This window comes from Oryza glaberrima, chromosome 4 (assembly GCF_000147395.1).
Source record: "Oryza glaberrima chromosome 4, OglaRS2, whole genome shotgun sequence".
In the NCBI taxonomy this organism is placed as follows: Eukaryota; Viridiplantae; Streptophyta; class Magnoliopsida; order Poales; family Poaceae; genus Oryza; species Oryza glaberrima.
The window spans coordinates 17662154-17712847 of record NC_068329.1 but is presented as its reverse complement, the minus strand read 5'-3'; the positions used below and the strand labels follow the sequence as shown (position 1 = coordinate 17712847).

General features: G+C 41.1%; 6 protein-coding genes across 8 annotated transcripts in view; 1 reads left to right on the top strand and 5 right to left on the bottom strand.

Moving 5' to 3' along the window:
- Window positions 1–7043: 7043 nt before the first annotated feature.
- On the bottom strand, window positions 7044–7781 carry LOC127772224 (protein GL2-INTERACTING REPRESSOR 1). Its single transcript, XM_052298233.1, has one exon. It carries the CDS (start codon window positions 7779–7781, stop codon window positions 7431–7433), a length of 351 nt encoding a protein of 116 aa, XP_052154193.1. The 3' UTR covers window positions 7044–7430.
- Window positions 7782–11613: 3832 nt separating this feature from the next.
- LOC127769390 (putative pentatricopeptide repeat-containing protein At5g37570) lies at window positions 11614–17471 on the bottom strand. 2 transcript variants are annotated; one of them, XM_052294949.1, is made up of 5 exons: window positions 15326–17471; window positions 15092–15207; window positions 14851–15005; window positions 13001–13101; window positions 11614–12299 (listed from the first exon to the last, which is right to left on the bottom strand). In XM_052294949.1, exon 1 carries the CDS (start codon window positions 17373–17375, stop codon window positions 15738–15740), a length of 1638 nt encoding a protein of 545 aa, XP_052150909.1. In that variant the 5' UTR covers window positions 17376–17471; the 3' UTR covers window positions 11614–12299; window positions 13001–13101; window positions 14851–15005; window positions 15092–15207; window positions 15326–15737. The 2 variants fall into 2 exon arrangements, with proteins under 2 accessions (XP_052150909.1, XP_052150910.1); XM_052294950.1 differs by having other exon boundaries at window positions 15092–15162.
- A 2310-nt stretch (window positions 17472–19781) lies between these two features.
- On the bottom strand, window positions 19782–20776 carry LOC127769475 (photosystem I subunit O). The gene is made up of 4 exons (XM_052295060.1): window positions 20624–20776; window positions 20452–20536; window positions 20164–20343; window positions 19782–20047 (listed from the first exon to the last, which is right to left on the bottom strand). The coding sequence occupies exons 1-4, from the start codon at window positions 20688–20690 to the stop codon at window positions 19951–19953; spliced, it is 429 nt and encodes a 142-aa protein (XP_052151020.1). The 5' UTR covers window positions 20691–20776; the 3' UTR covers window positions 19782–19950.
- An 8802-nt stretch (window positions 20777–29578) lies between these two features.
- LOC127769457 (probable F-box protein At2g36090) lies at window positions 29579–30895 on the top strand. The gene has a single exon (XM_052295043.1). The coding sequence runs from the start codon at window positions 29773–29775 to the stop codon at window positions 30679–30681; it is 909 nt and encodes a 302-aa protein (XP_052151003.1). The 5' UTR covers window positions 29579–29772; the 3' UTR covers window positions 30682–30895.
- Window positions 30896–31021: 126 nt separating this feature from the next.
- Window positions 31022–32748, bottom strand: LOC127769458 (small RNA-binding protein 11, chloroplastic). 2 transcript variants are annotated; one of them, XM_052295044.1, is made up of 5 exons: window positions 32477–32748; window positions 32326–32388; window positions 32174–32242; window positions 31965–32071; window positions 31022–31742 (listed from the first exon to the last, which is right to left on the bottom strand). In XM_052295044.1, exons 1-5 carry the CDS (start codon window positions 32601–32603, stop codon window positions 31632–31634), a joined length of 477 nt encoding a protein of 158 aa, XP_052151004.1. In that variant the 5' UTR covers window positions 32604–32748; the 3' UTR covers window positions 31022–31631. The 2 variants fall into 2 exon arrangements, with proteins under 2 accessions (XP_052151004.1, XP_052151005.1); XM_052295045.1 differs by lacking the exon at window positions 32326–32388 and having other exon boundaries at window positions 32477–32743.
- Window positions 32749–48665: 15917 nt separating this feature from the next.
- The window catches only part of LOC127770708 (OVARIAN TUMOR DOMAIN-containing deubiquitinating enzyme 6), a 5131-nt gene continuing 3102 nt past the window's right edge, over window positions 48666–50694 (bottom strand). The window contains exons 3-8 of the mRNA XM_052296520.1: window positions 50552–50629; window positions 49996–50074; window positions 49756–49901; window positions 49578–49646; window positions 49282–49447; window positions 48666–49186 (exon numbers count right to left, since the gene is read on the bottom strand). Coding sequence (XP_052152480.1) covers window positions 48936–49186; window positions 49282–49447; window positions 49578–49646; window positions 49756–49901; window positions 49996–50074; window positions 50552–50629 — 789 coding nt within the window. The 3' untranslated portion in view covers window positions 48666–48935. The remainder of the gene's footprint in view (window positions 49187–49281; window positions 49448–49577; window positions 49647–49755; window positions 49902–49995; window positions 50075–50551; window positions 50630–50694) is intronic.

Sequence of the window (50694 nt, the reverse complement as noted above, 5' to 3'; positions counted from 1 at the left end):
GAGATAAAAAAAAAAGAAAATCTATACTAGTAGATGTGCCTGGCACAATCTGCAAGCTATTGAATGCGAGGTAGCAGGTTGTAAGATGTCACATTTATGTTTTTCTGCTCTGCTCTGGGAGACTGCAAAGACCCTGGTATGGCCAAGACTTGCAGCCAGAAAAACATTCATCTGAAGAAAGAAGACGAGCTGGAAGTACAGCATGGATGTATCTTTCTGTTGATCAAAACTGGATGGGTTTCAAATCACCTGGTGAGTGAGGGAGGAGTGAGAAGGGATCACAGACAATCATGGGTTGGGCAATGTGACAAATTTGAAACATGTCATATGAAAAAACAAGAATCTCTCTCTCTCTCTCTCTCTCTCTCTCTCTCTCTCTGCTGATTTAAATAAACAACGCATAGTTGCCACACTCCCTGTCCTGTACTATCATTCGCAAATAACCATGCGAGTTTCTTGGGTTGCTGCAGTTTTTGGTGGCTTAAGCTTAGCTCCCCTCGAGACGAGCTTAACCTCCACGCGCGCGAGCGTGTCACCGTTCTCAAGACCGAACGCTTAAGCTTGATTGCTTAATTAAGCATCGACCGTTGCATCTTTTGAGAAGGAAAAGCCTTTGTCTGTTCGTGCCTTGGTTAGAACTTAAAATACATGGAAGAGTATTTGTTTTCGATTCGGAGTAAGTTTCGTGTCGTGTGAAAGATGGAGAACTGCACGTGGAGAAGCTAGCTTCATGGGGCGTAGACGACCGTCAGATCGTGCATTCGATGGTCTAGATTGAGAGTCCAACGTACTACAATGAAGCGCATATGTTGGCATTATTGTTCTACCATTCGGTTGATCTGGATCATCCTTTTTTTCTATCATTGAATAGTAGATTATAAATAAAACTTGTAGTTTGTCAGTTATCCAACGCCCACATGTGGCAATGTTAGGTTATGCAAATTTAAGATTATCCTTTGACAAGAGAACAAAACTTTGAGAGATAACTTGTGTCCAAACAGAAACAAAATAGAGGGGCCAATGGCTATGAATTCCCCCTAATGTGACATGATGTCCCCTATCAGGTTCTCCTGTACCTTAGGACAAGAAAAGGTTGGAATATGCATCAACTTGTTTCAACAAAAAGTGGATCCTAAAGGCTAATAAAGGTTGACCTAAAGTGTTAGTGCTTAAAGGGAGGCAGTGCCTGCACTTTTCAGGGCCTAATGATCTGTCCCCTTAAAAAAAAGGGGGAAAGAAAGGCTGAGGCAAATTATAAACCGACAATAAAAATGGCCTACATGGCCATCTTGCTTTAATCCTTAATTTCTTCCAGGTTCTTGGTTGTGTTTGGAAGCCATCTTCTTGTTCTCTTGTAGCGACTGCTCTTCTTCTTGATTGTGTAGTTCTTGTTCATGTTATGGAGGGTCAGGAGCAAAGAGCCTTATAATGCGTGTGTTGTTGGATCGATGGCATCTTATTAAAAGAGTAAAAAAAACAGAGCTAATAATTGAGACTTTTGTTGGCATTTTGATCATTAACCTCTCATGTCGAAGAAGATGCATCAGGCATCAGCAGAATGCCTGAATTTACTTAACGCAAAAGGACAAAGAGCAGGTGGTTCCCTTTTATGCTGCACATAGTTATGGGAAGCAGATTTGGAGCATGGGGAGCAGAAGATTCAGACATCTCTTGACATATGTAACAGCAACTTTTGGTTCTATACCAAATTACCATTTCTCCACTGCAGCTAGAATTTCTACGGAAGAACAGAGTAAATTAGCAACTGATTCAGTAATTCTCCATCAGCACATGCGAAGTTGACTCCTTGCTTGTTTCTTGCGTGGACACTTGACAGCATACTAATTCTAGTAGCATCAATGTATCACCCTGGGATTCCCATTGATCATCACCTTCGAGAAATGTTTAATCGCTCAAGACAGTGGCTGGAATTTAGAGCCAATCCATGATCGAAACAGGAGGCATGCGTGCATGATCACCATCAAATAACTGCCTAATTATCTACTCTTTGGCCTGGATGAACACTGAACTTGTCATACATATACATAGGGAGCTGCGTGATTGATCACCGTGAGAAATGTACACGAAGAACTTAACCCGACAGGTGTGACTTAAACAAATCAACGGTGGTTGTAGCTGTAGGTTTGTGAGCGATTGTTTTTTTTCTCTTTCCTGTCTTTTGCATGTCAATGATAGCTTGATTGTTTTTTCATGGCGAACCTTCACATGTTGCAGGGAGAGTGAGACGACCTGCTTGCCCTGTAGCTAACTGATCCTGTCGAGAATCATTTTCTTCACTGTGAGATATTGTCTATGATTACATTTTGTTATTTTCCGGGAACGATGGTATTGCTGCGAAGTTGACGTGTCATTTGATCTGCCACGTGTGAATGTGCTACGAGTTGACAGGTCGCTGATAGGTGTGTGGATTGGCCGGAAGAGGACAATACTGCCATACACACTCTCTCCTTTCGACTCCTATATACTCCTTCAGTCCTTGTGACTCCTGCATATGCTTCTTTTGAATATAGGCTGTGTTTAGTTCACACAAAAATTAAAAGTTTAGTTGAAATTGAAATGATGTGACGAAAAAGTTAAAAGTTTATGTGTGTAGAAAAGTTTTGATGTGATGGAAAAGTTGAAAGTTTAAAGAACAACTTTGAAACCTAAACACGGCGATAGTACAAATATAGAGGAATGGCAGAGGATTTGGTGATTGTTCAAAGGATTCAACAGAAGGCCTTGCTGTACAAGTGCAAGGCGTTTTAGCATTCTCAACTCTTTCAAGAATATAAGTTAGTTTATAACTTCGGTGCATTTTGATCTTTCGTTTCGTTTTTCTTAAAAAAACTTCAGTTTATGTTTGTCCTTGGAAAATAAATGAATATTTGACATTTAAGACATGATCTGATCAATTTTTTTAAAAAAATAACCATCAGTTTTATATCATAGTAAGTTTGTAAAATCTTATAAGTTTATATAGTACTTTTCAAGATAAATCTAAACAAATTTTTGCCTTTTCTTTTAAACTAATAATTTGAGAAGTTACTAATGGTCAAAGTTTAAAATGTAACCAAGTTTCATCCTAAACTTAAATATTTATGACCAGTGGGAATATCGTTCATAAAAAAATATTTTTGTTCGGACGTCATGTTTTGGAATCACACGTTCAACTTAAAAATCTTGAATCACCAATATATATAGGAGCAATAAGATTTTATATGTGCAAGCAGCATCAATAGACTTGCTAAGAAAAATATTTCTACCTAGTTATGTTCAGACTACCTTTTTTTTTTCTCTTAAAAAATTTAACTTGTTTCCACCGTCCGTCAATATAAAAAAAACAGCGAAAAAACAACCTAAAAAATCCGATTCCCTGGCAAAAAATATAGATCCGATTCCCACCTAAAACGGGAAAAAGCAAAAAAAAAATCCGATAACTGGCGAAAAAAAAAGAAATGTAGATTAAAAAAACAGATCCAATTCCCACCTAAAACAGGAAAAACAAAAAAAAGGTCCGTTTCCTGGCAAAAAAAAAAACATAAAAGAAACGTAGATCCGATTCCCACAACAGGGAAAAAAGTCTGATTCTTGTAAAGTGAAAAACAAAAAAAAAATCGGTAAAAAATAAAAAAATACCCAAAAAAACATCTAGAAAGGTCCGACTATATAAGAAAGTAGCGAAAAAAACAGTTCATAAAAAAACGCACGAGTAAAAAAAAATAAAAAGGACGGAAAAAGCGCGACAAAAAAGTCTAATTTCTATTCGTCGTTTTAGTTTTCCATATATATATATATATATATATATATATATATATATATATATATATATATATATATATATATATATTCTCTATCTCAAATCTAATCTAATCTAATCTAACTAAAAAGAGAAGTTTCCATCGTATATTAAAAAAGAAAAAATGCGCGAGAAAATAAAAACAGTTTAAAAAAAAACGCATGAGGAAAAAAATGTAAAAAAAAGCGCAAAAAGAAACGCGCTAGAAAAAAAAGGTTTTCGTAGTTTGTAAAAAAAACATGCGAGAAAAAAATATTTCCATCGTCTATAAAAAAATCATACGAGGAAAAAACTGTCAGAAAAAAAAGCTAAATTGATGAACGCTTGGTCAGATAGGATCCATCGATTTTTTTCCATCTCCTACACGGCTTTTGTTTCGTTATATTATATGGAAATAATATTAGACAATAAACATATTTTAATTGTTATTTAGAGAAGAGTGCACAGTGACTCTATTTTGTGTAGACTTGACCATGTGAGGCAGTATAGGATTTTGATTATTTGCAATAATGAAATTAAAAAAATATTTTAGATTATATGAATGTTGTCATAAGAATAATCCAATTATTTTTGGTAAAGCAAATATCGTAAAGTTGCCATCATCGAGGTTGGGCCATTACATTTATGATGTTCCAATTTTCTAATATTTTGATTGTCATCAACATGGTTATGCATGAAAAACGTATATTATCATTACGTTTGTTCACCCGTTATAACGCACGGGCATATTTGCTAGTCATAAAAAAAATATGGCTATATGTTCTTAGCAGCGACAAAAAGCAAAATTAAACGCAGGATCATTTATCATATTGACATAGTACATATTGCGGAAAAACGTGATTTATTAGCTCTATTAGTTGGGCTATTGCTCACAAGGCCCGGCCCAATCAAAAGCCCATGATGAGCTCTGCAAAACCTGAAACGAAAGCCCTAGGGCGGAAACCGTAAAATCGACTTTATTCCTGGGGTTTTCGCTTCGAAAATCAAAAGACGAATCGAAGCGGAAGTGCTCGTCTTCTCGGCTTCTTCTAACTAGGTAGTTCGAGCAAGCAACTCCATCTAGTAGCCATTCTTCTGCGGATGGGCTTGCTCCAGGAGTCCCGGGCGATTCCGGATTAGCGCCGTGTTATTTGGTCTCCGATCCGAGGCGGTAATTTAGGGCAGGTTTTTTTTTTTTCACCTAAAATTTTGATTTGGGGGTCAATGCTGAGTTGCTTTTAGTTTTAGCTTTAGGTAGTAGAAAAGAGGGTGCCCGGTAATATCTGGGGGTTTTGTTGGATTCGACGTTTTGGAGTCGCTTTCGTATGCCCGTTTAACCAATTTTGATGCGTTATAGCATAGATCCTGCTGGATGGATGGTGGATTGCTGCAGGTTTCTTCGGTCATCTGAAAGATTCATTCTTATCCAACCAGGAACTGTAAGTTGTGAAACTTGATTTTGTTGTGTCTAGCTTTGAGATGTTTGGAGATGGAATGTTTATGCTGTATTGCATACAGCGACACAACTTCAATCATTGATATTCGGACTCTTCATATTCGTAATGTGGTAATGTTGAGTCTATTCATTCATCCAATTCAATGTATGGGCCTTACGAATATTCATGGGCACTCATAATGTTTTTCCCCACTTTTTCGGTTGTGTGCATTGCACAAGTTGAGTACAATTGGTGGCGATGTCATAACTCACTTTTGCTAGCTCCATGATTCAGAAGAATTTTCCGCCAATTTACAGTGTTGAAGGTGTTGTCCTGATGATGTCCCACAATAGGAAGCTAATAAAGTTCATTAGAACAGAGCAACAGAATGAATGCTCATTGGTTCATTTCTGGTCTTCTCTATGCTTATGTAGCAGTCATGCTCATCCCTCTTACTGGTATTAGGATGGAATCTATATTCTGCTTGTTCTTCCTTTTATAAGAATGCACCGAAAGACAAAAGTGCATCAGCATGAAAGAAAAAAAAAGACTTTGTTGAGCTTCGTAATTTGCACTCGATTTAGCATTTTTGGATCAATGTACCAGTTCTTGCGTTTTCTGCATACTGAATGCTGATTTTCTATGGAGTTCAGGAGATCCATGAACTCAACACAAGTGTACAAATGCAGTTTATCTCTGTTTTTAGTGACCCCCTCAAGCCTCATTTGTCTTCGATCTCATGTTTCTCTTGCCTACTCTATTTTTGGACCATGAACTTAGTTCCACAAAAGTGGAGAACCATGGGTAATGCTTTCTTTGTCTGTTTTGCATTGTTGGGTTCCTGACTGGTATTGCAATTCTTTGCAATTAGCTATGTCCTTATGTTGCAGGAGTAATTATGTTTAAATGATGTGTCCTCTAGTTGTTCAGGACAAGGCGAGTGCAAGTAATCTCACAAATATATCAATTATATCGGTTAGCCACATTTTTTTTAGGCTAAGTCATAATATATTCGGCCTGCAATTTAGTTCTAGTTACCTTTTCTTAATCTTTTTGCCATTCAGTTTTGTATTTTATTGGCTGGGCCATTCCTTTTCTGTTGTCTTGTCATTAAAATACTAGAATACAGCTAGAGACACTGTTGTTTTCGTTGATTGATGAATAAAATTGACAAGTTTGCCGTTACCAGTCAACAGGGACCAAGGGACATCTAATTTTTCATGCACATTTTTTTTCCATCTTTATTTGTTATTGCTCTCTGCCCTTCTGATATGATTTGAATCAACTTGTAGAATGGCTGGTCTCTATGTGTGATTATGAAGATCTGGACTTAATCTGAGATGTCTTTATCAAGTGAACATAAATATATCAGCTTGGCAAAGTTGACTAGAGAAGCAATTAAGGTAGGTTGCTGCGTCACACAGCACGTATTTCAGATGGATGTATATTATGAAGAGATAAGAATGACGGATGCCAAAATTAATCGCTATTCATTGCATGGCATCATCAACAGCGTTTTTTTCAACAATTTCAAATACTATATCTCGTCCTAATTTGAAAATTGCATACCTTTTTCAATTACATAATGTCTTTTTCAGAGATAGTAGAGTGTCCATGGAAGGCGACCTCATTATGTTGCAACGTGGGAGCAGCAGTACCAATTGGTTAGTTCAGCTAACCTGTGATGACAGACTCGTAAACATCCCATTTATGTGATTGACTGTTCTTGCTGTGATTTTTTCCCCATTTTCTATGCTCGACTAGATTACCTTGTCTAATGAAACAGCACAGCGAGTCAGAATTCATGAGCTTGATAGAAAGCCATCATGTGATTCAGAACAATAATCATCTCAACATTTTCAGGGTAAATGTTTTCTTTTCATCTCGGAAAGGAAACAAAAACAAAACAAAGATGAGAAGTCTGGTCCTATGTCTAAGCAAAACTTCTTCATTTAGAACCACTAAAGAAGGAAGCCAGGAGAGGGGGATGGATATAGTCCCCAGTGTATCCATGATGTATCAAAATTATGCCACCAGCACATGGATTTTCATGCTAGTCTCACAATTTTAGTAAGGAATATATCATGGTTACACTGGGGGAATAGGCAAAACAAAAGAGAATTACTGGACCTAGGACTTCATATAGACGCTTTTCTTTTTCTTGATTGATGTTGATCTTCTGCCAAACGGAGAATTGCCCCCCCTTTTGTTTAACTTCACCCTCTCCTGGTCTTCCTGCTGCTATTGCTGTTGGCGTTGTTGTTGCCGTTGTCCTGCTGCAGGAAGTCAAGGATCACGGGGCTCTTGCACTGCGGGCACCGCGGATCATCCTGCGGGAGCATGACGTAGATGAAGCAGCGAGGGCAGGCGGCGAGCACCATGGACGTCGCCTCCGGGCTGTTGGACCACTGCAGGCCGTGCTCGTTCTCCGACGACAGGCACGAGCTCGGCGACGACTCCTCGTCGGCGGCCATCGCCCTCCTGGACGACGAGTCCCCTCTCGCCGGCAGCGAGAGGTTCAGCTTCAGGTCGATGCCCCTGGAGCTCTTCTTGTTGCTGCGGCTCATCCCGATCGAGAGGTAACCCACTTGCCTACACCCCCATAAAAACGTTCGTTAGCCGGTTGGTCAAATGGAAACTTTTGCACGACTGTCATATGAAGCTTAGAGGTAGGAGAAGACATGGCGATGGCGAAGGAACTTACTGTTGCGTAGGGTCGGTGAGACGTGCAGATGATGGTGATTGGAGACGATGAAAGGGGAGGAGCTCCGAGCGGGTAGAATTGCTCGGGGTCTTCTTGCTGGGTGGTGTGGTTGGACGGAGAAGAGATGGCAAGTATTTATAGGGGGATGAGATGGGTGAGGGTGAGGGGGAGGTCAATTGGTTTTCTTTAATGCAGCATTAAGAGTATAGCAGTACTACTACTACTTCATGTACTAGAGGCTAAGGAAGGACGCATTTTATTACCAAGGTATTCATGGCTGGAGAGTGGCATGGTAGGGGTTGAATAATCTGTGTTGGGTGGGAGAGAAGTGCGAGGTGAGAGGCTTTATGGTTGGTCATATACACAAGGCAAAGAAATGTTTTTTTTTCATTTATCTGAAAGAAGAAAATTTCCAGTGATGAATCTTCTCTTTTTTTTTTCTTACTTCGGCGGTAGTTTTCTTTAGCCACATGCTAGATGACTGTGGCAATCTCCCAACAGTGAGCCTGGTTGAAAATTGTAACCCATGATAGGCATGTCTAGTTTAATTGTGCCAAAAGTTTGCTAGTGACTTAATTACCTCCAGTAGATTTTACAACTTTGTAGTGGCCATGTAAGCAAGTTAGCTGGACTTATTGGGTAATTATGACAATTATTTATTATTTTTAGGTGTGGAGTTGAAAGTTGAAACTCATCAATTATTTGTCCTTTTTGATTGCTTCTAAAGATTATAGAAATTTGACTGACCTCCAATTCATTTCACTACTTCAATGTGGCCTTGAATGGATTTATTGGGCACACCATCTCAAATGCCCAGCATTGCTGTCAAAAAAAAAAAGGAGAGAAGAGAGAACTTGAATGTTGAGCCATGGTTATGTTAATCGAATAAATAGGTTTCTTGAATAGATATGCTGCTAGTGCACCTTATGCAATTAGGTCTTTAAATGGTGCAACGCAACACCTATGTTCTTGCACGCACCGATGCGTTACTTCTGGTGCGCATCTTGATACAATGACGACGAGATAAGTAATACATTAATGCCACTTTGTTTGATGCACATAAGAGCAGCACTTTGAAATCTCAGCTCCGTTGGGGTTTTTCTTGTTTCCAGCTTGCAGTGTTTAAATGCCGAGAGCAGATATTAAATTCGTTAGTTGACTTGTTAGTGTTATGGAGATGTTGCATCCTGATTGTGTGACTTAATCACCTTACAATTAAGAAAAGGGTTAAACTTTGTAAAGTCATACTAGTATCAACCCACTAATGTAATCCCCGAGATTGCTTACATATCCCACCTTGATTAATGATGATGACATACAACTCACTTAAAGTTGTTTTGGTTTGTGTGTTGCATTGGGTTTGGTCAATGCTGCTACTCATCAAGGTTAAGAGATAGCCACCTGTAGAGAAAATAATTTGCCTCAGTTAGGACTAATTCTAGCATTAATGCTCCCGTTTTGGGCAAATAGAAGCAGTAATGGATGGTTTTGGGATCCAGAGCCAACGCTATCGGCCTCGGGATCAAAGGTTTGAGTTCAGTTTACCTGATTTTATAATATTTCACCACCATTCATCATGATTCATCGATGATGCGTCTAAAATTGCAGGTAAAGTCTCGGAGTTGAAGGCAACTATGAAGGCAAGGTTGACCCAAATGCGAGCTCATAACTGTGCCACTAGGTTATTGCTTAGTACAGGATATGGTATATAAATGTATCTTTGCACGTATATATTGCCATTAGTCGGTGTATGGGGGCCAAACCCATGTGCTCTTCTTTAATTCCATGGTGGCATCTAAGGAGCTTAATTAGAGATTATGAGTGAAAAATAATCTCCACTGAGTTTTCTCGCGCCTTCTTGTTGTGGTTGCAAAGGCAATGAGCTCCAATGCAAAATAGTTGGATATATTGCGATTTCGCATAAGGTACCAAGTTATTGGCAAAATTCACAATTTAATTACTTTTTAAACTCCAGCTGCTGTTCTAGTGGACTCTCTTGTTGCTTGTCTTATTTTGAGGTATGTATTGATGAACACTATGATAGCTCTTTTGGAACGCATGAATTTTATAGGAATTTCGTGGGAGTTAGTTGAATTTCAGTGAACGTCCTGAAGGAGGCCCTGATATTTGTGCTACTGATATAGTATTTGTGGTGCTGATGATCAGATGATGCTGATATGCCACTCGCTTAGTGAAGACTTGCGAGGTGTCGCGCTTAGATGTTTGAATTGGATAGAGGTGATGGGAGTATGTCGGATGCTAATGGCTTAATTAGGCCGTATTATTAAGTGGATCTTATATGGCTAGTCCATGTCACTTGTCAGCGTGACTACCTATTCCATCAGTTTCCAAATATAAGCACTTTTTACATTGCTTATTGTACCCTCTGTCCAATATATGATGTCATCGATTTTTTTTATAATGTTTGTTATTCGCCTTATTTAAAAATTTAGTATAAATATGTAAATGTATAAGTTAATATTGTAGTTTCTTTTATGATAAAACACAACAAAATAAATGATATTTATATTTTTTTAATAAGATGACTTGTTAAACGTTATGTGAAAAGTCTACATGTTGGGACAGAGAAAGTACATATTAAGATTAGAGATAAAAACTATAGTGTCTGTAAATAAAGCAATGGATAGTTGGAACTTGGAAGTGGGATGATGGTTGAAGATAAAATTGGGAGACATTAGACTGAGTAGTGAGAGTAGGACTCTAAGAAATGCTTATATTTGTACACAAAATTTGAATTCTAAAAGATAGTTATATTCAGAAACACAGGGAGTACACTTTTGATAAGTAAGTTTGTACACTTTACAATATTCGTTTGACAACATCGTACAGTCAGGGGCGGATCCAGCATGGGGGTGGCGGGATCTCGAGCCCCAACGAAGACCCCACTAAAATTTTTTACCATATGTAGATAGGAGAGGGGACTGTAACATTATCTAGTTTGCTCAGACCCTACTACTATTTTTTTCTGGATCCACCACTGCGTACAGTATATTACATGTGCAGTTGAGGATGTGGTGCGGTGTAGTAGTGTGCAATTGAGGATGTGGTGCGGTGTAGTAGTGGGTTGTAGTAGCGGGTTGGGTATATGAATCTATCTTAGGTTTAAATTCTAGTGTCTATAAATATTACATGTGGAGACGCAATCACGGTATATAAGTATATTGCGTATGCATATCTTCCATGTAAATGTAATAGAAAAAAAAAATGTGATGCACTCCATTTTAGGGATTAGTTCCATTTCAAATTTTGGCTGCAAAATCGGTTTCTTTTGTTCAGTCCCATTGTTTAAGTGGTCACGCCAGTCGAAAATGGGTGAGGTTAAACATCCATAGTCAAAGTATATACACTTGTGTAATTAATGTGCAGAAATACTAGCAAAATACCAGTGCGTTGTTACAGAATATAGAAAATCACATCGGCGCATTGAAAAAAGAAAGCTATTTTGAATTTAGAGTTTAATTCTGGAATGAAATTAGATGTTTTATATAGCTGTAAAAAATTTAAACTGACTCAATTGACTTATCATTACTTATATTTGGTTTTGAGAATGATGGACATATGGGTTTCACATGTCATAGTTTTAGGAGTTGGTGATGGACTTATGGTAAACCTAACACCACCACTACTCTCTTTTAAAGAATTATAAATTTAGAAGGATATATGAAAATGGTATGTTCAAATCTATCTTAAAATACATTTTCATAATACTATAACGGTGTTATGTTTCACAATATCAATCATAGTTGAAATCAGTAGTTAAATTCGCATTTCAGAGTCTATTCCAAATCATTTATTTGTGATGGATTACTTGTAAAATCCACCATAAGGAACAGCTGCTTTCGAAAATGATGTCACCAGCAGCAGTTTTAGTAAACAACTTCATTGTTCTGTAGATTGTGCAATGGATAAACATGGACAAAATGCAAGAATCAAAGGGTAGACAGAATTTTGAGATGTTAGGATACTTCCTGAAAAAAAAAAGGAAGTTTTATTTCAACTGCGGTTTCATTCATACAAATAAACTTCAACAGCTAGACATCCATGAACAAGTTTCATTGATAATTACACCTCAAATTTAAGCTAAGTTCAAATATTTGAAACAGACGATCGCAACTTCCAACGGACACATACCCTACAGGTTTTATGAATGATAGAAAACACAGAATGAAAGATCTTCACAGTTCTTAAATAAAAAGGAAAAAAAATCTTCACAATCCTAGTTGGCCGTCGGAAGTTATTTTTCCATGCCTTCATTGCTTGCATCGAGAGAATAGACAATAGATCATCCCGCCCACGAAGGGAACATCTCCTCAATATTTTAACCACACAGCGCCGTGGGGGTTAAGTGCCACACGGCCTCCTGTAACACCCACTTTTATATAAGTTTAGGCCAAATATCATATTCTAATCCTAATTAAAAAGATCCTGCGCATTAACGCTGCAGCAGTGAGTCAAACACCTAATCTCCGCTCACACGCACGGGCGTGTGCAACTAACCATGCATTAAGCAATAGGATTTGTTTAACTTTGGTTAAAAGATAGTGGATTCAAAGTGCAGGGCATCGCATTAATCTTCGCTTAAGTGAAGGGATTACTCCATTTTAATGATGGTACGAACTTGTGACTAAACTATTGCAAGAAGCTGACACATTGTAAGAAAAACCATAACTACTAACCCAAATGGTTTGAAATACAACCATTAGCTTCATAGATGTCTTCAATAAAGAAAAACTAAAATCTAATAATACCACCATAATTATCATGACAACAAAGTCCAGACCTAATGTCAACTCTAAGGACAAGTCTAAATCTTATTTATTTCCATTTAATTGTTCGTACAATTCTAGCTTTATCTTATATACTCACTATTTATCTCTATGCAATATCTTCTGAGTTTGAACGTTTAGAAGATATACTGAGAAGTATCCATGCAATATACAAATGCAAAAAAGTTGACATTTGATGAAAACATTAAGCAAAGCAATGTTGGTTTGCTCTAGCACAAAACAATTGGTCATATGATTTAATCAACCAGAAGGGTGAACTTGTATGAACACTCACCAGTATGTTGATTCTTTGAGATCCAACCTAAACAACCGCTGATAACTCGAATCTTACTCGCAGCACAGCGGGTACTTGGTCAAATAACCTCTTTGTTATCCCTGACAAAGAAGAAGCAGGACAAAATTAGCTTCCCCTCTCCAATTGCTGATAACTTCAACGGGACAACGTTCCAGGATTCAGTTCGTGCACCGTGGTGTTAGACATGTGATATGACATGCACATACACTCGTGCGCATGCCCACACGGAGACATAGTGCTGCAATTCACACATCCCACTAAGAATCTAACATGGACCAACCAGATAGCCCGAGAATTTAATGGCATTGTTTATATATTGCCCAAACTGTCGTTACTCCCTAGTGCTACTAATACAAATGCTATAGGGAGATGTTTGAATCAACGCATGATTTCATTAATAACAAGCTCATTGACCTGGAAGAGCACTGGTGCAGCAGAATACGTGGGCAAGTTATTAATAATTAAATCGACATGAAGATAAGTTTGTCTGCCATAAACGGAGCCTAATAGATTCACACACCAAAATAATAAGGATCGTGCAATACCTATGGTAGAGGTTCTCCAACAGGCTAGGTGATTAGATGAGGTCTATATACCTAGGAGAGCACATGCAAACACCAAACCTTCGAGCACAGGTATTATCATGTATCTATGGTGTACTGATATCCTTTTTATAATCAGAAAATACTAAACATCATGACTTGCCAATGATCCCACTACATCACCATGCACAGATCTTAGATAAATCTGGCTATATTTGATTTGAAGATTCAGGAAGAAAGATGATATAGTGCAACATAGTGGCGGTAGTGCCTGTCCGAGACTGCAAGCTGATAACTACCAGCCTACCATCGACATTGCATTTTATAGAAGACACTTCGTGCAGTATCGTTAGCGAATTCATTGTCTGATACATGTGTATATTTAGCATAGCGTTGTACAGTCAGAAAACTTTCAGCTCAAATATTTCTCAGTGATATGACGCTGGACCACAAAAACACACACAGCCACACAGGTGACAGGCACTATGCAGATGAAACAGCAACAAGGCCTGCAGAAGGTGGTCCACTTGACGCCACTCAACAACAAGTCTAATCACTTTTGTTTAAGACTAGGATGAGGGGACACAATTTAATAGGAGCACATGTTACTACCTTACCAGTTACCACATTTGCAAACCAAATTCCAAATGGAGGAATCTGAAAGCATCGCGCCTCTTAACCCAGAGGTGACACGCTACACGTGGGCCTTAATGGAAACTGCCTGAAATATTACTGTAAGCATAGCTTACTCATTAGACTTCATCAAGCCATAATTGACTTTTCCAGGTTTATATTTCTGTGAGCATATGCCCTCGAGTTGATAGGTCATTGGTATCATTAATTGCTGATAACAACACCAAAAGGGGTATGCAGGTGCAACAGAATTTTGAAACATGATTGGAATTGAAATGAATTATGTTATTACTGAAGTAATTCCAAGAAAAGAAGAGCTCTTGTAATGTTTCGTAAACTCAATCAACTAAAACCTTGATCCTTACTGTGATCACATGACCTAATGGTTTTCAAAGCATAAATGTGACAATAAGGCTGTTTGGTTTATCGCCCAAATCAACCCTAACGAATTCTTGTCATGCAAAATTTTGGCATTGCTAATATTTGGTAAGGTAGAGACACACAGTAGTATGTTTGGTTTGATGCAAAATAACATCCATGGTTTTTCACATTTCCTGCAAATAACACACTTATTGCATGCATGAAGGCAATATAAGCAAACATTCTATGTGCTACTTTCAGTTAGCAAGTCTAATTGAACCCTGTAGTTCTCACCTTCAGGAAGTATAGCCGAGGCACGATGCTCAAAACTCCAAAATTTTGCACTCCACAACTTCTGGATATACAGTTGTTATTTGCCTCTTCTATATCAATGAATTAAGGCAGAGCTTCTGCCTTTGTTTCAAAATGAAACTTCTGGATACAATTATCTGAGTATTTGAACATACTTAGTGAGGGCATTGAAGCTCAAGCCACACATGGAAACCAAGATATAATAGGAATCCTAAGGACATACCTGAAGAGCTATATACTTGTTTTTTCTGATTAATGACAACCAATATCAGGATACCACATCACATACTGATCCTGCCAAGGCAAATAATCAGCAACCTTTTCCCCCATGTAACCATCCTAGTTTGCATGATGGGTAGTAGTTCAGTAGAAATCACATTATAAAAAAGCTCGAATTGATGAACAATAACTAAGATAGGTAGTAAAGAAGATTAGGAATGACCAAGCGAGCACTCACCGGGAGTCGTCTCATCAACAATTGAAAAAGTGGATGAGACTCAGCAACAGAAGTGGATGGTATCAAACCAGTGTCACGGAATCCTCTGGTTCTCATAAGGTATCAACGGCAGAAAGAATTCAAAGCACTCCGAAGAGAACAGTCTACTTAAGATGGTCCCGTTCCTCTTATTAACTCCCATACAGCTTGTTAACAAGCACATCATTTATGTCATGAAGCCAGATTTATTGTAGGCATTCTCAGGTTGAGTGTAAACTCTTGGTTTCTATTGATCTCATAACCATCATGAGTCAACATGCACAGCATTACAGCACACATGGTTTTTCCTCTCATTCAGAAAGATGTTCACTGAACTTTCCAGTAGGGCAAGTAAACATATGGCAAAATAAATCCCTCACTCATCTCAACCATGCTACTGCAAAACCAAGGTACAGCCTGCAATTTTCGTTATCCCTCTTCCTGTCATCTCAGCTCTAGTTTCAGAAACATTTCCCCATCGGTCAATGTTAGCATAAATGTTTGACAACGAGACATAATTTCCAGCATTTTCCGGTTCAATTTCAAAGAGCTTCTTTGCAGCAATTTTTCCAAGCTCAATGTCACAATGAAACTTGCATCCCCCCAGCAATGCACCCCATGCTCCTGGATGAGGTTCTCCAGGCATTGACTTGATAAGCTCATATGCATCTCTCAGCATCCCAAAACGTCCGAGAAGACTGACAAGGCAAGCATAGTGGTCACCAGATGGTACAATCATATACTCATTCTTCATCATATCAAAGTACCTTTTCCCTTCTTCAACTAGGCCAGCATGACTGCAAGCTGTCAAAACAACTGTGAACGCGGCGTTATCTGGGGTGATGCCCTCCAAGAGCATCTGAGAAAAAAGCTCTACAGCCTTGCTAGCTGAACCATGGAGGCAATGACCTTGCATCATTGAACAATATGAAAAAACATCTCGAACTGACATAGATTCAAACAAAAGAGTAGCTCTCTCCATGTTGCCACACTTTGCATTCATGTTAATGAGACCCGCCATCACATGGACATTGTTCATGTCTATTGGATAAATCATGATGTAACCTTCAATCCATCTTGCCAATGTGATGTTACCAAGTTGGGAGCATGCTGACATCAAACCAACAATAACAAGCTCATCTGGACATATTTCTTGCTTTTGGAACTCGTTAAAAATCCTCAAAGCCTCTCCAGGGTAACCGTTCTGTGCACACCCTGATATCATTGTTGACCATGCGAACAAATCACGGTCCTCTAGCTTATCAAACAATGTTCTCGCAGCTCCCATGTTCCCTGCATTTAAATACCCGCCAATCAATGATGTGTACGCTGCAGGAGTTCTCTCAGGCATTTCATCAAACAGCTTCCTTGCACCCTCCAAGTCACCGCACTTCACATACCCATCAACCATGGCATTCCAATGCACCACATTTCGGTGTGGAATTTGGTCGAACAACTCCCTGGCAGTCAAAATATCACCAGAGTTGACATAGGCAGTGACAATGGCCGTCCAAGAGACCTCGCTGGGGTTTGTCAGTGAATCGAACAGAGCCCGGGCGGCGGCAGCGGCGCCGCACCTCCCATAGAACTGGATGAGCGCCGTGCGGACGAAGAGGTCGGCATCGACTCCGAGGCGGATGGCCGCGGCGTGCAAGGAAGCGCCGGTGGGGAGGGAGGAGGCGCGCGCGCAGGCGCAGAGGAGGGGAGGGAAGGAGAAGGCGTCCGGGCGGGACGCGCCCCCGCGGAGGAGGTTGAACTGCGCGAGCGCGTCCCGCAGCGGGGCGTGGCGGGCGAGGGAGGCGAGCACGGCGTTCCGCAGGCGTACCGGGACGGCGACGGAGAGGAGGGAGGCGGCGACGGAGGGGCAGGAGAGGGCGTCGCAGGCGGCGGCGAAGCGGGCGAGGAGCGCGTGGTGGTTGTGGAGGCCGAGGCGGACGATGCGGGCGTGGAGCTGGGCGAGGCAGCGCGCGGTGCGGCAGCGGCCGAGGAGGGTGGCGACCGGTGGGGATGGCCGGAGGGCGGCGGTGGTCATGCGGCGGCGGCGGCGGCGAGCGGGGAGGCCGGCCAGCGGGTGGTCGCATTTGGATTCGCCTCGCCTGGGTTACCGAGTTTCGATCGCTCGAACCCAAAGTCGAGTCGACTATGGATGACTGGATCACGAGTTGGGCTTGGGCCTAGCCATGTTGGTGTGGTGCTAGACTGCTAGCTAGCCCAGTAGCAAACGAGCAACTAATGTAAAAATTCAGAATTTTTTTGTACATGTTATACGATTTTTCTAAAAGAAAATCTACACATGGTTTTCATATATCCAATTGAAATATTTGAAGATTGATGTTTGATTGAGTTTTGGAAATTCAACTTATAAATTATGTAGAATCAAAACAATATGTTGTATCCTGAATTACGTTCGTTCAAGAATAGCTCACCGGTTATGTTTCTTGTATTTGACCGAGGCCAGCCTGATTTAGGGCTATTCAGATTGATGTCATTTTCAACCATACTATTTTTGAGTAAAGTTGCCAAAAAAATGTCTATGTTTAGTTTGTTGTTAAATTTGGTAAATACATAAGAAATCCTGCCAAAATTTTGACAATATTGCCAAAATTAACTTGCCAAAATTTTGGCAATGCCAAAATTTGGTAAGGTTTATTTTGGCTATAATCTGAACAGACCTAGGTCCTACTCACTCCGTCCCTAAATATTTGACGTCGTTGACCTTTTTAAATATGTTTGACCGTTCGTTCTTATTAAAAAATTTAAGCAATTATTAATTATTTTCTTATCATTTGATTCATTCTTAAATATACTTTTATATATACATATAGTTTTGCATATTTCATAAAAGTTTTTGAATAAGATGAACAGTCAAACATGTTTTAAAAAGTCAACGGCGTCAAATATTTAGGAAACAAGAGAGTATATCACAGGTGTTTGTAATTATGGCTAATTATTCTTTCAGTGGTAGACGAGGTACCTATCGACAGCAAGATATCCGTGTTGACTTCATCAATCTTAAGATATGTCGGTCTAGTCTTTCGAAAATGCTAGAAAATCTTATAATATGAAACGGAGGAAGTAGTAGATATGAGGTATCCCATACACTCATACTTACTTTACGGGGAATGTAGTTATCTACTCCCTCCGTCCCAAAAAAAAAGGCAAACCTGGGTTTCCGTGCCAACGTTTGACTGTCTGTCTTATATGAATTTTTTTTATAATTAGTATTTTCATTGTAGTTAGATGATACAACATGATTAATACTTTATGCGTGACTTATCTTTTTAATTTTTTTCATAATTTTTTCAAATAAGATGAACGATCAAACATTGGACACGGAAACCAGGGTTTGTCTTTTTTTTTTGAGACGGAGGGAGTAATTGTACACAAAAAGATATCTATGAATAGGGGTATACTATGAGTGAATACGCGTCACACAAAGAAAGATTGCATAGTTCAAGTCATAGACGTTATGGCTTCATGGACAAGATCTAGTGTCCTACTTGGGATCAAGATCTACTTGGACCAGGGTCGTATTCCGGTATAAAGACACACCACGTCCTAGGAGAATAGGGCGTCAAATCTCAAGCCACAGCCTTCATGCCAAATCCATTTAGGGGAAGCCCAGAGCTAGCCGCCAATTGCATTGTTGCCGCATCTTTAGAGTTGTAATAGTATAGCCCACTACTAGCTCTAAATTATCTATAGCCAATGTAATAATTAATTCATACAATAGTTGCTTACTATACTATTAATATCTGATCCTACATGTCATACACACATTATGTTTTGGAGTCCGTGCTGCAGCTGGCTACAGATCTGTAGCCCACTGCTACTCTCTCTATTTCTTTATCTTTTCAAAATATGTTTATAGTTGGCTTATAGCCTGCTATTGTACCTGCTCTTAGTTAAGGTTAGTTGAGTATGCTAGATTAGAGATCCCACCTCAGACATCATACTCAGTGTGATACTTTCGGTCAATAGATATAAACATGAATAGAACTATTACTCACATTGAGGGTTCGAACTTGTAAAAATCTAATTGCATTTCTTCTTATGACATCTACGTGCATATCCTTATACCGATCTTATACGCTACATCCACAAATACTATAGCCAGGATCTTACTCCTCAATAATGCTATTTAACAAATTCTAAAATATTTGACAATTGTATAATCAATAAATTATGTAGAGAAAAAGGTTATATTACAAACCAATCAATTTTGTGTTCTTACATATTTGTTAAATGACAAAATTTGCTACATGATATCAGATATTATGGTATTTATTGGTCGATACCGTTAAACATGGGTTGGTTTTGTGATACTACAAAATTTTGGTGGTCCAGTAATTTTGGTGGTCTGTGCGAGTGTGTAATTGTGTACAACTGTACATGCAGTGTCGTTTGTGCGTGCGTCTGTGTCTAATTGCGAAAAAGATTTAGCCACAACACATATATTTGTCCTTTAAAGTTTTAAGGAGTTGAGGAGAATTACAACAGCGTACATCCGCAAGAGGATCAAATCAGAGCCCTATACAAAAGGAAGGATATGCAGCGCACACATCCGTCCGTACAGTCAAGCTAACCAAAAGCCACTGTGGATTCATTCACTTGTCGAAGTAGCCCTCGGTCCTGCCCTTGAACCCGATCTGGCCGAAGGTGAGCGCCAGGAACAGCCCAAGGTGCCACGTCACCAACCACAGCCTGCAAATTAATCACAAAACCCACATGAACAATTAGACACGTTGCCACTGAACGCTTTTGCTACTAATTATATAGGAGTACTATACTGCGTGCCTGAAGAAGATAGAGGTACTGACCAGAACGGCGAGTCGAGCGCCGGCGGCGAGGGGAAGTGGGAGAGCTCCTGGCTGATGCTGGAGAAGAAGAGCCCCGTGAGGCTGTTGCCGTTGATCGCCGGGACGCTCGACGGCGCGATCCACCCGATCAGCCCGAACCCGATCACGTTCAGGTCCCTCCTAAGCCAGTCCCGCGGAAACCTGCAGGCCCAACACACAACACCACGTACGCACCGTCAGAATCTCACGCCACGTACGCTTGCTGCTCTCAGAATTCTTCTTGCAGGTGATCCTACTACTGCTACTTACGTCATGCAGGTGATCCTGCCGTTCCTCTCCAGGTTCCTCGTCATCAGCGGGTTCCTCGCCGACACCCGGGCGCCCGTCGTGAAGCCTGCACAAAAAAATCGAGCATTCCAAGATCAAATTAAACACACGGTTATAGCGCGTGAGAAGATGATTGTGACTGTGACGCACGCACCGGTGGAGAAGGCCGGCCGGCGGGCGAGGGTGGCGCCGGCGAGGCCGGAGACGGTGGAGGCGGCCATGGCAGCTAAGCTAGCAGATGGTCTCTCTCTGTCTCTGGTCGGCGAGCTGCGTGTGTTGTCTCCGTGGTTTGTGGCAGCGTAGGTTAGGCCTTATTTTGTGGTGGTGGCTGCGGTTGCGGACGTGGCGGGAGGGGATGAGCGGGCGCGGATCGTTGTGGGGGCTCGCGTGATGTGGATCACTTGCAGCGGATGAAATAGATTCGTCGCCCGTGCAGCGGCCTATTGGGAGACTCCACTTGGATATGAGTGGATAAGGCCAGTGCCACGGCTGTTTCTGCCGTCCAGTATGCTGAGTACTCAGCTAGTAGTTCCTACCGAGGCAAACTTAATTTCGTCAGTAGAAGACTATGGCAGTTTTGTGGAGATTATGGATACCCCATAACTACACGGCATATATATCCGACTGAATATAGAATGCCATATATAGGTAGAATATCTTTAAGGGACTCGGGTTAAATTCCTTAACTTGTATATCAAGGAAATACTCGGGATTCTAGTCGGTTACGACTGTATTTTATCTTTATTTGCCTATTCCGTTAGGAATATGGGTATACCTTGTAATACGGACTCCTCTCCCTATATAAGGAGGGGTCCGGGTATCTCTTGGGGCATAACTTTTCTCCCAGATCATACGATCAATAATATACTCGGTGGATTAATCCCCGGACAGGAGTAGGGTATTACTTCTCATTGAGAGGGCCTGAACCTGTATAAAATTTTGTGTCTCTAAACCCATCTATTTTTCCAGCTTGATAGCCATCCCTTTTCGTATTACCGAAATCTTGTTTCGACGAGTTTAACTGAACGTAGTAGTGTACCCGCAAATCATACTTTGGTAGGCGATGGCCGGCACTATGTTTTTCCAGATCAGGTACTCTGTTTTCGTGCTACTACCTTGGAATGTGATCGAGGTCTAGACTCTAGACTATGCAATTGGTGAACTGGAGCTGTTTAACGAGGTAAAGTGGTGAACAGGTAGATAACTTGTGTGGATGTGATGAGCCACCGGCCCGCCTAGTTCGTTCACCTCACAAGGCATGACCCCGGGCTTCGCTGCAGACAGCAGACTTTACCAATTCACCGTTGCACACGATCAGAAACAGCGGCTCGTCGTAAGTTCTTAACCCAGCGGGCGGGAGACGCAAAATCCGTAAGGAATAAGTTCACTTTAGGTCCCCCTATTTGTCGCTCAGTCCGATTTCACAAAACCGGGTACGACCCGTCCCCCAACTTCCAAAAACCAGACAAATGAGATCCCTCAGCGGTATAGAGAGCGGTTTTGGCCGACGTGACGCCTACGTGGCTAATTTGACTCAGTCTTCATCTGACGTGGCAATTCGATCTGGAAAAATATTAAAACCTATAGGACCCACATGTCAGTTTCACACACAAATTAATAAAAAATGGTGGAGCCCACATGGGCCACTGGGCCCCACATGTCATTCTCACCCCACCTCTTCTTTCTCCCCATCTCACCCCACATAGCAGCGGCGCCGGGGACAACGACGGAGCGGAGTGGGGGCGGCGGCAGGCGGACGGCGGCGCAAAGCCGACGGGGCGGAGTGGGGCAGCGGCGGGCGGACGCGCGGGCGCAGTGGCGGCGCCCGAAGCCGGCGGGGCGGTGGAGCCAAGCGAACGGCGGGAACCTCGTCGTTGGCGGGGTGCGGCGCTAAGTTCCCGCCCGTGTGCGGCTGCAACTCGGCGGCAACCTGCTCGCCGGCCTCCTCTTCCCCCTCTCCCACTGGCACAGCCGGCCGCCGTGGTCTCCTCCTCCTCCTCCTCCTCCACGGCAGCGGCGCGGACCCCGCGCGGGGGCTCGTGGAGGAGTTCGGGGCCACGGCGCCGCCCGACTCCGACGAACTGGAGCTCACGCGGGCGAGGTGCCGGAAGCTGCACGACTGTGTCGTCGTCACTTGCTCATGTTCCTTCTCATTTTGCAGCCTCATCACCTGCTACTTGCCTCGTGCCGTCTCGCTCTTCTTCACATCCATCCAACGCAGCTCAGTCCAATTATACTCTCTACCAATGTAGTTGACCGAAGTACTACACGTGTTCAAGCTGGCTTCAACCCCCAACCATAAACACCATGAACCATAAGCATGCAGAGTGGCAGACATGCAGTTGAGCTCTTCCTCTAGCTAGCTATCCATTGATTAGTGGTGTCGTTTAGGAGTTTGAGGAGCTGCAGCTCGACGGCAACGAGGCAGAGGAGGGACCGCAGCGCGGGCTGCCGCAGCAGGGAAGGGGACGCGGACGCCACGACGCGGTCGTGCAGCTCCCGGCACCGCGCCCACATGCGCGGCCCTGAACTCCTCCACGAGAGGGGAGGGAGAGGGAGAGGGAGGGAGGAGGAAGAAGAGAAGGGTGAGAATGATATGTGGGGCTCACGTGGGCCCCACTATTTTTTATTAATTTGTGTATCAAACTGACATGTGGGTGCCACGGGGTTTAATATTTTTCCGGATTGAATTGCCACGTCAGCGCCATGTCAATGTCACGTCAGATGAAGATCAAGTTAAATTAGCCACATAAACGCCACGTCGGCCAAAACCGCCCTCCATACTGCCGAGGGACCTCGTTTGTCCGGTTTTCGTAAGTTGGGAGATGGGTCATACCTGGTTTTGCAGTTCAGGGACGAAAATCGAACTAAGCTACGAATAGAGAGACCTAAAGTGAACTTATTCCAATCCGTAAAGATCCCGAACTCCCGAAGGCCAGCCCATTCCGCGGCTACCATACACACTAGCGTGGTTACTTTTCATAATATACTCCCTCCGTCCCAAAATAAATAATGTTTTGCATCGTTCATGTTCAATGTTTGACTATTTGTTTTATTTAATATTTTTTATGATTAGTATTTTTATTGTTATTAGATGATAATACATGAATAGTACTTTATGTGTGACTAATTTTTTTTATTTTTTTAAATAAGACGAATGGTGGACACAGATATCCACGGTTGTGCATATTTTGAGATGGATGTAGTATATAGCAACCTAAGATAAAATTTATTGTACTAGTCACATCTTATCTTAAATCGCTATATTATGAGACGGACGGAGTATTACTGACTGGTTCATCGCGATGTCTTTGCTCCCTGATTGCAATCAGCTTGCACTTGCTTCCTAACAAATTTCGCATTAAGTACACCAACTGTTCATTTATAACTATGAGTCAAGCGACTAATGAGATACTCACTCCATCTTAAAAAAAAGCAACTTAGTACTGAATTGGTCTTATTATAATACTATAAATCTGAATAGATATCTATCTAATTCATGATACTAGGGGTGTGTTTAGTTCGCGCTAAAATTGAAAGTTTCGTTAAAATTAGAACAATGCGACGGAAAAGTTGAAAGTTTGTGTGCGTAAGAAAGTTTTGATGTGATGATAAAGTTGAAAGTTTGAAAAAAAAAGTTTGGAACTAAACTCGGCTTAGATACATCCTTATCCATATTCATGGTATTTGAATGTGTCCAATCATGTGCAAAATTGCTACTCCCTCAGTTCCAAAATAAGCGCAACTATGAATTTCTGTGTCCAATTTTAATCGTCGTCTTATTTATTTTTTTTTAAAAAAAACTAAAAACATAATTCACGTATAAAGTATTACTCATGTTTTATAATTTAACAACAATAGAAATACTAATCATAAAAAAAATTAAATAAGACGGACGATTAAAGTTGGACATGAAAATTGATGCGCTTATTTTGGGATCGAGGGAGTATATTTTAGAATGTATAATAAAAACCAATCTAGAGGATCTAAGATAACGATATCCAGATTATTATCCTAGGTTATATCCTATTATTATTTATATTGGTTTATTTTGAAGCGGGGAAAGAAGCTAGCATTCTAGCAAAGGAGTAGACGAGTAGCTCGGTTCATTGGCCGTCGTACCATGGGAAGGTCGCTGAAGCACGGAGCCACAGAGCAAGAGGGTGTGGAAGTGTTTAAATGGAACTTTGGGGCGTACCGACATCCAACCAAAATTTTCTCCGTCGATTCCACGCCCCACCGATCGCGGCGTCCGATCTGTCTTGAACTTCTGATCGACTGATCCTGATACATCAGCGATCAGTTCAGTTTTCCCATCCCGTACACAGCTTCTGGCGGAGAGTGCCTTACAGGATAACCGATCATCGCCCGTTGTCAGTCAAACGAAGCCATGAGATGAACTGCTCTGCATCGTACTACGTACAGTGAGCCCGTGAGATCGAGAGCGACGCCGACCAAACAGCCTTCGTCGACGGGATTCCTTCCTAACAAGACACGTCCAGAGTCCAGGACTCTTATCAGATCCGATCGCACCAAAGAGCACGTACGCACGCGCGGCCGCTGATTCGAGCCAAGTTTTTCCCTGGGTAACATGCTGGATTAGATGGATCAATCGATGCAATACCGCTAGAAACGAAAAGATGGTGACAAAAGCAAGCAAACCTTCCAGGACAGCAGCAGGTCAACAGATATATACTACACAAGAGGAAGAGCCGAATGGTTTGAGTTTAGGTCATGGAATTAACTCAGAATCCGGGATCACAAGCTTGAGGCTGGAGGTGCTGCCAAAGCACTCTTCTAACCCTTCACCTGTAGGCTCTATTCAATGAAAAGACACTCTAGTGCTGTTTTCAGTTTTTTTTTAAAAAAAACTCTTCACCTGTACTGAATCAGAATTATAGTATAATTCAGTACTGCACAACGTGCAAATAGAGGATCGATGAAGGCGGCTTGACCGCTGAAGACACGGCGACATGCAAAGGAGAGGCTTGCGAGCGCTCATGAGACAACATGGGGAATCTTAACTTGGATGTCAAATGTGGCATTTGGTCAAGATGAAGTTCCTACATTCATTTTCTTTACCTAATCGAAGCTTTCCACGATTCCACTTCTAGACTTGTCCTAGTTCAATGACTAATTGTCCACAAGGAATATGCGCGAGTCATAAACAAGCTGCGCAGAAAACAGCTTCTCTCTCCGTTTTACACCCTCCGTTTTATGGGGTAAGTCATTTTAGCATTTTTTATATTTATATTGATGTTAATAAATCTAGATAGATATATATGTCTAGATTCATAAACATCAATATAAATATAAAATGGTAGAATGACTTACATTAAGAAACGGAGGAAGTATATAATAATGCAGTTAAACCGGGAGGCGATGAGAAAATGGAGATGTTTCTCTAGAGAGAAAAAATGTTGTAACTCGAGATAATGATTAATTGGATTAACCAAAATAATTGTCTCAGTCTAGAACACAACAGAAGGTTCTCTGTGAGACTAAAATGCTGAGATGCACTTGACAGTGCAGTAGAGCGGTAAGGGGTATGTAATTTTAACTCCAAAATTTTGTGTTTGATCCCAACATGCTCATAATTTTTTCTTAAAAAAATGTTTGAAGGGACATTTCTCCCTCCAAATATCTTCTTATTTTTTAGACTGAAAATGTTGAATTTCTGTCTGTATGAAGTTATTTTTTTGAAGAATCTGTTTTTACTCCGAAACATGCCTTGTGCCGAGATCACTGCCACATGTTCCTGAGCTGCATTCTTTAGCTCTAATTAGGGCTTATATGGTTCTTTACCATTTGTGATCTTACCATTTTTCTTTTTTACAATGGTAATTACTAATTTTTTGGGGAAAATTGACTAGGCTTTTGATTGGTAAGGGCTTGTTTACTTTTGTGTCACTTTTAACCCTACTAATTTTGGTATTATCAAATTTTTGTAAGGCAACAAATTATACATATTCTTATTAATGTTACCCTACCAACCTTTGGTAGGGCCTGTTCACTTTGATGCCATTTTCAACCTTACCAAATTTTGGTAAAGTTACCAAAAAAGTGGCTACATTTAGTTTGCTGTCAAATTTTGGTAACTATATAAGAAATCCTACCAAAATTTTGGCAAGTTGCCAAAATTTTGATAACTATGCCAAAGTGAACAGGCCCAAAGTTAACAGGCCCGTAGTTTTATAAGTTTCCACTCGTAAAAATTCCATCAAAACTTGATAAGGCTTCAAACAAAACATATCTAGCACTAAAAATTTGGTAATGTAAAAATGTGTTAAAATTTAGTATAACCAAATTTTGGTAAGGTTAAAAGTGACTATAAAGTGAACAAGCCCTAAGCCAAATAATTTGGCAATATCAACATTTATTTTTTGATTGGTTAATTTTGGTCTCAAACAAAAGAAGCCTGAAGCCTGAAATCTGCAATCTGAAATCTTTAGACAGTTCCCGTGTACTATCTCCATCACTAAGACTTCATTTTTAGCCCATTTCTACCCATGCCAATACAAAGGAAAAAAAAAGAATGTTCTTACTTTAGCAAACTCCAATATAATTATTCTCCACTTTAGCAAATCTCAATACGTTTGTCTCCCAATACTCTAATGCAATGATCGCTGAAAAAGATGGCGTCTCTGTAAGACAAATAGATGGAAAACAAACTTATTCTGAGATGAAGTAATACCATAGTAGCATCCAAATCTTTGGTAAAACTATCTTTTCTCTTAAAAACATGGTAACTCAAAACATTATACTGATGTAAAATCGGATAACTTAGTACCATCTTAAAGATACTCGAGTTGTAACATAACATCGTAACATGATAATGACATATAAAGCCTGGATCTCTGCATCTACATACTAATGACGTACTCCCTCCATCTTATAATATAAGACGCACACGTATTTAAAGATTTAGCATTTAAAATATTTCACTAACACTTAGTATAATACTCCCTTCATCTCTAAATGTTTGACGTCATTGGTTTTTTTAAACATGTTTGGCCAAAGCCTGGATCTCTGGATCTACATACTAATAACGTACTCCCTCCATCCTATAATATAAGACGCACACGTATTTAAAGATTTAGCATTTAAAATATTTCACTAACACTTAGTATAATACTCCCTTCATCTCTAAATGTTTGACGTCATTGGTTTTTTTAAACATGTTTGGCCATTCGTCTTATTTAAAAAATTTAAGTAATTATTAATTCTTTTCCTATCATTTGATTCATTGTTAAATATACTTTTATGTATACATATAGTTTTACATATTTCAGAAAAGTTTTTGAATAAGACGAACAGTCAAACATGTTTAAAAAAGTCAACGGCATCAAATATTTAGGGACGAATGGAGTATAAAATAAATTTTATTTGTTAAAAATTATATCAGATTGATATTTAAATTTACTTCCATATGGTTATAGTTTTGTGGCTAGGAACCTTATAGTACATGGGAAATTATAGGTTAAAGATTAGTTTTGGAGACCGTGTCAATTTTGACCGCGCTTTATATTACGGGATAAAGGGAGTAGCATGTATTTTTTAGCTCGTGATTTTTACAGCGGTAATAAACAAATTTACCCATGTAAAATAGATCCTTGCCATACATATTGCAACGTCATGCAGTTATATATGACCATATGAGGATTTGGGCCCCGAAACCCTGATGCTAGTTCAGGCAACCCATGACGGCCGGCCGAGCCAAGGCTTCAGAAACCATTATGAGAAAAGAAATCAAAGGATATATGATTATCTTATTGCGGGGCCAATCTGAATCTACTCCAATATGACTTTATTTATTCTTCAGTTTAATTGCTCTGGCAATCATGACCGCGACTCTACCGACATGCTCAGACTGATCGCCCAGGCTTTGAAAGCTGAGGACCTTAAAAAATGGAGCGCGAGAAAATTGCATTATGCATATAAACAGTTCTAAACTCTGAATACTACTGCTCTGCTTTCCCCAGCTGAAGCACAATCACAGAACAACAGCGTAGCATTGCTGTGCATCTAAACTACTCATTCTGTCTTAAAATACAACAACTTCTCTTTAAATTTGTCCTAAAATATAACAACTTCTTCACCAGCATTCTCTTTCCAACCAATCATAAACCTCCATCATTCACTTTTCTCACCTACCTCCATCTTAATAACTGTGTACAACTCTAAAATTTCTTATATTATAAGATGGATAGACTAGTAAGCAGAAAGTTACCACATTTGTTTCTCATTTTGATTGCTTCACCGAACACCGAACGAGAGATCATGCAGAAAATCGCAAGATCAGGAGAAAGCTCTTGTGCTAAAAAGAATTATTAGGAGAGGCTTATCGTGTCACCGCGAGAGGATAGGAACGACACACACGGACGTACATATCCCTGTATCAGTGCGCCTTTCTTGACGAGAAATCTGCAAGAGCAACAGCGCAGCAGCACACGGTAGCTGTACGTACGCAGGCCAAGCCGTCGTACACGTAACACGTCCAGTAGCCCTCGATCTCACTCTCCCAGGACATTAATGCCGGTGAGCCGCCCCCATCGTCAGCATCTCAGCGGTATGCAGATGCCGTGCCGATCGTTCGACGGCCTTCTCCCCCCCGCGAGGAAAACGATATCCTTCTAAACGCAATTAAGAATCAGATACACGGACACACGGTACACCGGTGCACAACAGATTTGCTTTGCCATCAAGCCAGAAAAACCGGTCGCCGTGAAAGGCACAGGGAAACAAAACCTGTTTTTCTTTTGGTTCTCTGTCACGTCAAGTGCAACGAACGGCACGTCTCGCTTGCGTTTGCGGTTGCGCCCGACCAACCAGCCGATCGCACGACGCGTACCGACTCAAGAGTCAGGTAGACGCGCCGCGGCGTGGCACGGAGGAGACACGGCGCGCCACGCGTTCGCGGCCTGAGATGATACGCCGAGGCGAGCCGCGTCGCGCCGTACCACGGGCGCCAGCGCGGCCCTGGCACGCGCCACCGACCCCTTCTCGTCGGCTGCCACGCCGGCGCCCTGCACTGCAAGCCGCGCCCACACGGCCACACCGGCATGCGGGTTAAAACGAAAGAAAATTGTGAAACACACCAACGCACTGTACAGGTACTGGACCACGTCGCAGCCAGGACGGCTGTGGTTTTGACCAGAGTTCACCGCGCTTACTACTAGTAGGGCACACAAGGAGGAGTGCTATATAAAAGCCGGACCACGGCGGAGGCGCAGTAGTTATCACCGGTTCATCGTACAAAAGAGGAGAGAGAGGGTGAAGGCGCCAGGGAGAGAAGAAGAGAAAATGGTGGCGACTACTACGATAGAGGACCTGCACGCCGACGTGCTGGCGCGCGCGCTGCGGCGGCTGGACGGGCGGTCGCTGGCGGCGGCGAGCTGCGCCACGGCGGGGCTCCGGGCGCTCGCCGCGGACCCGGAGACGTGGCGCACGCTCTGCCTCGCGGAGTGGCCGTCCATGGCGGGGCACCCGCGGCTGCTGTCCGTGGTCCCGCCGCGCCGGCTCTTCGCCGACGCGTTCCCGTTCCCGCGCCCGGACGCCGGGGAGCTCGGCGGCGGCGGCGGAGGTCCCCTCCCGTCGGAGCTCGTCTCGGCGGTGGACGTCTACTACAGGGGGGCGCCCCTGCTCTCCCGTGTCGTGGAGACGCCCGCGTCGTCGCCGTGGTTCCTCGGCTCGCCGTTCCGGGTGGAGGCCGTGGAGTGCAAGAAGCCGGCGGCGGAGGCGGCGCTGTCTCCGGCGGAGCTGGAGCTGAGCTGGGTGGTCGTCGACCCTGCCCGCGGCCGAGCGGTGAACGTGTCCAGCCGGCGCGCCGTGGCGGTGGACCGGCACTGGTACACCGGCGAGACGCTGGTGAGGTTCGCGGTGGTGCTGGGCGGGTGCAAGTTCGAGGCCACCGTGACCTGCTCCGAGGGGGCCGGCAACATCAGCGAGGTCAGCCTCGCCGTGCAGGACGCCGACGGCGCCGCGGCGAGCGGCGAGCGAAGCCTCCGCCTCCTCGCTGCGGCAATGGAGGAACAGAGGATAGGCGGGGGGAGAGAACGGGACGAGGCGAAGAGGAGGTACGACGAGTTCGTGAAGAGCAGGAAGGGGAGGAAGGAGAGCAAGGCGCGACGCGAGGCGCTCATCGACCTGTGCTGCTCCGCCGCCAGCGCCATGGCCGTGCTGAGCTTCGTCGCCGCCGTGGTGCTCCGGTGATCGGCGGCTGCGGTTAGGAAAAAGAGAGGACAAAATGTGGCCTTCTCTTCATCAGTGTACAAATCGAGCAGAGAACTCGCGTGTATTTTTCTTCCACCGTAGTTACATTATTCTTAAACTATAAAAATTGGCCAGGTGCTTATCATCCATTTAAAATAGGAGATAAAACACCTGAGCTGATCCTAGGATGTGAAATTAAGCCTAGTAGAATTGACATTGTTCGCATGTTCCAATCTCATGTAGTAGTGCTTTTTTACGTTTCAATTTGAAAAAGAAAGAGTAATGTTTTCCCTTCAAATAATACAAGAATGCAGAAAAAAATGTGCCGTCTGTCCATCGCATTACAATTCATGTTTTCCGTATAATCAAGGTACTGTTCCACAGTTTTAGGGAAATCAAATGAAGTTTAAGTTAGGAGTACTTGAAAACACCAATTCATTATTAGTTCCATACAGAACACTGGACAGACATGGGGGAAGGACACTGTTCTACCACAGCTTCATCAAGAGCATATGCAACTATATGAACAGCACTTTTCAGATCATTTCATGGCGACAGCATTATAGATACTGTCCATGACAAAGAAGGAAAGGGCACAGTATTTGATCGGCAAGAGCATGTGATGTTATATCATAATCTGAGCTGTTGATCGGGCACATCTTCTTTTATTGCAAAACTGGAAATCCAGTATTATTACGCATGAACTTCTCAATAATAATAGGAAGAAGTCCCAATAACCTCCCCATAAACTTTGGATGAAAATCCATTAGCACCTGAACTTTAAAACTGGACATTCAACATTCTAAGCTTTGTAATATCGTTCATATTCAACATTCTAAGCTTTGTAATATCGTTCATATTACTCTCTATGGTTTTAGGTACTCCCAATCTAACAATAGACTACTCGTGCAGCAGATAAAAAGGAAAGTATGAAGATGACACGCATGCTATCAACAGCGGTCAGGTGGCTTAGGAGGACCTGTCGCTCTTGGACTGGAATCTGTAGTACGATTCATTTTGGCCTTCGCAATGTCGACATAGATAACTCGGCCGTTCAATACCTGTTGCAAGTTTGCGTTAATCAAATCAAGTAGGAAAAACACAGTGTGCTTCTAACTTCTAAGGCCTTGTTTGCAAGACTGATATTCTACATGAACTTGCTAGGAAAGAAACAACCAACCCTTAAACTGGATTTTGGGGTTTCCTGTGAAGTTCATGTGGTAATCCAACATTCCAAACAAGGCCTAGGCTGAACTAAAAATACACTGTTTCAAAAAGCTTGCCTTGCCGTTCATCTCTTCCTTTGCTTTATTGGCGGCTTCTTCGGAGGCAAATTTCACAAAGCCGAATCCTTTTGGTCTGTTGGTCATCTTATCGGTGACAATTGTTGCTGCATTTGAACAAGAACAGTTTCCAACTTACTAGTAATGACAAGAAGTATAAACCAAAGTGTGCTCTAGGCTCGGCTCTGGTAAGTTACAAGTAAATGTACCTTCTAGTACCTGGCCATACTGAGAGAAAGCTTCTGCCAGGCTATCCTCGGTCGCGAATTGGGACAGCCCTGTAAAAGGATAGAAACTCAGGGTGAATGCGTCTCTCGGGCATTTCGTCGAACACTATGCATGCACAGGCTTGCCGACTTGCCGAGCCGCCAATCACACAGATCTGCACGCACGAGAGACGGCGAGCGAGCAAAGATCTGCAGCGCTGTGATGACGCCATGGTGGAGATGTTACACAAGCGGCATGCGCGAGTCAGGAAACGGGAGGAGACGGAGACGGGGGGTGAGGTTTACCTCCGATGAAGAGCCTGTAGGTGATGCCCCGGGAGTGCGTGAGGAGGAAGGGGCGCGCGTAGGCCGCCGGGGACTCCCTCCTGGAGACCAGACGGCGGGAGGCCTCACGCAGCGCCGCCATCGCCATGGTCGCGCCGGGAATAAGCTCTTCCAGAAGAGAGTGAGCGCAGGAAGCACGCGATGAGAGTGTGGAGGGGACACTAGGAAAGTTCGGTTTTTTCCTCGACGCGGTCCACGCGGAATTCGTGGTTTTGGGGGATTTGGACCTGAGCAGAAGACATACTACAATTTAAATGTGACTTTCACTCTGTGAGTGATTGTGTTATGTGATGCATTATTCTGCACTTCCTATTGTGATTGCTACAATGAGAGATCAAGATATGCACCTCACTTTGTGGCAGTAAGTACAAACTTTACTCGGTTTTGTGACGAAGTGATCTGGGATGTTAGTTGCTAAAATTTTGGATTTTATCTATTGTTTTAGAAAAAAAAACACTTGGAAGCTCACTTGGAGGGATTTTTATATTCCGATATATTTCCGTTCCCATATCTGCGTCATTTTGTATTAGCTCTGTATCCGATAATATTCGATTCCATTTTTGAATTCAGGATTTTTTTTATTGTGATTCTTAAAAAGATTTGAAAACGAAAGCGGTAAAGGTGGTTTCCATCCATTTCTGAGTTGTTTTCGCCCCTTGAAAAACAACATATTACCCCAATCTACGTAGTTCTACTGGTAAATCATTCATACTTGAGTCATATTAAGTAAAAACCATCAAATAAAACCTATGAAAATCAAACATAAAAGTTTTTAAAAAAATTATTAGATATAGGTATAGTCATAAAATACATTATCTCTAAATATCAAGTCTAAATTTAACTTCGTTTGAGTGTAAAAAAAAGGATGAATAGTATCAGGGTAATATTCACATGGAATTTGTCCCTTTTTTTCCTCTTGGAGATCGGATTTAAGATTTTGTGTAAAATAATTTCAAAACTATAACCATCTCTGCATTTTTTTTCATGAACTTAGAGAAATTTAGATATAGTTTTCATGGGTTTTCAATTAATTGGTGGTTTTTATTGCACGTTTTTCCTTGGTACCACCAGTCACCCAACTCACCACGCGAAGCTCCATGGCCGCCTCTCCTCCCCAACTCGCCGCCGCCGCGGCGATCGCCCCCGACTCCGTCGACAGAATCGGTTGGTGACCTGGTGCACCGTCCCTTTGTAAGTATCTATCTCGTCATGGCCTTCCGCATGCTCCTCCCCCCCCCACCCCGGTGCCTTTGGCGGGAATAGTCAATAGGTAGGGTTTAACAGTGGCGCCGATTGACCCGATCGAAGTTTTTTCTACTGCCGATTGTTTGTTTAAGGCTATAATCCAACTTGCTACGAAGCTTAGTAGCTAGTAGTGCTGCTCTAGGTTCAATTAGGAGAGCTTTCGCCGGCAGCCACCTCTAGCGCCGTCCTCGCCACGCCTCAATCCGACCAGGGAATCCCCTGCAGGCTGACATGACCGCCTAGTGATGCGTTTGATTTGAGGTATTGATGCAAACCCCTCCCGACACAAGCGTCCCAACTTCCTAGGAAGTCAAGACCGGTGAGGCGGTGACATGGTTTTTCCATCATTATGGTCATATTATGCCAGTTTCAGTTTAAAAAGAAGTTATATTATGCCAATCCATTTACCATATTGAAGCATACGATCTGTGCTATTAAGTTGTTCCAAATATCTTTGAAATATGTTGCCATATTGAAAATTTGATCACTTAAATGCAGATAGCATCTGAGGTATGGAGAAGGATTGGCTAGAAAGACATGGGATTCATTACAATAAGCAAGAGGATGCTATGTATGTCGACAGCACAAGAATGACTCTTGTGTTGTTTTTGTCCGTAAGGCGTTCTATCTGATGCTCTTCCTCATGTTTTTTTAGGGGTAAAATCAGGAGCTCTGCCTATTTCATATTAGGAGAAGAGAGAAAAAAAAACTAGAGTTTTTACAAACTAGGTTACAAAATGATCCCATGGGATCCCCCTTGAGGAGCTCTTCCTCGTGTTCGTTGTTGTTGTTCTGGCTTTCGGGACTCCATAGGCAGCAAATTCCCCAATAAGAGCACGTGCTGCACCTACCTATGGTATACTGTTACTGATTCTTACGTTAAGTTTTTCATTCTTTTTGTCTAATCTAAAAGTAACTTACATTTGTGATTCTAAACATTGGCAGTGATGCCCACCTCTCCAGATCCCAAAGATGTTCCCTTCTGCTATACCATTGGCAAGCCAGTATTCTTTACCTTCACTGTTGATGGAACATGGAACCCCTCTCCTGTTTATGCTTGTGTGGGGGTGTTTAGATGGGGCTAAAAATTTTTTAGCCCATGTCACATCGGATGTTAGGACGTTAATTTAGAGTATTAAACATAGACTAATAAAAAAACTAATTTCATAAATGAGAGCTAATCTGCGAGACGAATTTTTTAAGCCTAATTAATCCATAATTATCAAAAGTTTACTGTAGCATCACACTGTCAAAATTATGACGTAATTAGACTCAAAAGATTCGTCTCGCGAATTAGTCCAATATTATGAAATGGGTTTTGTAATTAGTGTATATTTAATACTCTAAATTAATGTCCAAATATTCGATGTGACAGGGACTTAGAATAAGTCCCGGAAACCACACAGCCCCTTAGCTCTTCATAAAGCAGTGGGGCTTGCCTGTCACATCTTGAGTGAGGCATTGGTATTATGCGCGCTTCCCCACCTCTGCTGGTGCTAAGAACGGTCTATTTGGCGTTTGAGAGTGGTATATTATCCCAGCGATATTTGAACATCTGCTTTGTTTTACTAATTTTATCTTTTTGCTAGCATGGTCTTATGAACATGGGGCTTCGGCCGGAGCTTCTGGTTGAAATCACCTAGTGAGCAACTGGAAAATTGGTCCTCTCTTTAATGGTACCAACGAATCTTCTCTGAATCTTATTTCAACCAAAACAGCAAATGCAGGTTAGGCCGAGTTTACTTCCAAACTTTTTTTTTTAAACTTCCAACTTTTCCATCATATCAAAACTTTCCTACACACATAAACTTCCAACTTTTTCGTCACATCGTTCCAATTTCAACCAAACTTCTAATTTTGACGTGAACTAAACACACATATAAATGCATCGTTGATTCCTAACTTCTGGTCAGCTAAGGTAGTACTAGCAGCGAACAGAAGCCTTTGTATATGTACAGGACAATGAAGTGGGTTACCAAATTTCAAATGCCCGGCAGGTATCTTAGTATGCAGCAAGTCTTAGGCAAAATCTTCAAATGAATTAACCAAAAAGACCTGTGTGACACATGGCCAGCCAGCCAGCCTGAAATAGGTGCACAGGTACCAGGGGTCCAAATGGACTCAACAACAACAGAAACCAATTCAATTTTACCAAGACTAGACCAAAAGATACATAGGTCAAGCCAGTTTTTACTTAGTAGTTTATCCAATCTATGGGATTACTACTGAATTAGAGCCTGATTCTAGTTAGTTTCGCCCTGTTAGGCACCCCAAGAAAATGGGTTGACCAATGTGACGCCGAATTGGTGCACATTGGAGCCATGCTGCTGATGTCAATTACTATAGTTCTAGCCTGCACAAGTTACCTTGTTCCTGAACTCATGCTAGTAGCAGCTCCAGTATTGGCTCCCAGGACTGTAAACACACCAAACTAGTTATAATATTTTCAGAATTGCCTTAGAAATCATTGACAGTATTATGGACACATCATCCATCCCGTCATATTTTCCATGTGTAATTGGCTGCTAACAGTTGGTTGGTCTTGCAGCTGCAGGCATTGCTGTTGTAGATCAGGGCATCCAGGATCTAATGGTGCGGGCACCTCAATTGCAGAATCAGGGCATCCCCTGCTCCAGGCATTAATCAGCACAGAGTAAAGACTTCGCACGCTAAAGGCAAGCTTTGACGTGCCTACGAAACTACCGATCACTGATGATGAAGAAAGAAAGCTGTTTCTTCCTAGTTCTTGATGATAAGGACCGTGTTTTTGTTCATGGTGATGCTTGAGACTGTTCCAACAGATGTGAACAGAAGTTGGCAGCTGCTGTACGTTTTTTGTCTTAAGCTTTTATCCTTGGATTTGTGCACTGAAGCTGAATGCTTCTTTTTGTTGGGTGAATATGATGGGTTCAATTTTCATACTGTAACAACGAAAGAACCCAAGGATCAGTGTTGGATAGTTGCCGTTCAGTTTTGAGGCATGATAATGAGTATAAATTGTGGATACGTTAATAGTGCTGATACACTGTCAGACCGTGATCTTAACCTTCTTGTTTTTGTCGTGCTGAAGTTTTGTTCAATGGTATATTTTGTTGGGTGCTCCTATTGAACTCATTTTTTTAAGTGTCATTACCTATGTATGACAAGTGTATGACATAAGATAAGGCTTTACATGATGTATATTATATATTGATCCATCTTGTCTTTTTTTTTAATAACCATTTAATTGACATGTAATAAACGGGTGGATATCTGTCCAAATGATTAGAATCCATCTCCTCGAGCATGAGGTCGTTACAGTTCGTCGGCTGAAAGAGAGAAGAGAGGGGAAGGAAGAAGAAACATAAAGGGGTAATTTGGTCCTAAAATGTTAGAAATACAATGAGGGGTACGTAGTAGCATATCTCTTATACCTGTGAAATTGGAATAGTATAATACCAAATAGATGAACATTAATGACATTTTTCCAAACAATGAAATTTATAATGACATGGTTCCAATTAACCCTATTAATTATAAATAGATGTTGCAAGCAACAATAAGAAAACATTTATCATCGATTGCTCGATTGAATATATCCTCTATGTGTGATTCTTAAGTACGTGAACAAACTAAAAATAGTTTCAATTTTTTCCTAAAAAATAATTAAATATCTTCATAAGCGGGTCACGTGTCAGCAAGCAACTGGTGAAGTGCATTTTTGCTGGCGGGCCATGTAGCTTAAGTGCGCCAGCGAAGATCATTTTCACTGGTGACTGTTATAAGGCAACCGCCAACGATAACTATCTTTGTTGGCGGCTCCATTATGTTATCCGCCAGTGAAAATGTATCTTCGCTCATGGTTTGCCACCGCTAGCGAAAATGGTGCATCTTCACTGGCCTTCTCGTTCAGCCGTCGCGGCGGCCGGATCGACCTCCCATGACGACTTTCCCGCAGCACGCAATCTTCGTGGCATTACTATTACAATCTTTTTAAAAAAAAATAGGGAAAAAATAATGTGGCTCACATGTCAGCCATTTCTTCCTTCTTCCCTCCTCCCCTCTCTTCCTCCTCCAAGCAGCAGCAGTTGGTTCCACAATTGTGAGGAGGTAGGGTGCTGCAGTAGTGCGAGCTCGCGAAGGCCAGTACGGTGCTTGTCAAGCGGAAATGCTAATGGGCGATCGCTCGCCTGGTGATGGGGGTAGCGATCAATTCGCCCCCCCTCCCCCTCTTTCCCTCCACCTGGTTTCCTTTTTTGACACCGCATTACTTTCCTATTTTATTAAATTTATGCACCTAAAGTTTATACACCTCAAGTTTACACATCTAAAGTTTAGAGACCTAAGTCAAAAGTTTATATATCCGATTCAAATTTGAATTTGAATTCAAATATTTTTTTATATATAGTATTTATATACATCTAAAGTTTATAGACCTAAAGTTTATAAGTCAAAAGTTTATATACCCGTTTCAAATTTGAATTTGAATTATATCTGATTCAAATTTGAATTTGAATTCAAATATTTTCTGTATATAGTATTTCTATACATCTAAAGTTTATACACCTAAAGTTTATAGACCCAAAGTTTATAAGTCAAAAGTTTATATACCCGTTTCAAATTTGAATTTGAATTCAAATATTAGTTTATAGACCCAAAGTTTATAAGTAAAAAGTTTACATACCTGTTTCAAATTTGAATTTAAATTCAAATATTAGTTTATAGACCCAAAGTTTATAGGTCAAAAGTTTACATACCCGTTTCAAATTTGAATTTGAATTCAAATATTAGTTTATAGACCCAAAGTTTATAAGTAAAAAGTTTACATACCCGTTTCAAATTTGAAATTTGAATTCAAATATTTATGGTGTAGTAGGAAGAGAAGAAGGGGAGGAGGAAGGGGTAGTAAGGGGGAGGGGCGGGTGATCGCTGGGAAGGGAAGGGAGCGATCACCCGCCCATTAGGATTACCCCTTGTCAAGCGTAGGCGTGGGGCACGCTTCCTCTGGCGGTAGCCAGCAACGGCCAACACACACTCCTGCTCTGCAGTGCAGCCTCGTGGAGTTCGAAAATAAGGACCGCAGAGAAGCACGTGGCACATTTTTAATAGCTCACTTATGTCTAGGATCCTATATTTATTTCAATAAATAGGAGTATTTGTTATATATATTGTTCCATCTCTAATCGACTGTACCTTTGTATTATTTTCCAAGTAGTTTTTTTTACCTTTCTTAATGGAAGGAGCTCGAAAACAAGAACCGCGGTGAAGCACGTGGCACATTTTTAATAGCTCACTTGCCTCTAGGATCCTATATTTATTTCAATAAATAGGAGTATTTATTATATATATTGCTCCATCTTCTAATCGACTGTACCTTTGTTTTATTTTCCAAGTAGTTTTTTTTTACCTTTTTTAGATGGAAGGAATACTTTAGAGCTTTGTTGTACTATATGTGATTGTCTTTTCCCATTATAATCATCGTGGAAGAATTGTGGAGTTATATATAGTTGTTCCGTTATTGAACAATGATAAGGCTAAGTACTTTTGGTTTACTTTCTCATTCATCTATTTCGTTTTTTTGCGCGCACGTTTTCAAACTACTGAACAATATTCTTTTTGCAAAAAGATTTATACGAAAATTGCATTAAAAATTATATTGATCTATTTTTCAAAAAAAGCTTACACTTAATTAATCATATTTGTTAATGCATATATCATTTTATGTGAGAGGAGGGATTTTCAAAGCATATCCTAAGAAATCAACGAAGAGATATAACTCAATATTTTTTAAAACAATAAATTAATATTTCTATCTTTTATCAATTTATAATAATACAACTAGTTGTACATTTTATTTTATTAGAAAAAAAAGAACTATATTAATCTATAACTATAGTTATAAGTAGTATGGCGTGTCCTAATAAAAATAAAAATATTCATTAGAAAAAAAATTAAAAAGTACTTAACTAAAATAATACATCTATTTAGTATAAATCTAAATATTTAGAATAAAGAAGGTTGAAGCTAATTATTTGTATATGAGAAATACTCTTTTTTTCGATTACGAGAAAAAAAACTAAATTCGTTTATAAAAAGTTTTCAAATTTGTTTTCTTAAAGTTTTCGACGGATAGAAGCCTTATCATATCCGTTTATGTTTATAAAAGTTTCCCAACAAAAATCCTACCGACACTTTTCATTTCTCAAAACATGTCCGGAATTCATAAACTTTTCAAACTTTTTTTTGAGCTAGGACTAAGAGCCCACATTTCTATTATCAGAAATGACATAGTAGAAAAAAGAGAAAACAGGAAACTAAAAGGGTAGGACAAAATAGCAACGACGGCCTAAGTAAACACAGCAAACAAACTACACCCTAAAAATGCTTTTCTTCAGACCTCCAGCCTTATTGTGTAGACCCTCCAGCCATGTCTTAAACTAGATCTCATTTGCTACTTGTCTTACGAGCAGGATCCCAACAACATCCTTCTTTGATTTGCTTCCATTCTATGCAAAAATAGCCCAAGACTCAATCCAGTTATATGCTAGATATATCATCTCAATTGGATCATTTAGTAAAATATGCTCAAAACATGCTTTATTTCTGGTATTCCAATTGGCCTAAATGATTGTAGCCACACCCACCATCATCAAATGTTTATGTTTTTATTGAAACCAGAAAGCCAGCTCCCAAACAACTGATTTTTTGCTAAGTTAGGTTTCAAACTCAAAGCACAACAAAACACATTGCAAATAAATCTAGCCAAATAACAGAAGAAAGTGTTGCACTGATTGCTCATTGTAACAGAATTGACACCATTTATCTCCTTTTTTCCACCCTCTTTTGAATAAACTGTCCTTAGTAAAAATTTTCTTTTTAATAACAAGATTATGAAACACTCTAGTCTTTAAAGGAATTTTGAATTTCCAAATAAATTTAAAGGGGAAATGTGTTTGTTGAATCTGATATTTAGATTTTTGGAACTCCTTAGCCAATTCAGCTAGGAAGACAGCCTTATGCTCTGGTTGAGCAGCCCCATATATTACTAACAGATCCCATGTTTTTTTGTCTCAAATATTCTACAACTTTAACCTGATATGAAAATTCTCCATAGTAACATTTACAAATGATAACTTGTATATGTTTACACCCACTAGAATCCCCCCTGACCTGCCACATGAGAGTAGCCATTCCCATTTTAATTTTTTTTGTCCACTTAAGCTATGAAGTAAGCCAGCAGAGAAATCATGCTTTATAGTTTCAAAAATTCCCACAAAGTCTACATTTGAATCCCTAATTAGGTCCTGCAAATGATCTGTTTTTTCGGGTTCCCCATGCCTCTAATATTCCAGAATATGCCTTTTCATAATTCTTTTGGTTTCTTTTTCCTTTTCTTAAGTTTAGGAGTGACCTTGAAAATCTCAAGGTTTCCCTTTTTTTTGTTTCATTTTTCTAGCTGAAGATTGTATTTGCTCGAGCATAAACTCAATTTCCTCAAAGTCATCAACCTCCTCTCCGGAATTTTTAGAATCATTAAGTTCAAGTATCACAGGATTTATCTCCCTATTGGACACATCATCAAAATGGCAATCAGAGTTTTGTCCCTCTTTCATAAAGAGGTTAATTCTAGCCAAGTCCAACTCTTTAATCAAATGCACATTGGATTCTACATCATCCACAGCACAACCAAGATTTACCCCTAGAATACTAGCCATATCAACTAAAGACAAATTTGAATCATGTATAAAGGAAGGGATCTGGTTCTGACCTTTGTTGATAAAAGCATTTTGGGCTTCTTTTCTTTCAATGGCCATCTCATAAGGTTTCTTGTCCTCCTTGTCCTTCGGTCTTTTGTTCCTCCTCATCTCCTATTCTTGACTTCCTGTCACATCTTCAATCAAGTCTATATCTAATCTCTTGGCAAAACTTCCTTCTGATTCTTGAGAATCCATATAATCTTCACTGTCTTTCAAAGAAACTTTCTCCTTATCCTCCTCATCCATCTCCAACTCTTGGCTCCCCTCTGCAACTTTTCTAGACATGCTGTCTATTTGATCATTTATCTGCCCTCCTCCAAATAACTGTTCCTGAGAAGACTGTATCTTGTCCACCTGACCAAGCACCTCCCCTTCTTCACTTGAGGATTTCTTTGATTCACAAACATTCAGCTGTATCATAGTTGAATCTTCAGACTGTAACTTAAAAGCCAATTCTTTGTCTCTTAATATTTGTGAACACTTTATCTTGTCTTCCACCACCATCATGTCAAGCATCAATAGACCCCTCCCCCTTAGGAACCTCTGTGCTTGGTTCACCACTGTACTTGAGATCAACATTTCCAATCTGTCCCCCCTCAATGACTATCTGCTTTCCCTCCCTCTGATTACTCTTTTCTGGAAAATCTGATTGCATCTATGTTTTCCCCTGTAGATCATCCAAAACCTGATCACTAAACCAACCTTGTTCAGCTACCTCTACCAATTCAAAGTGAGCTTGGAACAACAACCCCTTAGGAAATGCTAACACTAACTTCAAAGGTAAAGGATCCAATTCCATCATTCCCACTTTAACCTTGATCACATTGCTAGCCCTGAGAGTAGCAATGTCCACCTCCATCACAGGACCTAAGTTTGAACCAATCTCATTTAAAGCCTGATAGCTTTTCATTTCATCAGGAATTCCAGTTATCTTCACCCACACAATATGCATTTTACCAACTGCTTCTGACTCTTGAGTCCACTCTTTCACGTTGACTTGGACACTTGTACCCTTAACATTACAGTAGTCAAAGTTTGCTAACTCATCAAATCTCAACTTGTTAGGAAATCTCATCTGAAAACTACCATTAGGCATTGCCTTGGCTTTCCAAACCCAATTCCACTTGAATTGCTATGTGAATCCTTGCTCAAGCTGAGATTCAGTCAATTCCCCACCAAAGATAATGGAAATCGTTCCTAAAGGATTTGTGTGCTCTTTAGGAGGGTCAGGTTTAGTGTTCTGAATCAGAATACAGGCAAGTCCAGGAGCACCATAACCCACCAGCTTTGCCACAGGCCTAGGTTGCTTATCATAAAGACAATCCTCTGTTCTATGTGTCAGCTTAGCACAGTTTATACAAAAAAACAGCAACATTGCAATCCCTAGCCAAGTGACCATATCCCTTGCATCTATGACAGAAAATTCTCTGCAGATTTGGTTGCATACCAGCATGAGAGTAAGGTGGTGGAGGATGTTGTTCAGTCAGAGGGGAAGTGGTATCCGCAACAACAGTTGCCTCCCCTGCTTGGATCTTCATCTTCGACTGCACGGGGCGATACTGCTGCGTCATCACCCCCTTGCTCACCACCACCATGTGACGAACTCCCCTAGAGCGCCGGAGCTGTGGGACGCTTCCCCTCGCCATGGTTGCGGAACCCCGGCGGCCTTGGTTGGTAGTGCCCACGCCATCCACCGCCCTGATATGCCATCCGACCACGAACCACCCCTGCAAATCTGCGCTTGTCCCCGCAGATTGTGTCTCTCCACCTTGATTCACCGCCTCCAATCACAATATAAAAATCATACTCATCCTATTTATAACAAAACAGCATCATCATATGAGCAGTTCATACTGTTCCAAAGCATTGTGTGACGTTTATTAATAGCCAACTACACGGGCCGACCTATAAAGCCGAAAGACCTTGACTTGTTTTATTCGCAGCCCACTACCCCTCCTTTCATTGATCTTATAAAGCAGCTAGCCAGCGAGACAAATTTGATTTTTGCAACCAAACAAACCCACCGCGCCAAGTCTTCTCTTTCAACAAAAAAAAGTAAGAGTCCGGTCAAAAAAAAAAGTAGAAAGCGAGGCAAGCAATATTTTCATGGATCCTGCACCGCCTACTTATGTGGTTCTCATTCTTCGCCACCATCTTCAGCAAGCTCTTCGTCTACGTATGTAAAATGAAGTAGTGACTTAGATTTTATGTGTTAATAATATTGGTGGTTTGTGATATTATATGTGTGAAAGATTAGTTTCTTGTTATGAGATTTCGGAGTATAATAGATGATTGGTTTTGTGAAATAACGGTTGTTGTTTACCGGCCGGGTGTGGCTGGTTAGACTGTGGGTTATGTGGCAGTCAGACCGGCCAGCGATGTAGGATCTCTTATTATGATCGAGTTTTTTGTTGCAAGATTTAATTTCATCCTCATGTGAATTCACGCGTGTTTTATGGTTTTGGTGCAGCGAAACTGATCATTCATGTACTTCACACGATTCTCTAGCTAGATATTTGCATTCACTGAATTAGTTGTATGTGCAGAGGAATTCATGGCAACCTTATCTTCTGCTGCTTGCAAATTAATCCATGAACACTTCTAACGCCAAACCGTTGAGAATTCTTTAGAATTGTGCGCTGGGTTAGTTCATCGATTTCGCTATGATGAAGTGGACGAATAGGGAAATAGGCACGATCAGAAAGTTTGATTTTCTGTTTCATGTTATTCTGACGAAATGTTTTTGAATCTAGCTAAATGTTTGCTTAGCTTTATTGAGCACAATGCATTGGATTAACGGGGACGCTACTGAGCCTTGATTAAGAATAGTCTGAGTTTTGGATCACGTTAGGAGTTTATTTAGGATCATCAATTTTTGACAGTATAGCTTCTGTAACCACACCTTAGAACATACCGTATGAGTATGTGATTTGAAACCAATTGTTTCAGCACATAAACTTGTAGTATCCATTAGAATTATGACATGTTGCCATGCTGATCAACTCGTTTGATCATCAAAATAGTTCTTTTTTTTTTGTTCATATCTGTACTGATTATGCTGTAGCTCACAATCTTTAGTACTTTTCCAAGACTGATCGTTCACACGCGCAATATAAGTTCGTGTACCAAAACGAGCATTTTACATGTTCATGTACTAGATTACATTCACCTAACAAGTTCGTGTACCACCGATGCAATTTACTCTATTATATACTTAAGCTTAACAGTTCCGATGAAAGAAAACTGTGACCAATAATTCATCATAGTAATCCATTCCGGTGGATGTAAAAATAAATTCATATCATTCCCTGAACTCTGAATTTCTCCGAGATGTTTCTTTTGTGCGCTTGATTGCTTTCATCTTGTTAAACCGCACTGAAATTCATGCACAGTAACAATGGTGTTCAATGTTCATTGACAGGCTGATCCCGTGCAACGTGTCCGCGGTGTACGAGGAGGACGAGATCTACAACGTCGAGGACCAGCCGCCGGCTATGAACGAGTCGAGCGTGCATGAGTGGGGGAGGAGAGCCGCGACGCCGAGGCGACCCGCATGGCCGAGCCGAGCAGTTGGAGAAGCAGGTGCTGACCTTCAACACCGCCGCCCGCGCGGAGGGGAGCGCCTCGTGCTCGCGCACGGCTTGCGGCTGCGGTCCGACCTCACCCTCGCCCCACGCGCGGCGCGCCTCGATCTGCCGCGTCCCTTTCGACCTCGCCGACTTCCGCAACCGCTCGTCGTCGCCGGCCAGGACAAGACGTCGGGATCGGATTCTCCGCCTTCGTGCGCGCCTACTCGCACTTCCTGGGCATCCGCTTCCTCTTCGCCGCACAGGACATGGAGGCCGTCGCGATCTAGCAATGGCAGCGGCGGAGGTCACGAACCGAGCAAGGAGCAACGACACCGACAGGACTTCGTCACGACGCGTAGACACGGAGGGCGCGGGGTTCTCCAGTATCTTCAGCGATGGGTGAATCCGTGGATCCCAGGTAGATGACGATGAGCAGCGCATCCAGGGCCAAATCGTTCAGCGGCCAAACTCGGCGCGCGACGCGAGTCCTAAACAGAACCGAACCGAACCTAAGCTACTTCCGATGCTGACTCCCGTTTCTTCGATTAATCTACTATAAGTATCGCACCTGAGAACCACCTCCTGCAATCAGCAACCAGTGAAAAATATCATACAATCGCTTATTTATTTATTTTTTTGAAAAGTATACAATCGTTTATAATTATTCGCTTATCCCTTTCACAGCATTGAGAGATTTCAGGAATCCATCCATGAGCTCCAGGAGGACGGTGGTGCAGATTCCGGCTCCGGCTCCAAGGCTGAAGCGAAGACAGATTTGGTGGCAGGCGGGAATAAGATTCAAGAAGAAAACAATGATAGCACTGCGTTTTGCCGGGGGTGTCGTCGCCGCCTCATCCGGTTCGCCATCTTGACCAGCCGGTTCGTTCTCCTAGCGGGGTTGCACCGCGAATATTTAGGGATGGTGGCCAAGTATCGTGGAACTGGTTTTGGCCTGTTTTTCACATGTCATGAGTATGCTCTCATTGCTTTCATTATTGTAGTTAGCTATATGGGTTACTAGTCGTCTTGATCCAATTATGCCGTTTGTGTAAGTTCTACTTTTTTTAACACCGCTCCCTTGTCTCTAGAACCAAATATTTACTTTAATAAATATCCGTCGTATATATTGTTCTATCTACTAATACTGTCGATGTCCGCGCCCAACTTTGACCGTTCGTCTTATTTAAAATTTTTTTGAAAAAATTTAAAAACATAAGTCACAAGTAAAGTACTATTCATGTTTTATCATCTCATAACAACAAAAATGCTAATTATAAAAAAAATTTAAATAAGATGGACGATCAAAGTTGGACGCGGAAACTCATGGCTGCACTTATTATGGGACGGAGATAGTACAATCGTATTGTTTTTCAAGTAGTATTTCTTTCAACTTTTTTTCATTGGAAGGTCTATTTATAATTATGTTATATTGTACACAGTTGTCTTTTCCAATTATGATAATCATGGAAGAATTGCGGAGTTGCACATGTTGTTCCGTTATTTGTGGGTAGGAACAATTGCTTAGGAATTTCTCAAATTGCGTGTATGCACTTCTATTTCCAAAATAAAATTTCTAAGGAAACAATTTCTCACAACATGTTGAGTCATCATGATACGGAGAAAAGCTCATTCGAATCCAAATACTCCATGGAATCCGAATCCAAATGTGATACTCGTTGTCATTGTTTCTATTAGCAGCACTCGTCCATGATCGACCTTTGAGACCGCACATCGATCCGGAGCTGACTAGGGCAATCATCTAGTCCCTGATCACTATACACTGAATCTCGTGCCTACCTTCTCCTCTTCATCATCGGTGGGAGTGCCGTTGTGTCTATCATCGTGCTATCTTGTCCAATTCAACCACATTTTAGTGTGTATCTCTGTAAATAGCAACTTACACATGTATTATGACGTCGCATAATCGCATTGTCACTTTTCATATGAGAAATGTTGCTCTTGTCACACGTGCATTATAACGTTACATTGTCGCTTACAAATGCATCTCCTCCTCCATGTGTGGATTGGGTATTTTGGTCTATACCAAAATATGGTAGAAAAAAAGATTCAAAGTATATCTGTGGCATATAAAATGACATGATCCATATTGTTACAAATAGATAAATAGTAATAATATTTTTTCGATACAGAAAGACATGATCAAACGATGTCTGGCTTTGGTTCTAGTGATTGTGTTTTTATCAGTTTCAGTGTTTCAACCACCATTTCCTCGATATTGCATTCTAATTCAGAAACTGTTGTTTTCTTCTTGATGGGATTACTCGTTGGCTGAAATGTTGGATCTTTCTTGCAAGAAAGATGTGTGCTGCCAAGAGGCTGCCGATTTTGCAAAGTGTGTCAGAAAATTTTGTCTGAATTTATTGTGGTGTTTGTTTGTAGCAACGGTAATGGTAAAAGAAATGTACTTGTATTTTATAGTGTAACCGGTGTGAATTCATTCGGTTCAGATTCAGTAGGGTTGATTGGCACTGCTGCGTTCAATTTTTTTATTTATTTTTATTTTTATTTTTTTTTGGAAAAGCGCTGCTGCGTTCAAATTCAGGCTCAGGCTCGAGGAATGTGTTCACTGTATAGAATACAAATGGAAAATGCTAAAAATGGCAAATGGTTTTGTGATTCAGTAGATCAAGCAAAACTATTTATATCGGTATTACATCACGCACAACATTGAGAGAACTTATGAACCACTATATTGAGAAATCTTATGAGGCATTCAGAAACACGAGCATTATATTGAGAAACTTGAATTGAGAAGTTTTAATAGATGATCTCATGACTTAGAATTACTTCGTTCAAATGAAATCTCATGGATGGCTTGACAAAAATACCTACAAAACTTCTGCTGTCAAGTGCAAATAAATCTGGTTATTAGAATTACGCCACTCTCCGTGCGTAAAACTACAAATAACCTCTACTGTTAAGTGCAAATAAATTTGGTTATTAGAATTACGCCACTCTCCGTGCGTACAACTAAAAATACTTTGAGATACACTTAATAGTGCAATGACAATGGGTGTGTGGTTTTAATCTGGTTTTAATCCCGAGATTCTGTATTCAATCTCCAACATGTTCATAATTTATTTTTAAAAAATGTTTGAAGTGACATCTCTCCCTCTAAATCTACAAAACTCAGTGTTAATTAACTATAAATACTTTCAGTTATGACGTCCGGCTGTTTGGAGGGACATCTCTCCCTCCAAATCTTGTGTTATTTAGCTATAATAAATACTTTCAGTTCCCTCGACGTCCACAACTTCCTTCGCAACCTTTGGTTGCATTATACAATGTTTGGTAATACTGGCACACTGCCAGAACTCATGCGTGAATCCCTCGACGTCAACAACTTCCTTCGCAACCTTTGGTTGCATTATACTCCCTCCGGCCCATAATAGGTGACGTTTTTAACTTTTTATTGCAACGTTTAACCATTTGTTTTATTTGAAAAATTAGTGTAAATATAAAAAAAAGATAAGTCATATGTAAAGTACTTTTGATAATAAAGTAAATGACAAACAAAATAAATAATAATTCCAAAAAATTTTGAATAAGACGAATGATCAAACATTGACAAACAAAAACTTAAAAAACTCAAAAAGACAAGTAATATGGGATGGAGGTAGTACAATGTTTTAGGGTTTTCCGTGTAGACATCTGTGGACAAGTGCCGACAGCCATGAAAACGCCAGGCCACATATGGAAGTAGTGAATTTTATTTTGTTATCACTCCATACAGTGGAAAGTATATTGACATTTCAGCTCATTTAATCCACAGTCTTGCCATCCCTCTCCTGTGGCTTATGCATAACTATTTTTATTTCGATTCGTCATAGCCGGTGAAAGGTACACAGATCACTCAGCAGCTTTTCCTTTCCTGCGATTGCTACCACCTGCAGAGGCTCCGGTGCCTCCCATCTCCACAAGGTAGTAGATCATTGAGTCGACGTCCTCGCCAAATATGCTATAGGCTTCCATGACCTGGATGTAGTTGAAGCCCATTGCCAGGAGGAGCTGCATGCTGCGGGTTAGCACGGTGTCCGGGAGAACGAAGCACTCCTCGCCAACTCTATCGGCAGTCCCAGCTGACCGAGAAGACCCACTAACTGCAGAATAGGAAATCATGATGGTTTCAGCAAACCTATCAAAGTTTCTGTATGTGGTCTACCAGGTAGTCCAATGCCAAGAATGGTGGGCTTACTCGCAGCAGAAGAAGATGGCTCTGCCCCTGATGTTGATGACTCTCTGAAGTTAAGTTGTTGCTGCTGCTTTAGATACTCTGCTCGTGAGGCCTCCATCACCATCCGCTCTATTTCCTTCTCTGTCAACTCCAAATCAGAGTATAGTCGTCCTTCAGCCAGAAGTGCCTGATGTTGCCGGCAAGAAAAGAATTAAGTATATTTCAGTTTATACTCTTAACAATTCAAGGTAAACCTGATTAATTTGTGCAGATGTTGAGATGGCAAGTACCCCTTGAAAACAATTACCAGTACTTACATTCTCAATCTGCTGATCTTGCTGTGCTTTTATTGCAGCCTTCACCTGATCCCTGTCAACGTTATTTGTCTGTACAGAAAGGAAATGAAGTTCATTTATTAACAAAGAATACCAGTTGGCAAACACTCAACTGTAGAATAGGCTATAAGGGCAATGATAACCATGGACCAAGACATACCCCTCTAAGGGAACTAAATCCCAGGCCTGCCCCTACTGTCAGCCCACGAGGATCAACCACCGAATTGTAATGATTACCATGATGGTAACTTAGCCTAATTGGAGGGACATCTGTATTGTAGCTTCCTTGAAAAATGTTAATGGGCTCTGCAGTAAGAGCAAACAATATGAGACTATGAAAGAGTTTATGCAACTACAGAGAAGGGTTAAAATCCTATAGCAACATATGTGTTACAGTTACCTGTACTATAGGAATATATGTGAATCGGACGATTGTACATCTCAGCAAATGCCTGGATCTCCATATTGTTCCCATATACCTTGAGAATCAAGCATGTCAACATAAATTATTTGCAGTGGAAGAAGGTAAGGTTCTAAATTTTTCCTTGTCCTAAGTCCTAATTTTATTTTGAAGTTGAAAAACAAGCGCTCAGTATCTACATGATAGCATTATTTTTAATAAAAAAAAGAAATTCTGAAGGTCAGGGAAAATGCACAGCTGTTGTGTGGAAGCATAAATGGTTAAAAAAATTAAATGCAGACGTTCATTAAGATCTGCAAAACAAGATTCAAACAGCTGAAAAACATGCTTTCCAGGGGCACACATGCTCTATAGTAGATTAAAATAAAAGACAAGTCAGCTGACTGAAAAACATTAGTTTCATAAAATTTTCAAAAAAAAAAAATACAAGGACGTTCACAAGCACAGCACAACGGTTCGAAGACACTCAGTGTAAGGAAAAGCAGCAAGCAGTTGGAATATATCCTAAACAGCCAGGATCTATTGAATAGCATACCTTATCTCTTCTTTTTCTCCTACAATATGATGTAAAACCTTCCGTCATGAACTGCGAGAAATGATCACGTTCCCTTTCCTGGAAGAATTGATAACAATAATGAGCATATCAGCCACTTGGTCAAAGGGGAAGTCACTGTTCCC

Coding starts and splice junctions, on each gene's coding strand:
- LOC127769457 (XM_052295043.1), top strand. CDS start 29,773: ATGGTGGCGACTACTACGATAGAGGACCTGCACGCCGACGTGCTGGCG.
- LOC127769458 (XM_052295044.1), bottom strand. CDS start 32,603: ATGGCGATGGCGGCGCTGCGTGAGGCCTCCCGCCGTCTGGTCTCCAGG. Junction 32,243..32,325: donor TCTGTGTGATTGGCGGCTCG/GCAAGTCGGCAA, acceptor ATCCTTTTACAG/GGCTGTCCCAATTCGCGACC. Junction 31,743..31,964: donor AGGAAGAGATGAACGGCAAG/GCAAGCTTTTTG, acceptor AACTTGCAACAG/GTATTGAACGGCCGAGTTAT.
- LOC127772224 (XM_052298233.1), bottom strand. CDS start 7,781: ATGAGCCGCAGCAACAAGAAGAGCTCCAGGGGCATCGACCTGAAGCTG.
- LOC127769390 (XM_052294949.1), bottom strand. CDS start 17,375: ATGACCACCGCCGCCCTCCGGCCATCCCCACCGGTCGCCACCCTCCTC.
- LOC127769475 (XM_052295060.1), bottom strand. CDS start 20,690: ATGGCCGCCTCCACCGTCTCCGGCCTCGCCGGCGCCACCCTCGCCCGC. Junction 20,344..20,451: donor GGCAGGATCACCTGCATGAC/GTAAGTAGCAGT, acceptor TTGGGCCTGCAG/GTTTCCGCGGGACTGGCTTA. Junction 20,048..20,163: donor GCGCTCGACTCGCCGTTCTG/GTCAGTACCTCT, acceptor ATTAATTTGCAG/GCTGTGGTTGGTGACGTGGC.